The sequence below is a fragment of the Anolis sagrei genome, chromosome 3 (assembly GCF_037176765.1).
Source record: "Anolis sagrei isolate rAnoSag1 chromosome 3, rAnoSag1.mat, whole genome shotgun sequence".
Lineage (NCBI taxonomy): Eukaryota > Metazoa > Chordata > Lepidosauria > Squamata > Dactyloidae > Anolis > Anolis sagrei.
In genome coordinates, this window is record NC_090023.1 from 247,266,842 (window position 1) to 247,338,930 (window position 72,089).

Here is a 72,089-nt window from a genome sequence, read left to right on the forward strand (position 1 = left end):
ATAATTGTCTTCTCTAGGCTTTCCTGTCTCCTCATGATGTGGCCAAAGTACTTCAACTTTGTCTCTAGTATCTTTCCCTCCAGTGAGCTGTCGGGTTTTATTTCCTGGAGGATGGACTGGTTGGATCTTCTCGCAGTCCAAGGCACTCTCAGAACTTTCCTCCAACACCACAGCTCAAAAGCATCGATCTTCCTTCGCTCAGCAAAATTACATATAATAAAAGCTAAACAGGAACAATAAAATATTAATCCATAGTGTCCTCTTGTTAAAAACATTCTCCGGTCTCGTTGTCTCGTCATTCTGTTGTCCTTTGTCAATTACTCTGCATTTGCAAAAACTTGCTCAAAAAGCTATGTCTTGACTTTTTTTTCTGAAATATTAAAAGGAAGGGGGGCGATCTAATATCTATAGGGAGGGCGTTCCACAGCAGAGGGGCCACCATCGAGGAGGCCCTGTCACTCATCTCCCCCAAACATACTTGTGATGAAGGCGGTAACTAGAGCAGGGCCCTCCCACATGATCCTAGATGTCACTGATATGCTTTGATCAGCGACAGGAAAGGACTGGTAGGCAGCGTGAAAGGAGCAGAAATAAAATAAAATAAAATAAAGAGGAAGGAGGCTCTCAGACAAGATTTTCATCCTTGTAGCCCACTGGTCGTCCGCTGCCCACAGGTTAAGAACCATTCCTTAAGTGGATTTACATATGAAGGAATTGGAATTACGTAGTTCTGTAATGTCTATAGCGAGACATGATTGAGGACCAATGCAATATTGTCCCCAATGGTCTAGGAGTGACAGAAAACTGGTGAGGAGTTTCTGATGTATTGCTCAAAATGTTATAGTTTAAGAAATGCTGAGTTACAGAACTTTTGCAGAGTTCTCTGCCAATTAAAGGATGCTGCTCCAAAACTAGTGATGAAATAATAGTCTTCCATTGCCCTCTACTGGACCAGAAGATACTTGCAGTGTGGACACACAAATGCCTTGCTGTTCTTTGCAGAAAAGAAGGAGTAAAACATTCATTCTGATATAGATCATTTTATGTTTGTCTGTAGGGCCTACAAAATACCCTTATTCTTCTTTGCCATCCTCATTTCCATTGATAGTTTATCATTTAAGGCTACGTTCCATACCTCTCCATACCATGCTTCCAGCATGAGATTATTTACTATTTTCAGATTTCTTGCAATTATAAGTCTCACCATTGTGAATAAAATAATTACCAATTCTTTCTTTTCCATTTCTAAACTCAACTTTGTGGCTTCCATTAGTAATGCTAACTTCGCATCCGGGGTGATGCTTAGTCCTATAATGTTACCTATTTCCATTATTATATTATTCCAAAAACTCTTCAACTGAGAGCTTTTCCTCATAAATGAAAATATGTCCCTTTGTGCATGCCACATTTCCAGCAGAGGTTACTTTGCTTACTATCCATCTGATGTTGTTTAACTGGTGTGATATACCAGCTCCATATGACTTTGTACACATTTTCTTTTAATCTTATTGATAGATTCTTAAACACTTGTCACTTTAGAACCCTATTTCCTATTTCTTCGCTTATTATTCCATTGTATATTTTCCAAATCTATCGTTTCCCCGATATTTCTTGCTTTTTAAGTTATCTTCCTTGTTAAACTAATTGAATGCAAACTACTTTTGAACTTGGTTGTTGTAGGTTTTTCGGGCTATATGGCCATGTTCTAGAAGCATTCTCTCCTGACATTTCACCTGCATCTATTGCAAGCATCTTCAGAGGTTGTGAGGTCAGACCTCACAACCTCTGAGGATGCTTGCCATAGATGCAGGTGAAACATCAGGAGAGAATGCTTCTAGAACATGGCCATATAGCCCGAAAAACCTACATCAACCCAGTGATTCTAGCCATGAAAGCCTTCGACAATACTTTTGAACTCATTTTGCAGCAATTGACGTAAGCCAGAAAAAAAGTGAAAGGGGGAGGAGGAGAGAAAAACCGACATATTTTCAAAGCAGCGGAGAAACTGGGATGGCAGAGGATGAATGGGAACTGTCCCTGTCAAATTGGGATAGTTGAAGGGGATGAATATTTAATTACCCCCTCCCTTTCAGTACTTTCAGCCAAAATGTTTTAAATCTGTGTGCTTAAAACTGCCCATTTTTTGGTTGGACGTGGGAGGAGAAACCGCACTGCTTTGTGCGCATATGCTTATATGTAGGTCTTACATTTCCTCCCTTTTCTTTTCCACAACCAGACTCTTATAACCCTCAATTTTAATAAAATGGCATAGATTGGAGAAAAGGTTAAAATGGTAGACTCTATTGTGTCAGCTGGGTTTTCCCTCCCCTCTTCATCAATGACTTCCAGATCTGCAGCAGATTTTGCTTACGTTTTCAAAATTTAAGAAAAGCAGGCCTGTTCTAATCACATCATTTGATTTTTTTTTTAATATAAAGTGTAATTTGGACCTTTATAGTAATTGAAATCTTCTAGCCCTCTCTTCTAGCTCTCTACCATCATTACACTGAATACCAGGTACTGGAAGTAATTATTAGTTTGAAGAATTAACGTATTAGATAGAACCAAGGAAATCCTTAAGAACAAGTTTCATTTGTAAGGATCCAACAAAGAACAACTAAGCTCCTCTATTTTTTTTAAAGTTGTACCAAATACATGGTCTTTGTTTGCAGTTTTAGTATTTAAGTCGCTCCAGTTTGTCTGAGCATTAGGTTGGATGCTGGAGAACAAGCCTTTGTGACTCTGAAGACTCTATTCAGGTAAGTAGCTCTTAAGAATTTGCTACTTGTGCTTAATAATTCTTCACTTTCACCTCTTCTGCTTTAAAATTGTTTCATTTCCACCTAAGAGAAGGGCAAAATTCAACTAGATTTCACTTTCTGTTTCTGCATGCCTCTGAGGCTGGATCTAAACTGTCATATAATCTAGATTATCAAAGTAGATAATCTGTATTTTATGTGGAAGTGTAGAAGGGGCCTGAAACTGGATCATCACTGCCACATATTCTGATTACTGATCCCAGATTATTTAATTTCTGATCCCAGATTACTTAATTTACAGTACTTATATTCTGCCCTTCTCACTCCACAGGGGACTCAGGGCGGATTACAATGCACATATACATGAAAAAAAATACAGTGTCAATTACAACATATATAGACAGAAACAGAAGCAATTTAATTCCAGCTTTCCTGCTTCATGAATGTATGCTTTATTCTGGCCACAGGGGGAGCTGCTGTTCCACCATTCATTTGTGACACTGAGTCCTTTGATGGAGTACTTCCTCATTCTTCTGCACACTGCTGGAAGGTTTTATGGCACCGTAAATTAGTTAAATTAGCTTCCCTGCATAAAGCAGTACCTAAATTTCCTACTTGACAGGTGCAACTGTCTTTCAGGGTGCAAAGGTTGACAGAAAGCTAGACGAATGGCAGGAAACTCACTCCAACCTGGACTGGCTCCTAACTCATGACCTCAGTAATGATTTAATGTAGCTGGCTATCACCTAGCTGTGCCACAGTCTGGCCCTGCAGACTATCTGCTTTGAACTGGATTATATGGCAGTGGAGAGTCTATAATCCAGTTCAAAACAGATAACCTGGGATCAGATACCGGATTATATGGCAGTATAGGTCCAGCCTGAAGCCCCATCCACACTGCCATATAATGCAGACTGAATGGCATTGAACTGGATTGTATGAGTCTACACTGCTATATAATCCAGTTAATCTGCATTATAATGGCAGTGTAGATAGAGCCAGAAGCCTCTTCCACACAGCTGAATAAAATTCCACATTATCTTCTTTGAATTGAAATATATGGCAGTGTGGACTCAGATAACCCGGTTCAAAGTTGATATTGTGGGATTTTCTGTCTCTGAAACTCTTTATTTTAAACTTTATAATCTTAAACAGAGGCTGAATTAAGAAATGGAGGAAGAGAGAGATCCAATGGAAGTTTTTTAAAAAAAATATTCCCTCCATTATGTGCAGGACCTCATATGCACACATGCAAACCTGCTTGTGTTTATATTAAGATATATATTAAGATATTTGCATGTGCACATATATGGTCCAGTGTATAACGGAGGGAATTGCCCCCATCCTCCCTCCATCTTGATCTGCTTCAAAAGAAAATGTGAGGATGGCAAGGGACCACATCCTGGGACTGACAGGTCTGTATGTGGACCTGCTGTCAGGTCCTGGGATTTTTTTGTCTTAGATTTAAAACGCGGACTTTAGCACTGTCTGGAAGTGCCCTGAGCCTACTGGGAAGAGCAAGAAACTCCGTTTTCTCTCCTCTTCTTGATTCCATTCTGTACAAACTACTTTTGCACTTTGAACTCAGTTTACAACAATGTGAAGAACACTGAAGACAAAGGGACAAAGTGAGAGGAGGATACGGAAACTGGGATGTTTTAAAGGCAGCTGAAAAAAGTGGTCTGTCCCTGCACAAATGGGACAGCTGGTAGATATGCTATGCTGACTCTTGAGAGCATTAGGCTGATATGCTGGAAACAATGTGAGCCCTATGAATCAACGTAAGCCTGGGTAAATAACCTTCATTATAATTTATTACAGATAAATTCATGCTTTTTATTTTTTCATGTTGCAGCCATGCTGTCTGTATTCCTACTCCAAGCTCTGCTCTCCAGTATCGTCTGGGATCCGGTGAGAATGACAGTCATCTTTAGCATTGCTCCTCACCAGCTATTTGCAGCGGAGTCACTTAGCGGCACTACTGAAACTGTAGACCCTAAACAAGTCTCCACTGTTCCCCCTGATCAGGGTCCAAAAGCAAATGTAATTGATCCAGTCGCAGATGGTGGGAATCGAGCAAGTTCCCAGATTGCTGTAACCCCTCCACCAACCTTTGTCTTTAGTGGGGCGGATGGAGTGGAAAACAAGAACCTTCCAGAAGTAACAGGTAGGATTAACACTGCATCCAAACAACAGATCACTTCAAAATTGCTTGCTGCTGCAACCCCAGTGCATGTAGACAAAGGTAGATCTGGGGATAAAAACAGCAGTAATAGATTTATGCTATTGTCTGGCTTTTGCAAAAGCCTTGCATTTAATGATGAGTTAGCTCCTGCTGTCTTAAATGCACCAAAAGAAAACAGTGTGAATACCAAGTGGTTCTGTAAAATTCCAGAATCTGAAGGACAAAAGGTGGAAAAAAAATGTTGGTAATTTTATCACTTAATGCCTTTGGGTAGCTGGAAATCTTTTTTAATGAACACCATTCATTTATTTCCTAATTAAAAACAACCAGATCAGTATCATACTGAAAATCCCCCAAATCCACATTCTCTGTGCAATGAAGTAAAAAGATACCCAGTGGCGGTAAATGGGCAAATTGTGTCCCCGGTGGCTGTGCATGTCGCCAGTATGCAGAACCAGTGAAGCTGAGATTTGTTGTTGCCCTGTTGAGCCCAGCTGTTGCATCAAATGGCTGGCCTACAGCATTACACACTGGGTCTCATAGTCTGGTAGTATTTGCTATTTATGGCAGTATATATATTTGCAACTTTATAACTAGCCCAAGCATTCTAATGAACCATACTGTACTTGCCACAAACAATATATTATGACTTGCCCCGATGTAACATTAGTGTGAGGTAAATGAAGTAGATAGATGATTTTCATACTGTGTTCGTGGAAACCTACAGGTTCATTGGAAGTTCAGCAAGGTTTTGAATAATAACAGGGACCAAAACTTTCCTGAAAAGCCTTGTCAACCACTACCCTTTGTTCTTTACAAAGGTGCAGTTAAAGGAGCCTTGGCTATGCCTGGTAGTGCTCCAAGTACACTGATTGTTGTTGCTGTCAATTCAACTTTGACTTATGTAACCCTATGAATGAGAGATCTTCAAATCCCTTTATCATCAAAACTCTGCTCAGGTCTTGCAAGTTCAGGGACATGGCTTCCTTGATTGAATCCATCCATCTGGACCCCCATATTCACCTCATCAGTATCCACAGTTTCATTTATTCATTCCAACACAATATGCAATCTTTAGATAAATTTTAGGTCTTTCAATATGATGCTATGGTATTTTGGAGACATGAGTGCTTCATTTCAATAGGGTTGATCATTATCCATGGTTTTACAAATCCACATGAAGCCCGGGAACATATCCTCTGTGGATACAGAGGTCATACTTGATCTTCTGTTCCTTTTACACAATGAACTGAAGATGTAGCATTTACTTAATTAAGTGTTAACTTCTATTTCAGAGAAAGATTTGTTTTGGTTGATGTTTAACTTATTTCTGGCTCATGGTGACTGTAAAGTTCTTTTCCTGCATGGCAGGGGGATTGGACTGGATGGCCCATGTGGTCTCTTCCAACTCTATTATTCCATGACTCCATGATTATCATCTGGTTTTCCTTCAATAATTGTTCTGAGGAGATTTGCCATTGATTAGACTGAAAGAACGTGACATCCCCAAGGACACTCAATGGGCTTCCAGAACTGAGCAGGGATTCAAACACTAGTCTCCTAGTTTAACACAGAAACCACTACCATGTTGGAACTCACACCATACTCACCACCATAGTTGCTCTTCCCTACATTGTGCCAATATCTGATAGAGATTGGGTCAACGGCTGCTGGATTAATCCACTGCAAAGTGCTTTGGAGCTGCTCCAAGAAAGTCTGGGAGTGTCCCTGGAACCTTTTGGTTGTCCACATGTTTGGGCTAAAGGTATGTCAGGCTACTACCATTGTGTTGCTGCCAGCAAGCAGAGGCAGAGGTTTGCTGGTGATATTGCATTTTTGGTCACATTGCTGGGCACCCAGCATAAATACAAAGCTGCCAGGAAGCCTTTGTCAGAGAACTGTTTGCTAGAGTAACATAGTTGACACCACCAAAACTCTGAGATTCTTTAGATCTTTCTGGAAGCTCTGGAGTAAATCTGACATTCTATTAACCTGTGTTAATGGCTGGATGCAGCAATTCTGCTGCTAATCCAGCCATGTGTCGTGTGGACTCCCCACAGCAGCTGAGTGCTGACTGAGTCCACTACATTTTGGCTGTGTAGACCTGGTCAGAGTGTGGTGAAAGCTTCAAAAGTGGCTGTTGAACCTAGTATACTGCAATGGGATGGCAGTAGTGTACTCTCAATGGGATTGGGGACCCAGTATGGCTTCTTGAACCCAGAAAATAGTTGCCACTGTTCTAAGATGCATAGTACCATACGTATGCACCAAAACGCATTACTTTATTTTTACTCATAAATAATTCTATGCAAATGTAACCAATAGATTAAGTGACTAAAACAAGTATGATTAATTGATGATTATGGTGTTCACAGCTGGATTGTGGTCCTACTGCTAACATAAATAGCACAACAGTGGTTAAGTCTTTTGTGAAAGTGCTTGAGGATTCATGTTTTGGCTTTTCACAGGCTCCAACGATGCTTAATTCAGTGTGGAATATAAATGTTAGGCACCTCCTGTGCTGTAATTAAGAAAACCACAATCCTTTCTAGAGGGGTGTATAATTCACTACAATGAACTGCAAGGGCTCATTTAAAGCCTCACAAGAGCCTCATGTAAATAAGCACATTTTAATGATTCTTTAAGTATGATCTTAGGGACTCCTATGGCTATAGTCACTGACCCAAAGGATGATGATAGTTGTCACAGTGCTCATGCCATCTTTTCATGCATATGTTTAATACTAAGGTTTGAGAATGCATATTTTGTTTGGGATCTTCCAGGTATTAGATCAATTATTCAGAGCAAAAATGAAAATAGCAATGGTCAGGTAGAAATTGTTAGATATCAGAGATCAGTGGACCTTTCAGAAATAGAGTGAAGTTTATATATCATAATAACACATTATGTAGTTTTGAAATGTAGTTCAAAAATATCTTATGGTGTTGCATTCTCCACAATGGAAAATGGTTGCCACAAGGGTGTGCCGTCATAAAGTTGGGTCCCATGTTCCTTCTCAGTCAGTCAAGGTGTTTGACAAAGAGGAACTAGTGAGTGCCTCCATATTTTTTTCTTGTGATCCATTGTGCAGATATTCCTGGTTCTCCAAAGCTAGTTTTCAAGGGCAGGATGTGGAGTGAGAGTGGGGAATAGCAACCCTTCTTCACCAGAGCCCTTTGCTTGTGCAGTTTTATTTTGGGATTCAATCCTATGTCATTTGGTATAGCACTAAAAGCATTGCAGGCATGGCATTTAACCCCACTGGCACCTCAAAGATAGTAGCACTCAATTTTGCTATGGTCAGATTTCATCTGGAATACTATGTCCAGTCCTTAGCGGGCACCACAATGTAAGAAGGATATGACAAGTTGGTATGTTTCCAGATAGATTGATCAAAATGACAAAAGGTTTGAAAGCCAAGGAGCCACCACTGAGAAGCCCCTCTCTCTTGTTTCCAAGAGAGAGGGGTGGGACCAAGTGTAGGACCTCTCCAGCAGAACTTAGTTCTCAGGCAGACTCATATTGGGAGATGCGGTCGGGTAGATAGGTTGGGTCTGAACCATTAAGGGCTTGAAAGGTTAAAACCAACACCATGAATTGTGCCCAGAAGCAAACTAGTAGGCAGTGGAGCTGCTGCAACAGTTAGGAGGGAACATGGTAGCCATGTTTAAATATTTGAAAGGATGTCATATTGAAGATGGTGTAAGCTTGCTTTCTGCTGATCTGAGACAAGGACACAGAGCTATGGGTACCAGCTATAGGATAAGAGATTCCACTTATACATTAGGAAGAACCCCCTTCTACTAAGATCTATTCAACAGTGGAATATACCACCTCAGAGTGCAATGGAATCTCAATTTTTGGAGATTTTAAATTAAAGTCTAGATGACTATCTGTCTTTTGATTTCTGCGTGGCAGTGGCTTGGGTTGGATGGCCCTTGTTGGAACTCTATGTTTCTATGAGTCTATGAAAATAGCAGCTCGTGGAGGGAGAATTTAGTTGGAATAGTAGTAGCACCTTGTTTGAGCCTGATCTAAGATATTTGCTGCCTGAGGCAAAGGACAAAATGATATTTCTCCCTCTTTGCTGAGAAGGTGATCAAACTGGCACTTGCGGCAATACTGGTGACAGGATTTTACCCTTCTGCTCTTCCTGAGGGCAGTAGCTGACACTAACTGGGAAGACTGTATCAGTGGAGCAGAGAATCTTTGTCAGGTTTTAATGCCAACTTTGAAGGAACACTCAAAGTTGGCATTATTGAACTGAATTTAGAATTAATCTTTTTGGATTAAAGCTTGTTTTAGGTTTAGATTAAAAGCATAGCAGATTTCTCCGTCCACTGAAAGAAGAGTCAACAATCAAGGCAAGCTGGCATCAAAATGATTGTTGGTGCCAGCCTCATCTCCTTAACATATTATCCAGAATTTCACAGATGAAAACCATGATACATGTGACCAACTGACAGTTCATATGGCAAAAGTTATTAATACACAAACTAGAAAAAACTGCATTAATTTGCATTTGCCTGAGCCTGTCAGGAAGGGTGATAGTTCACCATCTTCTCACTCCCTCGCCTTCATTGGGTTAAACTGAGTGCAAACTACTTTTGGATTTGAACTCAGTTTCCATCAACTGAAGTAAGCTGAGGATAAAAGGGAAAAAATGGGAGGAGGAGAGAGAAACTATAACATTTTAAAGGCAGATAAAAAGAAGGATGAAAGAGGATTAATCAGGACTTTCAGAACAGTTGCAGAGTATGCTTCGGTATCTCATTGTTGATGTTGCACAGCTGTAAAGGTTCGCTTCCCTTTGTTGACCAATAATGACTCTAAGGTACTTGGGAAATACCCTTATCTTAGGATATTAAGACACAATCAGTCTGAATGGGAGAGATGTTCCAAAGCTTTGTAGGTATTTCAGTGTAAGCACCATAGATTAAAAAAGGTTGGGATGTTAATAGATGTAGTATTGTTTTAAAATATCATTTTCTTTGCTTCTAGATGTCTCAAACAATCCCAGAATGAAAGAAAATCCCGGAGAGCCAGTGTTCCAAAGCCAGGCAGAAAACCTTGGTGGGTGTAACAATCTCTCTTGTCCAAGAGGTGAAAAAGGTGATGCTGGAAACCCTGGTCCCATAGGCCTTCAGGGACCAAAGGGAGAAAAAGGAGAACAAGGAGAACAAGGTGCACAAGGTGACACTGGACTGAAAGGGGACCTTGGAGAGAAAGGAGAAATAGGTCTGCCCGGGCAAAAGGGGGAGCCAGGTCCAGTAGGACTCCAAGGAGATCCTGGTATAAAAGGAGATCAGGGGATCCAGGGAAAAGTGGGACCTCCTGGCCAGTGGGGGCCAACAGGACTTCCAGGTCGCAAAGGAGAAAAGGGGCAAAAGGGGGATTGTAGACCTGTTGAACCTACAGCCTTTTCGGTGGCTCTTCAGAAAAGGAGACCCTTGCCTTTGCCAGGAACCCCAGTGATATTTGAGAATGTTCTTCTGAATGAAAACGAAGGCTATCAAGAAGAAACAGGTATATTTACTGCCAATGCTGGAGGCTTCTATGTTTTCAACTATCAGCTCAGTGTTTCTGGGGGGACGGTAAAGGTTGGGCTTTTCCACAATGGTCAAAACATTCTCCAGGGATCGAGTGCAAGGCAGTTCCCCCAGAATGTTAGCCAAGTTTCTGGCTCAACGTTGGTCCAGCTTTCTGAAGATGATGAAATCTGGCTTCAAATTATGAATGCCTCTCAGAATGGTTTGATGGTCGATGAAACTACAGATTCTGTGTTTTCCGGGTTCTTGTTATACTCTGACTAATAACATGAAATTGAATCAAATAATATTATTAATGGTGATAAAGAGCCTAAATCCAATTCTAGTTTAACTAAAGTAGACCCATACAATCAATGGAATTTACTAAGTGCTGTTTTTCCATTCAACAATTGATTCAATGAATCTATTTTAATTAGGATTAATATTGGCTTTAGTCCACAGTATCAGACATTTGCAAACCTCTGACAGATTGCATTATTGCAAAGATTTGTTTCTTTGTGTACCAAACCATACTCTTATTTATAGTGCAACTACTGTTTTCAATTTTTAAAAAAAATCATCTATTGCACCTTTTCGCATGTATTGCTATATAGGGCTTAACTGTAGTTGCCAATTACAATGATTTTATTATTAGTTTAGAAAATATGGACTGATCTAACAATCTTAACATGGATAATCTGCAATAAAAATGTATGGATAGATTGGAGAGAGCAAGAATCACCCAGCAGCTATCATATTTAATAGCTGACCTTTGGCTAGTTACCAAGTCTTAGCCTACCTCACCAAAAGGTTGTGAAAGGAAGCCATGCCCTTGCCTTGTGCTCCTTTCTTCAAAGGCAAAAGATGAGCTGAGTTTGCAGGCTTTATGTTTTGCATGTCTGTTGACAAAGCTTTCTTGATTCCTAATTAAAGCAAACTCAAGAGACTGCAACTTGCACTATCCTACCAATTGAGATAATTGATTGCCTCTCTTCAAACGAGTATCATCACTGGGTTACATTTCAGCAGAACTGTGGTGCCATTTTTTTTTTGTTATACTTGTTTCCTTTGTTAATGCATTTATGTTGATGGGGGAAGATTATAGTAAAAATAATAAAGTGGAATCAGGAATTAAAGCCTTTACATCTACAGATTATCTGCTGTTGTCTAGTATGTGTTTTGGTTCTTGGTTATCAGAGTCAAATGTTTTTGTCTTGTCCCCTCCCCCTCCCACAATTTTATCTAGAGGTGTCAAATGTGTGGCCCTTCACTGCCTCCAAATGTGTGGCCCTTCACTGCCAACACCCAGGAGGCCCAGCCAGCTTGTTCAATGGCCAGGGACTCTGGAAGCTGAAGTCCAAAACACCTGGACGGCCACACGTTTGACACCACTGGTCCAATCAGTGCAATTTCTATTACTACCAAAAGTGCCTTTTCCCTTTTGAAGCTATGTGACACATCCAAAATGATCACAAAGGCACCAACATCCCACCGAGTGTTACTGCTGTTATTAGTCCATGCAATGAGACAACTTTATCACACTTTCCAATACTTGATGATTTATAGAAATACACAAAACCCATAGCCAAGAAATCATAAACTTTCTTCTAGATTGGAAACCTTCCCCCACAAATCCTATGATCACTCAGTTACATCAAGAAAACAAATTTTGAAGGTTTCCCATAGACCGTGCAAGTATGAATTGAGTCAGGATTTATCTCCTTATGTACAGACAGCTTTAATTTGGAATCACAGAGGCCAGGTACACTTTGAGGAGAGCAGCTATCAAGCCCAAAATTAAGCTGCAAGATGAAAATGACAGTGTGTCGCATATTCCTATTTTTAATAACTCATGTAAATGAAGCAAAATGAGAAAAAACCCCAACCATTACAAGGAACATTGCAGCTTGGCTACTGTCAAAAATATGTGTTGCCCTTTATAGATATCCATTTCTGGACATAATTATATACTTTCTCCTCTTCTATATTGTCACTGTTTAAGTAATTCAAAAGAACTTCATTAGAAAAAAATATTAACTCGAGCCAAGAAATTAAATCTAGATGTCACGCTTAGAAGCAGTGGGTAACTTTGTTGATGCATAACTAACATTTAAACTTTTGGATTCAAAGTGTGCACTGTAATTAGGATGCCATTAATTGAGCCCCAATAAGCAATTTCCTTACAAATTGCAAGTATAAATTGCCCTTTTTGTAGCTACATTGCATTTTTGTGCCTATTATTATATTTCATTTTGTTTCCAGTCTTTGGATGCAAGGCTATTAACAAAAATGGATTCACCCTTCTCTTAATTCAGTGGATTTATCATTGTGAACAATAAATGAAAGGCAACACAAACTTTATTGGTTTCATACTGTTTATTGCTACTTACAATGGAGTGTAATTAGAAGCATTTAGACAGTACAGACATTAAAAGGAAGTTCTTATCCATACATTACTGGCTGATCATTGTAACTGGAGCTGGGTTTTAAAGTTGGCCATTTGATGAAGATATTGTTAGCTACCAAGGCATGGTAGCAGGAGGTGTTTGGATTCTGGCAGTCCTGTAGTGAATATAGGGACAAAAACTTGGCCATCGCAAAACATTATGGTTAATGTCAAGGCCTTGGGAGGGAAGAAGCAAGCTTTTTTCTCAGACCAATCTATTGGCCTGAGAAGCTCCAAGGTCTTACAGGATGTCCACAAGAGTCCAAAAGTCCAAATCCCTCTCATTTTTCTCTGCCTCTCAGGCATATATTTTCTCAGTTGCAATGAACCAAAAATAACAAGGTTCCAGATCCAGCTTAAAGCTCTATACCAAGCGTAGGGGAAGTGAAGACCATAGGCTGCATTCTTCCCATGGACCCATCTTTTGCAGCCTTGAAGCCCTTCAGGAATACCCTAAAGTCTTTTGACTTCTCAGCTTTTTAAAAAAAATTGTGCATTTGTTGGGTGAAAATCACTACCATCCCAAATTTTCTAAGGCACACAAACTAAGAAAATGTATTATTGTTGTGTATAGAATCATAGAATCATAGAATTGGACGAGACCTCATGGGCCATCCTGTCCAACCCCCTGCCAAGAAGCAGGAAAACTGCATTCAAAACACCCCCGACAGAGGGCCACTCAGCTTCTGTTTAAAAGCCTCCAAAGAAGGAGCCTCCATCACACTCCGGGACAGAGAGATCCACAGATGAACAACTCTCACAGTCAGGAAGTTCTTCCTAATGTTCAGATGGAATTTCCTTTCTTGTAGTGTGAATCCATTGTTTCGCATCCTAGTTTCCAGGGCAGCAGAAAACAAGCTTGCTCCCTCCTCACTATGACTTCCTCCCACATACCTCCTCTCAGCCTTCTCTTCTTCAGGCTAAACATGCCCAGCTCTTTAAGCTGCTCCTCATGTAGTCTGACATGGTGGTTGTTACGAGTGGTCCAGCATTACTGTGTTCTCAAACAATATGCTGTGTCCAGGTTGGTTCATCAGGTACTCTGCTATGGCTGACTTCTCTGGCTGTATTAGTCTGCAGTGCCGATCATGTTTCTTGATTCGTGTTTGTGCCTCCATGTTATTTCTGGCTAATGACAACCCTCTCACAGGGCTTTCTTGATCTTCTTCTGAGGCTGAGTGTGACTTCCCCAAGGTCACCCAGTGGGTTTCCATGGCTGAGTCAGGGCTTGAACCCTGGTCTCTAGAGTCAAAGTTCGACATGCTGGTTCTTATTAGGAAAAAGCACCTCCATAGCTGAAATCATCTCCAGAATCCCTTTGTTTCTTGTAATCATTTTGAAGGAGAAACAATGTGACAGCATTCCTGATTGCCATTTTGAATGAGAAATGGAAACAAAACCAAGTATCCGGAAGCGCTCAGGTCCATGTCAGAACTGGGAATAGTTTTGAAAAATTGGACCTATACTGCCTCTGTATTTGCTCACCTCTTCTTTATAGAATAGCCAACCTATATAGCATTTCAGAGGAGATGGGTTAATTTAAGTGAAATAAAAAAGTAAAAATATGGAAAAGATGCATCAGACTGACAAAAGAAAACAACAACAACAATAACAATAACAATAATACACTTTATTTATATTCCATTTTATCTCCCCGGAGGGACTCAGAATGGAACATATATAAGGCAAACATTCAATGCCTTTTTACACAAACAGTGACATATAATATACAGATAAGGTAAAGGCCTTCCCCCTTTTCCGTCTCCGGCATATGGAGGTGATGCTCAACTTCCAGCCATGGGGAGGTGCTCTTGTTCCATTTTCTACTCCAAAGAAGCCTGCTGTCTATAGACATCTCCAATCTTTTTGCCAGCATGTCTGTATGGAGCACACTTTTACTTTCCCACCGAGGTGATACCTATTGATATATTCACATTGCATGCTTTTGAACTGCTAGGTTGGCAGAAGCTAGGACTGACAGTCAGCAGCTCACCCTGACATGCGGCTTCAAACAGTTGACTTCAAACAGGTCAGCAGCCTTCCCTGCAGTTAGCGGCTTTAACCACTGTGCTAACGTGACCACCCACTATTCCTTAAAAATAAGGAATAGTGTATTCCTTATCTTTACATACTATTCATAAGGCAGATTCAGAATAGCAAAAAAAAAAAAAAAAAAAAAAAAAAAAAAGGAGCAAAACAGCACCAGGCTGAGCCCATAAGTGTCAGGTAGAGAGACAAAAAGGCTCCACTCCAAATGACTGAGGGATTTCCAACATGAGGGCATTGGCCCCAATAATAATTCTGCGCCCCTGAAATTTCCCTCCAGCCTTCAAATGTCTTGCAGGGCAGAAAATGAAACTCTGAACATTGTTTATACTTCGAACTCTTGTCTTAGTTAGGTGTGAATTCCCATGGTAATTTTGTTGGCCTCATTTCTTTAAATGCCTAAACTGTATTTCTAAAAATACAGATGTCTTTCTAGATATAACTGAGGAAGCAGATTTAATCTGTGCTACCAACTTTGTTCTCTCACAGATAGTCTCTAATGTGCTGCAAGATCCCTTTGCACACTGTTATTCCAGACTAATGCAGACATGTCGTTGTATTTCTGGATGTTCGCTATAAATTTTAAATTACTATAATGCTCGTTTCAGCAATTCTTATGTAGCTAGCTACACCTCTTAGATACCCCATTTTATATACAGACTCTCAGCAACCAAAGATAGACTTTATTTATCCCATCACCACCTGAGTAGGTATGGTGATCACACACTGTATCTGTAAGGTAAAGGTAAAGGTTTTCCCATGACATTAAGTCCAGTCATGTCTGACTCTGAGGGTTGGTGCTCATTTCCATTTCTAAGCTGAAGAGCTGGCACTATCCATAGACATCTCCAAGGTCATGTAGCCAGCATGACTGCATGGAGTGCCATTACCTCCCCACTGGAGTGGTACCTATTGATCTACTCACATTTGAATGTTTTTGAACTGCTAGGTTGGCAGACGTTGGGGCTAAGAGTGGGAGCTCATGCTGCTCCCCAGATTTGAACCTGCAATCTTTTGGTCAGCAGGTTTGGCAGCTCAGCGCTTTAACCCACTGCACTACTGTAGCTGTAGAAAGAAGCAAATGCATCTGAGGCAGAGATGTGCTTGTTTTACTGTGAAAACAGCGAAACATGGTCGAACTAACAAGACTTTTGCTCTAGTGTTAAGAATCAGCCATCATGTCACAAGTGTCCCTAGTCCTATGTTTAACATTCATGGAGAATAGCAGGGCCTCCTAGAAAGATCTTAGCATCACAGAGAAAACTGGATTTTTTTGCAGTCAATAGTAGACTATACTTCAGTTGTCCAAATTTCTTAAGGTCATTCCATTTTTTCAGCTGCTTTTAAAAAGTCCTGGTTTTCTCTCGCCTTCTGCCTTTGTCCTCAGCTTACTTCAATTGCTGCTGATTGGCTTCCAAGCTCAAAAGTAGCTTTAATGGTGTTAACTCAGGAGATAAGGGGAGAAGACAGGAAAAGTTGAATCTTGCCCTTCTCAAACAGTTGTAGTTGGTGTGTCTTCTTGACCACATGTCCTGCTTTTCATCTGTAACATGTTGGATACTATGTGTGTGTGGGATGTGTGTATGGGTTTTGTGGTGGCTAGGCTATTCTCTCTCTTTTCTTATCAGCTTTCTTGTATTGATGCTGGTATTGCTACTGTTTACCAACATCAACATTGTACTGTATGTGTTTTGTTTAAAGGGATGGATCTAAACAAAGGGATTTATTATGTTGCTGTGCCACTGAATTTTGGCATCAATATAACTACCAGCAGCATGGGATGATACACTATGTGTTCAAGGGCACAACTCCCCAAGACTGTTGTCCTAAGACTTGATTGTGGAAGAAGATGTGATTTAGAAGACTATATCCTCACACATCTGCAGTATCTCAGATAGCGTGTGATGTTATGGTGATTCAGAGTGGGGACTTCATCTCCATGTTCATCTGAAGAACTGCCACTAATTCATAAGCTCATGCTAAAACATATTACAGCAGCGATATTCTAAATCTCTGTAGATTGGACTATTGCTATCATAGTATCCACATCCCAACATATCTTTGAAGTGACAACCAGTTTTGTGTCTGCTTCAGCTGATGAAAAAAAAAATCAATAAAAGCATATTTCTGGTGCTGTTCATATGTTCAACCTTTCCAAGTATAACTGAAGAAAAAATAATGAAAATCCTTTAACTTGAATATAGAGTTCTGACAAGGGGACTAAAAGTGGATGACCTTTAAAATTGCTTACACAATGAAAACATAAATGCATATGAACAAGGCAGCAAAAGGTCAGGACAAAGGCAAAGTTGACATCAATGCAGTTGGAATGATATCTAGAATTCTGCATTATAGAATATAGAAAAGTACCCGAAGGAACTCATTGTTTTTGGCAAATTTATGTTTTCCTGTGCTAATCTGATATTGTCTTAATCTTTTCTCAGTCCGAACTCTCATTTTTCTAGCCATATAGTATTCTTATTTAAGCCAAATGCTTACTCAAATTTTAATTGTGCAGATTATGATAGATGTTTTATTGTTAACCATGCTTTTAAATGCACTTGTTTAATGATTAGCTGTTCTGTGGTTTTTTTTTTTAATATTTAATTTCATTTGATTAGTACAATGCTGTTAGTATTCCATATTACCGTATGTTTATTGCTGTAATGTTTTGGTATACTCAGATCTGCACGCAGTATTTGTCGATACATCACACAGTCCTGGACACTTGAGAAATGCCTGACAAAAGCCAGCATAGTGATCTTGTTTGTGGTATACTGCTCTTGTTGTGTATCAAACAACAACAACAACAACATGCTGTCAAAGGCTTTCATAGCTGGAATCATTAAGTTGCTGTGAGTTTTCCGGGCTGTATGGCCATGTTCCACCAGCATTCTCTTCTGACGTTTCGCCTGCATCCTTGTCTGGCATCTTCAGAGGTTGTAAGCCACATTGAGTCTCTTTTTTTGGGAGAGAAAGTGGGATAATAATAATAATAATAATAATAATAATAATAATAATATTTTAGAGGCAAGTGGTAAGTTCCCAAAGAATGGTTATCACTGAACCACTCAGCAGCAGACTGCTGACCTGCAGATGGCATTGGATTTACATTTACTCCAATTTCATCATTGTTCCTTTGGTTTTCTGGAGAAGTCACCAATCCAATGTCTTCCCTGGTTGCTGCATCCTCTCATTGGCTATGATTAAAGCAACAAAAGAAATAAAATAAATTACTACTACCAATTGGACTGGCTTCTTCTGTGTGCTGTGAAGAGTGAGAACTCTTGATAAGAGGAATACTCATAAGGTAGGAAATTATAATAATAAACATTTCATCCCTTTGAATAAAACTTTCTTGCAGGAAACATTTGGGCTTCTGTGGTTGTTGTCAGTAGAATTTGATCTTTGAGAGCAATTATATATAAAGTGCATAGCTGCAAAGAGACTGTTTAGTTTTCCTTGGGAGAAACCTCAAAAGTGTTTCTTAAAACATAGGAGAAAGAAATACAGGTTGTTTCTTTAACTTTTCATTGTAAAAAATTCTGGAAATGAAAACTACCTCTATCTTTTATCAGTGAACAAATGCCAACGATAATAGGCATATTAAAGCTTAGCTTCAGGGAAAATATTCATGCCAAACAGATTCATAGTGTAGAATTAAATATAATTGGATGTTTTGTTAAAATGTAGTTATATGAAATGATCTTTTATGAAACCGAGGGCCTTAACATTTTATTTAGAATATGTTTGGATTCTCTGTCTATTCAAGGAATGCTTAAAGTGAGATAGTATTATTTTTGTTGCACTTTACATACGCATTCCTTATCTGGAATTCCAAAATATTCCAAAATCTAAAATTGTTCACAGGGTGCAATGCACACAAGCTTTGTTTCATACACACAATTACTTGAAATGGGATGCATAAAATTACCTTCAGGCTGTATGTATAAGATGTATATGAATGATAAATGAATGTTGTGTTTAGATATGGGTTCCATTTCCAAGACATGTCACCATGTATATATAAGTATTCCAAAAATCCAAATAAAATAAAATAAAATTCCAAAATACGGAACTCCTCTGTTCTCAGGCATTTTGAATATGGGATGCTAAAATGGCACTAAGAAAAAATCAGGCAGAAAAGAACAGAGGAAAGAAAAACTGTCTGCAGTCCAAGCATCAACAGAGAAGAAATGTAGAAAGCTGCTGTAGAAAGTCAGAATCAGACTGCAGACAAAATTAGATTTTGGATTACAATAACCACAATAGTTCAGCCATCATGACCACATTCTGGAAGCTGTTGCACAAAAATTAACTTCTCCAAATACAGGAAAAGAATTGGTGAGGAAGCCCGCTATATACATAAATGTCGGGGCCTCCTGCCTATTTTCTTAACTTTTCCCATCTATGTTGCTGCAGACTTGATAGTCCATACAGCACAGAACTGAGGAATTTCAGACTAGATGCTCTTTATTGAGTTTTGGGATTGGTGATGCTTAGCTTTTGTTATCCTTCTTTTCTTGTCTGCAGTTTAAAAATATACTCCCCCCTTTCCATACCTTGTAAAATAGTGGCAGGTAGTGGTTTTCATGATAAATCTGCTCCAGTTTTAAATTTGAAATTTAATAGAGCACTCCAAAAGGCTGAGCCTATTTGGAAAACTGTGCCAGCAGCTGGCTTCTTCTAAAATCATTTGTTTTGCCTTAGGGTGGATCTAGACAGACCCTTTATTGCGGAAACTTCCACAATAAAAAGGAGGTTGTCCAGACAAACTGGCATTAATCTGCCACAAACCAGGAAAACCCTGGTTTGTAGTGAATTAATTTGATAGTGGGTTTATTCTGTGCCTTCTTGGAAGGTGTGGGACAAGCCCACTACTTCTGGTGTCTGGACTGCAGTCCAGACAGTACTCCCACAGTTTTCAGGTGTAAATTAGCCCAGAAAACAGTGGGAATACCAACCCCCTTCCCAGAAGCCCCCAAAACACAGTAAAAAAAAGAAAAGAACCCACCCAGGCTCCATGGGATGGCTGCCGGAGTTCTCCTGGCGCATACAAGTGATGCGCCAGGAGAAAGGGGGGGGGGGAAAGAAAATCGCTCATGCTCCCCTTCTCCTGGCACATCATTTGTACACTCCAGGAGAACTCCGGCAGCCATCCCATGGAGCCCAAGTGAGTTCTTTTCTTTTTACTATGTTTAGGTGGGCTTCTGGGGAGTGGGTTACAGTGTCCCAGTGTTCTATTGGGAAGACCCAGTAGAACATCTGGACACCTACCCCAGAAAGCATGCACTTTCTGGGTAGTATGTAGATGGGCCCCCTGGAAGAGCTGTATTTTTAAACCCAGATTTTCCTGGGATAAAGGCCTATCTGGAACTGCCCTCACTCACACGGAAGCCATTAAACTGCCGAAAACAAGAGAGCTGATCCCCATTATCTATCTTCCACAAGGTAGTGATACAAAGTTATATTAGTGCCATGTCTTGCTGCATGAAGAAAGAGAGATTGCTTTGAAAGCATGTAAGAAAGGAAAGAAAAGCTAATTCTTGTATGATAGGGAAGGACTATGTCATTTCTGATTTATTGTTTAGGTTTATTGCAAGAAAACATTAAGATGTTTTGGCCTGGTCCCCAATAAAATGCAGGGGAATTCTCTATTCCCTGCAAGAAATCTTACATTCTAGAGCTGTTTTCCAAAGCTGGACTCTTCTAAACTTTGAGCTGTAGCAATGAGCTTCAAACAAATTTGGATCACTATATTTATAAGAGAAACTTCATGGACAAAAATTAGAGAGAAATTCCAGGGACTGTGGCCACATTAATCCCTCTACTTTTATCACCATTAAGATTTAGGTTGTCAGGGCAATGTGATGAACTGGAGGATAGCAGGTGAGGTGTCCAGCAAAAGAAGTTTTTATGTCTTTGGAGAAAGGAGTCATAATCTTGCATTCTCTATAAACACTGTTGGATCAGACTTGCCTGTGGATCAGGGCACTTGAAAGAGCTACTCTTGTTAATTGTGGACACTGATGCCCTTGCCTCATCTTTCTCTGAGCTCCACACAAACTATATCAAACCACTGTGCAGCTAGATACTGCTTGCAGGTTGTAGCTCCCCACTGCAGAAATGTAGAATATAGTAGGATACCGTATCCATGAGCAATACATCCCAAGACCTTCAAGAAACCTAAAATTATGGAAAATTGCAAATCCTATATTTTGACTATACTTGAGCGAGAAATATATCATAGAATTGCACTGGATGATCTTGAGAGGCCCACAAACACTTTTGAGTGGAATATTTTTTGGGTAAATGAAATTGTGGATATTAAATCCATGAATATAGGAATCCTGCAGCATTTCTGTGTCTATGCTCATTTCATTGAATCTGAAATATTGGTGTGGAAACAGTAAGTGTAATTAGGAGAAACTGTACAAAGAGATACCCTCTATGTTGCAGCATTATTTCCATTAAAAATAATAGATTCTCCAGCATTAAATGAGATCCCAGGACATGGCAAAGCATGCTGTGTTGGTATTTGTCCTTGCCATGTTGTTTAGAGGTGTCTCCTTACTTGGACCACCACCCACCCTGAACTGAGGTGAGGAAAACTGTGAAAACTGACTCTAGGACAATGATTTCCAAATTCTCAGCTGCCTTGGCCAATGATCATAGATTCTGGGAGTTGAAGTCCAAAACACTTGGAAACCAGAGTTGGGAAACATTGCTGTAGGGAACTGATCAACCACCTGTGGTTGGTTAATTGCAGTGGTTCCCAACCTTTTTTTGACCAGGGAACATTTGACCAGGGACCACTATCCAACATTAGTACCAAAGGGGTTATGAACTAGTTTTTGATCAACTTTAGATTTGGCTTGGTTATTTGGGGTGCTGATTCAGAAAATTGCATAGACCACGTCCGTTCTAGTTTCTGCTACAGAACACATGCCATCCAGTAGTTACCATCTGCTCACGCACAGAAAACCATATTTAATAATCTAGAGCTGATGTGGTCTATCCAATGCAATTTTCTGAATCAACACCTCAAATAACCCCAGGAATAGGCCTAAAAATGAAGACACCAGGATTTTTTTTGTTTGGTTGTGTTATTATCTGCAGACCTGATTTTAGGTCCTGTGGCCCAACAGTGGGCTACATCCCATAGGTTGGCAACCACTGGCTTATTGTGACATTTGAAGCAAGTACTCTGGTTACTTCTCCTCCAGTGATCCAAAATCATAAGCTAAGAACACTGGCTTATAAATCTGGCTTTTCAAGGAATGGAAAAGCCAGAGTGTTGGGCATCAGATTAACAAATCACATATAATGAAAAGTCCATGATAACTACAGAAAGTAGTTACTAAAGTAACTACAGAAAGTAGTTACTAACACATACAGGTTCTATAGCTTATCATGACCTGCAGACTGGATCATAATTAACTCTTCAGCTATTATGTAGAAATTGTCTACAGACCTAGTTGACTAGACCAGTCTAGGTATAATGAATCAGGAGTTAGCTCTATCGCAAAGCTGAGTGAGGTGGATACATTAAGTAGCAGATTGGGAATTGGGGAGACATTCAAGGCAGTAAATTTCCAGCAACATTAGGTTCTGGCCTTTCATATCCTTTCTAAAAATCCTTCCTATAATATCTAAATTTGAAGCAGTAGGGAAAAAATCAGTTCAGAATCTTATTGAAGAACCATTTAAGTTTTTGTGCCTAAGAAGAGAAGGCGTTTCTTGGCACTTCTTGGATTATCTCTGACTTTGCAGATATTTTATATCTTTTGCCACTGTGTTTCTCTGAGGCTTCCATGAATAAAGCAACTATTCTGGTGCTTCTAGGCTTTCTTTTCTTTGTTAACAGTGACATTGTCACCTTGACCAATCTTCTGTTCCATATGCCAGCATGTTGCCTTTGATAGTCACAAGTCTTTCCTGAGTGTTTAAGTTCACGTTCCGCTTCGGTAAACCTCACAGGCCATTACCTTGCTAATTGTTCGAGTTACGAATCTCTAACAAAGCAATGGATTGTCCTTAGTTATTTGGAGTAAGGCATACCAGGGCTCTTCTGTAAAGGGAAGTGACCACCTCACCTTTCACTTCTTGCGTCAACCTGATGCCAGCACCCTAAAAACAACCTCTCTGTTGTTTGGCTTTTGGCTGACTCTGCGGCTGGGGCTTTTGAGAGGGGTGTCTTATTGTCAGTCTATTGGCATCAAGATCTCTGACAGTACAAAAAACAAAGTGCTCTGTGGAATCAACAGGCTGAACTTCTGTTTACACATAGTAATAATAAATATCATTTGGGAAATGATCATGAGAATCTTCTGGAAAACAAATCTCATCGTACAACAACTAGTTTCCTGTTTATGTCCACTAGATAGTGCCACAGACCTTCTTTTTGCACTTAAACTTCCAGAACCACCTGATACATGGTTCTAGGAGCTGTACTAAAATAATCATTTTTTTCCATGGTATCTTCAGTCTCTCCAAGCTGAGCCAATGCCATGTACTGCATAACTTTACATTTAGTTCACAAAAGCAACCTATGAAGAAGGCCAACTGTGAATGGGAAGTCTGGTGGGCTGACTTATCCTGAGTTTCTGTCCACTATCCTCTACTTTAGTCACACAAGTCACATCTTCTTTAATACACTGCAATCATGCCCATACACAAGAATGTGAACATACACACACATTTCAGTTTCCTGATATTTCCGCAAGCATAATAACCCAGATAGTGTCTCTCAACATTTTTAAATGTTTTGCTCTTTTACAACCCCATCAAGTTTTCAGCATGACTTTTAGTCTCAGTCTTTTACAACATCAATCTGCTCTGGATTATGATCATCATCCTAAAGGAGCTGCCCAAGGTACCGAAGTCCGTCATGCAAATAACATCATCACCTTGGATAGTTTCTTTAAAATTCAAACTATAACCCATTAAGTTGGAAGCTCACATCTATCACTATCATCCTGAAATTACTGTGAAAACAGGAAACCATGAATAATAGAGAATCCCACTGAAATGAATGACATCTGCTAGAAGTTCCCCTGGAAGGCCTAGAGAATTCTTAGAAAATACATATGTTGTCAGATGTGGGCAGGAAAATATGGGGTACATACTTTGTAAGCATTGTACTGTATGAAGAAGTTCAACCCAATCATGTTAACTTGGAAGTTCCCATGTAATGTGTGAATCTCCATCTGAGCAAGTTGTCAATATGTCATGTGGTGGGAGACTGGGCACAGCATTGTGGAACTACATTCTTTGAAAGAAGTCTGTAAAACATTTTGTTAGTGTTTTTATTTAAACATTTCATTGCCTTTTCTAAATGAATGACCTCGGTATGGGACAAATGTATTTGGAATTTTAGGAAAATAAAGAATAAGCTATGTCCAGAGGATGATTTTCCCTTCCTAACACATTGGGAAACAAATGCCTAATTTTGCTTCCATTTATTTCTTCCTATTAAAAACCTTTCAATGTGTGTAATTGCGCTTGACTTTTTAGTCATTATGGAATTATCTCTGATGGGGATTCATCTCTGCAGTCCTCTGAATGAACTACTGTGAATATACTTCAGCTACTCAGAATGTTCTTGCCCACTCAACCTTGCAAACCAGATGGTTTTTTTCAAGTTTTATTAAAGTTGTTATTAGTAATGTTGCAGAGGGCAACGTTTCATCAAGATGGATATTCGTTATGATTTTTCTGTCTGCTTGTTAAATGAGTTCTGGAATTTTAAACAAGCAAAGTTAACAAAGACCTGAAATATCCAGGAATAAGGAACTGGCTAAAATTATTCATTACACCTCCTTTAATGTGGGCTGGAGTCTATGAAAACTGATGTCAGAAAACTTGTCAGTCTTTAGATACCACTAGACATTTTCTCAATGGATATTAAATTGGAAGGCCTACACCATTACAACAACAGAAGCAAATAATAATAATAATAATAATAATAATAATAATAATAATAATAATGATAATAATAATAATATAATAATATACAGCCACATTGAGGGAAAAAAACAACACGAAAAACTCAGCTGCTATCAAGACCTCAAAATTGAACTGCAAAGGCTCCTGCAGGTGGCCTCAGTGGTCATTGGCACACTGGGTGCCATGCCAAAAGATCTCAGCTGGCATTTGGAAACAATAAACATTGACAAAATCATGATCTGTCAACTGCAAAAGGCCACCTTACTTGGATCTGTGTGCATCATTCGAAGATACATCACACAGCCCTAGACGCTTGGGAAGTGTTCAACTTGTGATTTTTTAAATACGAAATCCACCATATAGATCTCGTTTGCTGTGACATACTGTGCTTTTGTGTCAGTAAAATAATAAACTTTATTTATATACCATCCTTCTCCACTAGGGGACTCAGTGGATTACAGTATATACAGCAGACATAGGCAAACATTCAATGCCTTACAACCACATACAATGAGACATACAAACACAGACAAGGCAAAGGCTTCTCCTTTCATTTCTGGCTTCTGGAGGAGGTGCTCATCTCTGGCTCTGGAGAAGGTGCTTTTCTCCATTTCCAAGCTGAGGAGCCTGTGTTGTTACCTCTGGTCATGGGGCTGGCAAGACAGCTCGGAGTGTCTTTTTGCCTTTTCCTGCCAAGGCGATACCTATTTATCTATTCACATTTGCATGTTTCAGATTGCTAGGTTGACAAGAGCTAGGGTTAACAGTGGGAGCTCACCCTGTTCCGTGCATTCGAACTGCCAACCTTCAGGTCAGCCGGTCAGCATTTAACCCATTGTGCCATCGCAACCCTACTTTTTGTAAAGTTTGTAGATTGCACAATACATTTCTAAATCCAAATAAATGTGCGACTCTTTCACCAAGGTTCATAAACCAAGGTTCATTGTAATGCTGCTGTTGAAAATACCTCATCTACTTGTCTCTACAGCTATACTGTTCAAAAATAAAGTAACCTCACCAGATCCTTTTGGAAAAAATGTAAATTAAAAGATAGAATAATGGCATATAGGAGAGAGAGCAAGAATAACCATTGATTCTTCCACATCTATGTGTGTTCAGCATAATGTTTGCATGGAGAGCATACATGCCAAGAAATCCGAAGTGGTGGTTGTTCTGTTGCAGAAAATCCAACAAAGAAATAGTCTAGTGTAGCCTTGAAAGTATTTGGATGGGAGGAAGCCTGTTTCTTGTGATGCACACTTGTATAGTGACCCTTTTAGTGTAATTGGTAAAATTATAGTGAAATATACATGCCTAATTTCCAGTTGCAGCCATTTAAAGGCGATGGGATTCACTGGTGGAAGATAAATGTTGCTGGTTCTCCTTCCCCTGTTACCACCTGAGTCTTCCAACATTTCTTGTAGTACTACTATTTATATGGTCCTTGAGTAACAGACTGTTAGTCACAGAAATTGCAAAGATCAAAATATGTAGAGTAGGCCATCCACCTATATGGGAGTTAGGGATGCAGGACTGTCACAAAAGTGGAAAGAATGAAACCCTTCTGTATTTTTTTTACCTGAGAGAAAACCTCTCTAGAAATTTTTAGGTCTTCAGGTTGTTCAAGGTAGCATTATGGTCAGTTTCTGGTGGAAGCCGACTTTAGAGTTGCCCTAGAGCTCCCAGAGATTCCTAGAGAGGACATGTGCAACAAACACATTTGCAAAAGTTAAATGTGGAGGAATGAGTGTACATGTATGAATTTTTTTGTACCATTTCCTATTGCATGTTGTATTTTAATTAATCACTAATTTGTGCTACCATTTGTAGACTAGCTCATGTGTGCACAAAAAGGGACCATATCTTAGAAATGGCCATGGGTCTAACTGCCTCAATGTAGCAATTGATTGGCTCCTTATCAGTTCCCTTGTCAATTGCAGTAAAAAAATGTAACTTTGTTAGCCTGTACTTATTTCTGAACTGCTACATTGCAAAATGATAACAGAAGCACACAACTTCAAGATATAGAGATGCAGAATGAGAGTTTGGGGAGGGATATTATTTTGCTTTAGATTATAAATCCAGTCTATAGACTAGAGCAGCGGTTCTCAAACTGCTCCAAGGAGCCCTGGAGGATCTCCACCTCCTCTGGGGTTTCTGCTATTATTATTATTATTATTATTATTATTGACACAAAAGCACAGTATGTCACAGCAAAGGAGATCTATATGCTGGATTTCATATCACAAAATCACAAGTCGATCACAAGTCCTGTTGTTTTTCCTCAATGCGGCTGTCACCTGGTATGGCGGCATCAATAATCCAGACTTTTTTCTTTTCCACAATTGTGATGTCTGGTGTATTGTGTTCCAAAACTTTGTCAGTCTGGATTCGAAAGTCCCACAGTATTTTTGCATTATTTTGTACTATTACTACTACTACTACTACTACTACTACTAGAATCATAGAATCATAGAATCAAAGAGTTGGAAGAAACCTCATGGGCCATCCAGTCCAACCCCATTCTGCCAAGAAGCAGGAATATTGCATTCAAATCACCCCTGACAGATAGCCTTGTCTCCAAGGAAGCAGAAAACAAGCTTGCTCCCTCCTCCCTGTGGCTTCCTCTCACATATTTATACATGGCTATCATATCTCCTCTCAGCCTTTTCTTCTTCGGGCTAAACATGCCCAGCTCCTTAAGCCGCTCCTCATAGGGCTTGTTCTCCAGACCCTTGATCATTTTAGTCGCCCCCCTCTAATACTACTACTGCTACTAATACTACTCCTGCTACAAAGGCTGGATTGTCATCTGTTGGGGGTGTTTGATTGTATTTTTCCTGCATGGCAGAAGAGGGTTGGACTTGATGGCCTCGGGGGGGGGGGGGGGTCTTCCACTGAAATACTGTTAAGTTTATGTTGGTTAAAATTGTTCTTCATTTTAAATATTGTAATTTTTTTTGCATTGTGTGAATTAGTCCCCACAAACACTTTCCATCCTTTTGCCACTGGCCCAGCCCATGCTACACACACGCGCACACACATACACACTATATAAGATATGATATGATATGATATAATAATATATAAACATTTATTGGGGCTCCACAAGAAACTTTTGCTTCAAAAAGGGCTCCATGGCTGAAAAGGTTTGAGAACTCCTGGCCTAAAGCAATGCCTGAGATACAACAGCTGCGAGAGGAAGTGTCACTGCCCGGTAGCTAGGATTACTTCCTTTGTGGGGTGGAAAATTCCATTTCTGATTCTGTGATGCAGCCTACCAATGCTCTGAATAGCACAAGACATTTGCTCTGAAATAAAAAAAAGTCATAGTGAGGAAAAGCTTTCTGGCCACCTCATATTACAGGCATACCTCAGTTAACAAAGCCTCTAATGAAGAAGCTCATTTTTTTTTTGCAAAGTTCCTTCACATCTACTGAGTCTTCCTTTCCTCTTTGTTCTACATCTAGCTGGATGTTGTTTATCTTCATTGGCATTGGGTGGCACTGGAATAGTGAAGGAGGAGGGCTAGAGAAAAAACACATTTTCTGTTGGATTACAGCAACATGCAACAGCCGAAGTTAAAAAAAAGTCTTCTGATTTGGTGGTGAATATTTCTCTTGTAAAACTCTGCTTGCTTTTATTTGATGAGGTAGAGGTAAAATAACCACATTAACAACAACCTTAGATAGCCAGCCAAACCTGGACTGAACAGATACAACAGAGTAGCCTGGGGACTAGGCTCATCAGATAAAAATATGGATTTTTTATGTGAATTATTATTATTATGTTGATAAAAATAAAACCCCAAACTGCACCATTTGTATAGTTTCCAGTGCTGTATCTTTCGTAGTTTGTAGTCATGCAATTAATTGGCTTGTAGAAGAGTTTTCTTATCTTGTGTAGGAAAAAGCAAGACTTGGGTAACTTAGCAGAGTGTGAAAATATATTTTAACTGTCCCCAGCTGGCTTCTTTGGTATGGGCCACCTTTATGTGAGATAAGGGAAGTCTATACATAGGGAAGCATGCAGTATAAAGAAAAGTTTAATGAGCTGCAAAGGGCTTAAGGTGTGTTAACTGAGTGGTGTGAGCCCCTGCTGACTCTGGAACAAGTCAATGTAACCATGTGTTGCCTTCCAATTTCATCAAAAGAAGGGAACGTTTTTGTGAAAAGATGTTCTAATGAGGGGAAAACATCTTCTAACCCCCACTGGTTAGAAGCTTTGAAAAAATGCCGATAACCCTCATCATTATTTCCCCATTTCCCTGACACAATGCCAAAACATTTGTCTTGTGGGAAGACATGAACAGAGATTAGATGATAAAGGGGAATAGCTCCCTTTGGAGTGGAACAAGCATTGTCTCTAGGATTCCAGCTAATGGGGACGTCTTACTGCTACTTGCTCTATTCTGATTTCCTGCACTGTGAACCAAGATGGTAATTTGTATGTCTTAACAATGAACCCCAGGAAGTAATCTGTGGAAATCTAGAATTAGGATCTCACACTCTTCACCATTTCATGAGTCAAGGCTGGGGCATATGTGGCCAAGCAACATCAGGGTGTGGAAAAATTACAAGATATTATCAAAGGCTTTCATGGCCAGAATCACTGGGCTGTTGTGTGTTTTCCAGACTGTATGGCCATGTTCCATACAGTCCAGAGGAGGCCTTTGAGGATGGCAGGCATACAGTGAGACCTTTGAGGATGGCAAGCATCCTCAAAGGCCTCACCACCTTTGAGGATGCCTGCCATAGATGCAGGTGAAACGTCAGGAGAGAATGCTTCTGGAACATGGTCATACAGCCCAGAAAACACACAACAACCCTTTACTGAATCTGAATAACTGATTGCAAACTACTTTTTCCCTTTGAACTCAGTTGGCAGCAACTGAAGGAAGTTAAAGACAAAAGGGGAAAGTGGGATATTTTAAAAGCAGATACAAAAGTAGAATGACAAAGATTAAGAATTAATCAGGACTGTCCATGGGAAATTGGGGCCATGGGAGGGTATGGTATTTCCAGATGTACTAGAAATACCATACCCTCCTTAGTACTAGTCAGTTTCTCGACTCCCCAAGGGATGAATACATTTTTCTTCATCTCTCCCTATCTCTGCTTGTGTACTTTCAAGCTGTTTCTAAGTTATGGCAACTCTAAGGAGAAACTTTCATGGGGATTTTTTTGCCAAGATCTATTCAGATCTATTCTATGCCTGAAGTTAGAAGAGTGTGACTTGCCCAAGGTCTCCCGGCAGGTTCCCATGGTTGCATGGGGATTGGAACTCTTTTCTGCAGAGCCGTAGCCCACTGCTCAAACCACTACATCCTGTGGCTATTTCTTATCTCTGCTCTGTGTAAAATTTGAGGACTTTAGATAGAGGAAGAGAGGATTGTTTGTGTAAAAATATATTAATTCTGCTCACAATAATTTGAACAGAGTTATTTACCTCTGTTTGAATTCTCTCAATGTCTCTTGGGTGTTCTACAGTTATAGTATGAATGCACCTAACAGAATTTAATATTTATAAAATCTTTGAGAAAGCGACCCTCAAAGGTGGTGTAAAATAATCTAAAACTACACTGAGGATCGAGAGAGCTACCCAATAACAAATTAGAGATTGATCTACCTTGCCTAGTATTCCAGCTGGTGATGTTCTTCAGGGTTTCATCCAAGGTTCTTTCTAAGTCATCTCTGGAGATCTCTGGAATTCCATTGTGGTCTTCCATCTGAGCACTAATCTGCTTTAGTCCTGTTTAACAGCCCAAATCAGACGAGACCAGAAGGCCTTTCATACTCAACAATTGTATCAGCATGATTCTTCATTTATTAATATGGTAACATCCTACAGCATTACAGTATATTTTTGCCTGAGAGCTTTAATGCCTCACCAAATTGCAAACCCAGGATTCAATAGAATTCAGCCATGACAGTTGAAGTGGAATCATACTACTGTACTATAATTCTGGAATATACTGGTCCTAGATGTATTCAGAGTGCTACAGTATTTTGTAGTAAATCTGCACAACTTGCAACCCACCAAGATGAAGCAGCTTGCCAGCTATTTATTGACCTTAGCCAGTACAATGTTTGTTCAGCCTGAACAGTGCTGGGATTCAAACTAATTCACAGATGAGTGTCCTGACTATTTGTTGTTAAATATCAGTTGCTCAAGCAATTGCTTGGTTATGCAAACAACTGTGCCAAATCACATGCCGCAGAAAGGCAAAGGCAAACCCCTCTGAACAAATCTTGCCAAGAAAACCTCATGATAGGTTTGTCTTAGCTCAGAAATGACTTGCAAAACAACAAATCCTTCAGCTTCTCTCTTTTGTCCTTGCAAAGATATAAATACATCACTGTATAACCTCCCTGATGCTGCCATTCTTGTGTAATAATGCTAGGGTAATAATCATAATCATAATAATCTTTCTACCATTATACTTAATCACTATCTATTTGATGTCTATCACTGCAAAAGAACTCCGCAACCAAGCTGTACATGGTTCAGTGTCAAGGTAACAAAGGCTCAGGGGGCATTTGGTTAAGGGGCATCACAACAGAGACCCTCTACTGAGTAGGGTCTCATAAAGATCTGGAAAAGTTTGTGTGAAGAGGACCGTTTTAATGCCACCGAATGCCACCAATTGTGAAAGAGTGTGGTTAAAGCTTAATGCCACCTAATCTGTGAGGGAAGCCGGGCAACGATCAATATCAGCTTAAGAGCTATTTTATAAAGGGACTATTAATTACAGAAGGCTTTATTCATTTGATAGCGTAGCATTTACTGTCCCTGGCTTGACTTTACTTATGCAGGCTGTTCAACTTAGGAGAAACTGTATCAGGCAAGGCTTGAGGAAAACAGTAACAAGTTTATTTTAACAGGAGTATAACATGTTTAACTGTTTCTTCACAAGAGGCACAAATCTTGATTGGTTACATTAGTAATGTTTCATGAGTAATCTCAGGCACAGTCTTCAAGAAGTTTCTATAAGCAGATGTAACCCTTCTGGACAACTGTCCTAATATAACAAATAAGCTAAAAGGCTTATTTAACAGAATTCCCTATAGCCCACTGGCTACAGACACATTCCCTGAATCTCCACCTAGAGACTCAGTCTTCCCTATAGCACACCGGCTACAGACACATTCCCTGAATCTCCACCCAGAGACTCAGTCTACCCAGTAGCTCACCGGCTTACTGACTGACTTTCAAAAACAGCTGCCCCATGAAGAGGCAGTTGGCTCCGCCCCTGTTGCTATGGCAACTCAGCCAACGCCAAGCCACCATCTCCAACAAAACACAATCCTACATACTTACCATCCTTAAACCACTATTTAGATTACACATAACCAAAGGAATAAAATTTACACATCGTCACAGTTTGAGATGTTCAAAGCTAGGGTTTTAAAAGGATAACTTTTTTTACTGTGTGAGTGGATCTAAACATGGAGTCAAGTGAAGAAAGCTGACAGTCAGAGTTAGCATTTGACCTTTGGGATCACTAAATTCTTCAAGCAGTCACTCCTTCCTTTTGTCTAGAACTAACATACCAAGAGGCATCCTGTTGTCCTGACCAGTTGTCATTTCTAAAAGTGCTTATATTAAACTTTTGTAACTCTAAGTGAAATATTCTAAGCTGTGTGGTGCCTTATTCATGTAATATCTCTTTTTAAAAGTCTGTAATTCTCTGTTAAGCATCATGGGTGATATTTGGCATGCAAAGTGTATTTTCTCCAAGCTTATGATCAAGCCAGCTAACTTTTATTTCCTAGAGAGAAAAGGAATGGAAGGGCCAGAGCAAACTTTAGTGGGCATCTCATTCTGTCAGCTGGTGAGAAGCTACCCAAATGGGAAGGTGGTGGTTAATAGGGTTGCATATAGTCACATGAGTAGGAACTAGAGGTTCCTGGGAGCTACATCACCTTACCTTCCTCAGGTATTTGCATTGTGTAGAAATCTATTATAGTTATAGAAAGGCCTGTCAGACACTGCAACTTAATAACAATGGTTCCAATCACTATCTAGTCTAGCCTATGATCTGGTCACAATGTGGGCAGCCTGTGTCCCAATAATACCAATGAACTAGTGCTGCTATAATCTCTTCGCTTTGGCTTATCTGGTATGGGCTGATGAAAACTGAAGTACAGCAACGGGAAGGATATAGGTCCACTATTCTTGCCATTTACAATTTGCAAATAGTCTAGAGTTTCTTTACATGTCTGTCCATTTCTTCCTACAGCTGCAAACATGGGACGCGCGCATTTACTCTGTGCCATCTTTATCATAACAATCACTATTGCTAATCTGAAGATAGAGGGCAAAAGTACCCCTTTCCCAAAATTTACTAAGATAAAAGCTATTGAAAGGGTAGCTACGGAAAGCCATGATGCTTCAGATGCGCTACCTACTGAAGATGGTCTCTTCACTGAAGTAGCCGAAATGAGCGACACAACGACAGAATTGTCTTCTCCGAACTATGCTTTCAGAACAGCCACCACACTCTTCCCTTTTGAAAATTTTACCCTTGACTCATCTGACTTTTTCTTTAACTGCTGTGATTGCTGTCCTCCAACCCCAGGAGAGAAGGGAGAACCTGGAGTACCAGGAATGCCAGGTATGGAAAAGCAAATATCCATTCTAATCCAAGGACTTGTCTACACTTGCCAATTCTACCGGAACCAGTCCAGAGCAGAAATGGCTGGACTAGACCTACAGTCACCAGAAGTGTTCACACATTCCATCACTAGTGCACTGCAGTGGCAGGAAAGAGTATATATGGACCAGCTGGGCTGAAATTGATTTGTTCTGGCTGGACCTTTCGTTTCCATTTCCATTGCAATTTTAGATGGCTGAAGAATTTTGGGAGAGCTTCTGGTTATTATGGGCACACCATGCTGGCACCAGTATGACCAGGGAGAAGGAGGGGCTGTTTCTTTTCCTTCTCCATGGTCATTTAGGTGCCTTGGCTGATGGCCAGGTGCTGTCTACAGTGGGAATGGGGGTGACATGAGCCTGAGCCACCCCCTTTTCGTGGCATCGATAAGCACATTTATGAGCCTTTGTGGAAAGCAGACTGGTTTGCATCAGAACTGCTCTGCTCTCCACACTGTATCCAAAGTACAGGGTTGCTTCAGAGTTTTGTTGCAACTTTGAAACATTCTTTAATTTTCCTTAGTCAGGGCTAAATTAGGGGTTTTTTGGCCCACTTTGGAGTTTGTGTAGAGAAACTCCAAATATTATTGAATTATTATTATACTACTTTGTAATTCCTATTTCTGATATTTCCATATGATCCTGTCTATATTTTGAGATTTTCCATAGAGAGCTTTTTCTCTGTCCATCTTTACTCTAGATATATCTAATGAAAACATGAGATATGTTCTTGATTTTGCTCTAAGGCTCTGGAACTTCCTTCTAAGAGCTTTTCCACACTGCTCTTTACTCCGGATTATCTGATTCAAACTGGAATATATGAGTCCCCACTGTCAGATAACCTGAGATAAACAGATAATCTGGGATCAGATACCAGGATATAGGGGCAGTGGGTAAGGGCCCTAAAAGAGATTAAACTGGCATCCTCCTTGCTATCTTTCTTTGAGACTCTTTTAAAGGTTTTTGAAGACTGAATTCTGGACAAGGGATGCTGAAACTGTATTAAGTAATATTAAGGCAGCTGTTTCATTGAACCCTCCAAGATTCAGTCCTATGGATGCTTACTTGGGAGTAAGCTACACTGAACACATGAAGAGCACTTCCAAGGAGACATTGTGCTTGTAAGAGTGTTCCTATTTAAGGTTGAAAATAGATGCCCCTTGTAAGAAGGTAAAATTAAGAACATATTGTCTGACAGTGTTGAGCCCACCCACCTTATAAACCAGCATTTCTCAACCTGGGGGTCGAGACCCCTGGGTGAGTTGCGAGTGGGATGTTAGAGGGATTGCCAAAGACCACCAGAAAACAGTTTTCTGTTGGTCATGGGGGTTCTATGTGGGAAGTTTGGCCTAATTGGAGTTCAGAATGCTCTTTGATTGTAGGTGAACTGTAAATCCTAGCAACTACAACTCCCAAATGTTAAGGTCTATTTTCCCCAAACTCCACTGGTGTTCACATTTGGGCATATGGAGTATTCATGCCAAGTTTGGTCCAGATCCATCATTGTTTGAGTCCACATTGCTTTCTGGATGCAGGTGAACTACAACTCCAAAACTCAAGGTCAATGCCAACAAACCCTTCCAGTATTTTCCTTTAGTCATGGGAGTTCTGTGTGCCAAGTTTGGTTCAATTCCATTATTGGTGGAGTTCAGAATACTCTTTGATTGTAGGTTAACTATAAATCCCAGCAACTACAATATCTCCCCACCCCCAACCCTACCAGTATTCAGATTTGGGCATATTGGGTATTTGTGCCAAATTTCGTCCAGTGAATCAAAATTAATCCTGCATATCAGATATTTACATTATGATTAATAACAGTAGCAAAATTACAGTTATGAAGCAGCAACTAAAATAATTTTAAGGTTGAGTAGTCACCTCAACATGAGGAACTGTATTATGGGGTTGTGGCATTAGGAAAGTTGAGAACCATTGTTATAAACAATTTAAGTGGGGGAAACTGGTAGTGGTTGCATTATCCAAAGTTCATTTGATAGAGGGATTTCTTTAGTCCTTTGATCTGTGATTTGTTTTACATAATATTTATTCAAAATGTTTGTTTTTTTAAAAAATAGGTCTTAAAGGAGATATGGGAGAAAAGGGTCTTCCAGGTTTACCAGGAACTCCTGGACTACAAGGCCCAAAAGGATTAAAAGGAGACAAAGGTAAGGATGCATTGTCGAAGGCTTTCATGACTTGAATCACTGGGTTTTTGTAGGGTTTTGGGGCAATATGGTCATGTTCTAGAAGCATTCTCTCCTGATGTTTCGCCTGCATCAATGGCAGGCATCCTCAGAGATTGTGAGGTCTCATAGCCTCTGAGGATGCTTGCCATAGATGCAGGTGAAATGTCAGGAGATAATGTTTCTGGAACATATGGCCCAAAAAATCTACAACAATCCAAAAGTTAGGATGGAGATGAAGTGAAACATTGCCATAAATTTATTTGGATTTATTATTCTCAAGTTTTTTTTGAGGAAAAAAGGGCATCCATAGACACTGACAAAGAAATGCCCTGATGTTAATTTTGCAGTCCAAATGGCCAGTCAGTTTGGCAGTACATGGGCAGCAGTACCCTGACTACTGGGGGAACACACTTCCACTGTTTTGCTGATCAGGACCAGCTGCCCAGAAGAGTAACATTACTTTTGATGAGGTCACACAGGGCACCCAGCCATTTGATCACCAGAAGTGGTTGTCAGCATAGCTCTGTCTGGGAGCTGCTCCTGGCCAGCAAAACAATGGTGGGTCTTTTTGATGTGTGCACTTTGGCTCATTCAGGAGCTAGCCCAATCCAGCCATTGACATGTCAAAACCTCCAGAAGCCCAAGAGCAGGGATCCTCAAAATGTTAAAGCTGAGGGCTGGTTCTTGGTCCCTTAGACTGTTGGGGGACCAGACCATAATTTGAAAAGAAAAGAAAAGAATGAATTCCTATGTGCACTGCACATGTCTTATTTCTAGTGATAAAAACATGAAAGAACAATACAATATTTAAATTTAAGAACAATTTTACCAGCATAAACTTACCAATATTTCAGTGAGAAGTATGGGCCTGCTTTTGTCTGATAAGATCGTCAAGTTAATTAGGATTATTGTTGTTATTTGTCTTCAAGTCATTTCAGGCTTAGGGTGATCCTTAGTCTAAAGTTTAGGGTTGGGCCTTGAAGGGCCTTCAGTAGCCTGCAGCTCCGCCCCTGTCAACCACCTCCACCAAGTCTGGCCTTCTTAATGAGAGCATTCAACACCCCCCCCCCCCAACTTGTTTGCTTCACTACATCGGCTATTGCTACAAGTAATGACAGTGTGAATAAATTGTCAATATTTGATTGAGATAGTGCTTGCAGTTCTGGAGGGACTCTTAATTTTTTGTGTCTCATAGACATAGCATGGGGATTTGGTTAACCAGTTAAAATTCATGAGTAAACCAGGTTTTTTTAACCTGAAAATTTTCGGGGGATGGGTTTGGACTCCTAACCCCCCCCCCTCGCTACAGGCCTGACATGGAGTTATAGTGATAAAAATAAAGTGAACTAAACTAGCTTCACCTTTGTTGGAATTGAGAGAAGCAAGTGATGGGAACTGAAGAGATGGAAAGATCCCCAAGAGTATCAGTTTCATATCAGGTTGGTTAGAAGAGGTGGACAAGGGATGAGGAGACTGAAAATTACATCAATGGAACCTACTTAACACTATCACTACTGCTCTCTTTAAAACATCTGATAGTCTTCAAGTGCTGAGTGTTGCTACATTCCCAAAGATTTCTCATTAGGATAAATCTTTATACTGTAGTTCTGTATTAGAATTCTTTTTTGACAGTCCTTCATTGCCAGGTAATAGTTGTATCCATATAAACTGGACCTAAAATATCAATTTGCAGCAAGATGTACTTTTGTTTTAAGCTAAAGAGAAAATATGGGATGTGCTATGTCTTTTAACATGTATCAGCATCACAAACAATACTATTAAAATGTTGTAGGAGATAAAGGTGAACATGGTGAGCAAGGAGCAAATGGAATTCCGGGATATCCAGGCAAACCAGGAGAACAAGGTATGCCACTTAAGGTTTGAGAAGAATGAATGTAAACGTATTTATAAATCTTCACTGGTGAAGAATGTTACAACCAGCCTTTTGCCTGGAGTTGGTTACAGGAGGCATTAAACCTGTTGACAACAGTTCTCTGACTACAGTGAGCCCTTGGTATCCGATGTGGGTTGGTTCCAAGACCCCCACGGACAACAAAATCTGTGGGTGTCAGGTCCCATTGTATACAACACAGTAAAATAGGATCCCTTATATAAAATGGCAAAGTACTCCAAAAGAGTCTGAGGATCTGTGAAATGGCAGGAGGCTACAGCAGGGTATTCCTACACACCAATGGAGTGTTCAGCACATGGTGAAACCTTTATGAATCCGCTACAGCAGCACATTGGAGTCCATGTGGTCCAGCCAGGCTGAGACCACATCAGCCTCACTAGACTGTGAGCTCATATCTGCGTCATTGTTGCCACTCCCAACTGACCACATAACTCTATGCTAGCTACTGGCTGTGGTGGGCACCCTATGCTGATATCAGCAGAGGGGTCACATTGCCAGGAATAAGGTGATTGCTGATGTCTCCACTTTCTTACTGGTTGCATGAACACCTCTGCTGATGCCAGCATGGGATGCTCAGTTGCTCACAATGGGTAGGAGGTCCAATGGAGCATTGCAGCTATCTGGGAGCAGTGATGGCAATGACATGGATATGATCAACCCCCTTTTCCCTGCACTCAGCAGTGCAAAAAAAAGGAGATGATGACATTGTCCTATGTGGACACTGGTCAGACTGAATTGGACCCAATACTGCTTTTCAGACTCAAGTTATGAGGATATTCAGGAATTTTGAGCAAATTTCCAAATTACTAATGCAGGATTAACATTGTTGCAACTGGATTAACATTGTTCAATCTATGATATTTACCAGAAGTGGAGAAACATCATGGGGATAGAAACGAGCCAACTCAGGGGAATCTGTGTTATAATGCCCATGTAGACAAACACACAGAGCTTGGAATTATTCAAGTTTTAGATAATAGCTCCAGAACCGCTTAGCCAACAAGGAAGAAGGTGACCCAGTGGTAATACGTACACCATTTGGCAGCCAAAGGGAGAAATGTACAAAGTAAGCTATGTTGGTTTTTTTTACTGTAAAAGACTTACTTTTCTTTCTGACCTTGTATTACTATGCTTACATTTTCAGGTGAAATTGGATTTAAAGGAGACAAAGGAAATCATGGTCTGCCGGGAGTTAAGGGACAAAAGGGCTCCAAGGGAGAAACTTGTGAGAATGGCACCAAAGGAGAAAAGGGAGACAAAGGGGAACTGGGATTATCAGGTGTGGATGGGGAAAATGGAGAAAAGGGAGAAAAGGGAGATGTTGGTGAAAAGGGTTCCTGTGGAGATCCTGGGGAAAAGGGAGAAAGAGGAGAAAGAGGGGAAAGGGGGCTCAAAGGAGAAAAGGGCAACAAAGGAGATGTAGGAGTGGAAGGAGGACTTGGTCAGGATGGGCAAAAGGGAGAAAAGGGAGACCCTGGTGTGAGAGGTGAGAAAGGCGAGCCTGGTCCAATTGGGATGATGGGGCCTTCTGGGATGAAAGGAGTTCCTGGCTTGAAAGGCATGAGAGGACCTCCTGGGAAGAAAGGTGCAAGAGGTCCCAAGGGCTCAAAGGGTGAGGTCATAAGAGCCCCACGATCGGCATTTAGTGTTGGTTTATCCAAGCCATTCCCACCCCCCAACACACCCATTAAGTTTGACAAGATACTCTACAATGAACAGGAAGATTACAATCCTTTGACGGGGAAATTTAATTGCTCCATTCCTGGGGCTTACATCTTTTCCTACCATATGACAATACGAGGGCGGCCTGCCCGAATCAGCATCGTATGTCAGAACAAGAAAATGATCAGAAGCCGGGAAACCCTGTATGGCCAAGAGATAGACCAGGCGTCCTTCCTTACCATTTTGAAATTAAATGTCGGAGATCATGTTTGGCTGGAAGTCACACGAGATTGGAATGGGGTTTATGTTAGTGCTGAAGATGACAGCATATTTTCTGGCTTCCTTTTATATCCAGATGAAGTATTGGACAGCTTGTTATGAATATGGCATGTGGAGTTGAGTGAAGTATCTGGGAATATCCCCTTTCTCTCTTGTTTATTTTTTAAAAGCATATTTTCTGATCCAGATCATAGTTCATATATTTATACTTTTAATAAATATACATACATTAATTGAAAGTGCATTGAAATGCATGGCATCAATCAGCACATAAGAAAATAGATATGCAACTTGTAAAAGGTCATAGAAAGTTTCACAAAAGATTTTGTATTTTAATTCTGTGGTCAGTAGATAATTAAAGTTACCAGTTTTATCAATTGGGATATGAATTCAGTTTTAGGACCTAGCAGACGAGATCAAGTCTCTTACTTCTCCCTAATTCATGACCTTTAGAGTTGGCACTGATATTTTATAATCTGAATGAGTCTGTAATTGTAGGATTTTCCCCAGTATGACTTGCATTAAATTGCTAAAAATATCATTTGATCATTTCTTCAAAACACATCAATAGTGTCAAGAAAATTTGCCTATGAATTCAGATTGAGTGCTAATGTAAAACAATGAAAGTTTCAATCTAGAAATTGTATCATATAATCAATGTATTAAAGAGAGAGTGTATCCACTCATCAAAATGACTTTCAAACACTTAAATGAATTATGTTCTTTTGGAGAGTTTGCTAATAAAGTACAATGACTTCTTGATTGTGAGTGCTTTCTTTTGCATAATATGTAGGCTAATCTAATGTGGCACAAATGGGTATATCCAGCAATAAGAAATTTATTGAATACAGATATGAGAACCATCTCTCTGTCATTGTAGTGATGAATATTTTTTTCCCTTTCCCATAAGACATTTTAGAAATAATGGCAGTGCTTAATCCGTTTATTTATTTACAACATTTCTACCCGGCCTTTCTCACCCTGGAAGAGACTCAAGGCGGCTTTACATACAGGCAGCGATTTGCTGCCTTAAAACACAATGTACACTTAAATAAATATTAAAATAGAATTAAAAAGTACATGAAAACCAATAAAAACATTTCAGAACAATACATTCAGAGTTAAATACATAACCCATGAGCATAATCTGGGCCATTCCAATGGTCATTGCACATTGTTCAAAGTCTATCTATTGCACAAGTTCTCTAAAGGCTTGGTCACAAAGCCATGTTTTCACTCTCTTGCAGAAGGTCAGCAGGGAGGAGGTTGATCTAATATCCCTGGGGAGGGAGTTCCATAGCTGAGGGGTCATCACTGAGAAGGCCCTGTCTCCATCAATTGTGCCTGCAAGGGAGGCAGGACCGAGAGCAGGGCCTCCCTAGATGATCTTAAACTCCATGGTGGTTCATAGAAGGAGATCGTTTGGACAAATAAGCTAGGCCAGAACCGTTTAGGGCTTTATAGGTTAAAGCCAGAACTTTGAATTTTGCTCGGTAGCAGATTGGCAGCAGGAGCTGACATAACAGGTGGATGGTATCTCCCTGTGGGTCGCTCTGGTGAGCAATCTGGCTGCCACTTGTTGGACCATTTGTAGCTTCTGAACAGTCTTCAAAGGCAGCCCCACGTAGAGCGCATTGCAGTAGTCTATTTGGGATGTAACCAGAGTATGAACTACCATGGCCAAATCTGACTTCCCAATCTAATTTACAGCATTAAGTAACATTTTTTTTTTAAAAAAATCCTAGTTTATTTTGAGTCCCTTTGGCTCCCAGGCCCTGTTCTTTTGCTGTTGGATAATCAAGCCACTATCTTGAGACCTGCACAGTTTTAGAGCTATGATTCCACTTTCACTGCTATGAAAACATCCCACAGAATCATGCAGTTTGGTGAGGCACTACTAGAGTTTTCTGGTTCTCATTCCTTAAACTGCAATCCCAGGATTTTCAAGATTCATGTGCAACATTTTTTATCAATTAATAGTTATGTTCTTCACCGGGTTAGAATAAATGCACAAAAGGAGAGTACTTATCTCTGGCCCTTATAGGGATAGCAGCAAGTTCAGTATTTAATGTTTGTCTGGATAGTCTCACTACTCAGTTCCACAGGGAGTCCACATGATGCACTAGTTGGTTTCGCTGCACATTGCACCCAGCTCTTTCCCCATAACAGCTGAACACAGGATTTACTCCAAAGCTTCCTGGAATGTCTGAAGTGATCCCGCAGTGTCGGAAGTGTGGATCTCACAAACTGCCAATGGGCCATTGTTGCCTCACTGTTAGCAAGCCCCTCTCTCATAGGCACTTGCTAGTGATGTCACTTTTCCTGTGAAGTCATGCCATGTGCTGTGCTATGTGACCAGAAATACATTGTTTCCAACAAGCTTCTGGGGAGAAAGCTGCTTGCAGTGACAGAAATACTGATGCAACCTTGAACCAGATAGCCATATTTTTTTCTGGATTTTTCCAGAACTGTAGACATGTTCAGAGTCTCAGGCACCTTTTCCGCTCCCTCTCCACCACTGAAAAATGTCATAGTCAAGTTCTATTCTTCTTCTCAGACTTTTGCCACATTCTGTTATCTGCTCAGATGACATTTCTTGACATGGAGCCAAATGGTTCCACACCTGTGTTTCTATTTACCATGTTTTTAGGAGCATTATGTTCTGGTGTAATACAGTTGGCTTTGAGACAAATTCTGCTCCTAGCCGAAATGACAGTGAAACAAACATCTGCACAGATGGAGAATTTGGGTGCTACGCTTCTCTTAATAAGCTCCTTGACATAATCATCCGACAGCACTATGTGCATCTGTAGGATGTGCCATTTGTCACTGTCATTAACCCCCAGCTCAAAAAGACATCCTGGATGAGTAGAGCTTTATTTCATCTCCTCTCTCAGGTGCATCAAAGGGGAACACTTTTTAAGCAGCAAACACAGAGCTAAGCTGCCAGGTAAGCAGGCGGTTTGCACTCCAAATACCCGTTTGAGTGAAAAATGAAGGTGCTTCGGTGAAGCACAGTGAATTCATGAAAGCAAACTCAAGGATGTGACAACCTTGAAGCAGGGATTTCCTCTGAAAGAGACATCATGTTATTTGTGTCAGTGTGAAAGCCACAAGGTTTGTTAGCTGTGAGGCTGGGCTGAATTTCTGTAGTGTTTCGTTTTAAGCTCAAACAAGGGTGCTTCAAGTGAGCTGAAATTTACATCCATATGTTATCTGACTTTTTAAAAATTAGGGAAAATTATGCTTGTGGCTGTTCATCATACTGCTGTGCTCCCATAATTGCCAGCTTTTCTGCCTGTTTCACTGACACCACACATTATTAGTTTTATGAATAGCATTAGCTGATGTTTTTAAACATAACATAAAAGGCAAAATGTTTTAAACAGATGGACATTTTTTAAATATTTTAGTAGGTGTTAAAGTAAACATTTCCCCTCCAAACTGATTTGTGGATTTACTTCCATAAGTGGAATATGCAGGTGAGGTGGGAAACCTATTTTGGAAATATGTCAAATTAACATGTAAAGAGAGGCTGACATTAGTTTTGTTTCTCCTTAAGTTTGAACAGTTTGTAGAAATTTCCATACAATTGCATACCCTCTTGCCTGGATAGTGCTGGTTAATCCTCTGTCCTTCACAGTATTTCAGATGCTTTTAAAATGTTCCTGTCTCTCTTTTCTCCTTTCATTTTTCTCATTTTCCTCACCTTATTTCTGTCAGTGCAAACTGAGTTCAAAGTGCAAATTGCATTTAATTAAGTCAATGGGGGAAAGAGAGATGAGAAGAGGAGAAAACTGTCCTTCCCTGTAGTCTCAGACAACAGCAAAGTGCTGCAGTCTCTCCTAATTTGTCTGTTCTCTCTCATCAACAACTTTTGTTACATTGCCCACATTCTAGGTTGCTTGCTCAAGTATACCATGGTGTTCATCTATGAAATCTTGGAAGGTATGCAATTAGACACCCTAAAGGAACTCAGGTTCCCCATCATATTAGGAAAATACAAGGATTGAGAGAGCTTTCATAGTTCCCTGTGTGAGGAGAGTGATGGAACTGGTCGCAAAAGGATGAACAACTATGTGAGGTCTGGAGACTAAATTCTGACCTCTGGGATCCTCTAACAAGCCTCCAGATGCTAATGAATGCATAAATGATTGAAGCTAGTAGAAGTAGCTCCATAGTTTTATTTCTGATTTATGAATATAGTATCTTGAACGTTCTTTGACACTGAAAAATTCAACATTGGTGCTCCTGGGGATCTTCAGTATGGAAATCCATTTCTCCCACCAGAAAATGCATGCTGGGGAACTCCAAAGGAGTTCACAGGCTGCCAACATGGCCTTAGGGCCATATGCTGTCTATGGACCATATGTTATTAATCATTGATCCAATCAGACATGACACAGTGAAGGAAGAAGAGAGGCAAGGAGATATTCTTCAGGACTGATGGACCAGCTTTGCCTCACGTCTTATCTCCCTTGACTGCAGCCTACTAGAATGGCTGGCAGTGGTAACAGATGAAAGAAGTTCCCCAAGGTATTTTAATTTTTTAAAAATGCAAATCTATGCCACCTTTTATCTTTGCTTTTAGTGATGTATCTCCTTTCTCTTTTTTTTTGTCAAGAGGAAGTAGTTGTCTTTATATCAAGGACCAATAATTATCCTCCAAGATGCCAAAAGATATATCTTCTCATTCTGAGAAATATTTTTCGTTGTAAACATACAGTCTGAGCAGTGCATGCTGTTTCTTTCTTTCTTTGTAATTGCAACTGACAGGACTTTATTTCTTGCCTGTCTTGGTTTATATACTGTCTGTTTCTGATCCATTCACATTTGGGTCCCAAGCAAAAGTTTGGGGCAGGAAGCCAACGTATTGCAATGATAAAGTCTGACAGATGCCATAGAGCTTTGCTGGCTAGGGATGAAGAGATGGTAGCTAAGTATATCTAGCAGGTACCAGTATGTATAAGACTGATCTGGTTCTATTTCCGAAGTAATCTCAGATAGAGCGTTCTTTTGGTTATAAAGTACAATTTTCATATCAATTGGAGACATATTTCTGGACTTACTGTGAAAATGTGAAACTTCAAATAATAGTGAATCTATTTGAAACGAATGGCGTAGATTCTTGCTGGAGGACCAAGAAAATGCTTAGAAAGAATACTTCTAAGTCTTCCAAGATGACCCCATGGTCAACCTCTGATGTAAACATACAATAGAGTCAGTCTGGGGCACCTAGAAAATGGCTGGAGAGAACATTTGTTTTGACATAAGTGAGTGAAATCATGGGTGCCTGTGTATATGGGGGTCATACTGTACCACCTGAGTAGGGGTCATTCTACTGAAGACATTGAAGATTGAGCCTTACAGGGGACCCACATTACAGGGGACCCTGTTCCTGGGGCTATTTGGGGCACTGATTCAGAAAATTGTATTGGATAGACTGCATTAGCTCTAGTTTCTTAGATATGGCACTCATGATATTCTATGGGTAAGCAGATGAGGACTGGTATATGGCATATGCTATGTATCTCAGATATTAGAGCTGATAGGTGGAAACTGGTACCATTTTTGGAATCAGCAGGTCAAATAGACCCAGAAACAGGTCTAACATTTGAGGGACCAAAATGGTTGTTGGCCAATATTATCGGATGGGTTAGCTACTTGAATGCTTGGTGTCACTATCTGGTTCGCTCTTAGGTAGCAATCTTTGTGCTAGTAAAAACCTTGTGATAGTAGGTATCTTGTGAGAGTAGAGACCACGACTCCTGTCCTGAGAATACAGAGGTTTTTTTTAAAGGCAAAACTACTCTATATGTCTCAGGATCTCCACACACTACACAGCAAATATATGAAACAGGCAGCAGTCTCCATGATTTCAGATGTGTCTTTGCAGCCATTAATGGTTAGAAATGTCCTTTTCAAGGCAAGATGAGGGCAGTATTATGTGCCAGGTACACAAATTATTAGTAAAATCTCCTGTGTCTAGAATCCTGGAAAATACATCTCTTGTATTCTTTTATTTCTGAGCTGAACATAGTATGAAGGTGCTGTAAAATAGTGGATAAATCAGCTCTCACTAGCATTTTTATTATTCTGTGTAAATCTGTGTTGGGGTTTGAGAGGCAAACATAACTATGGAAGCTTAGCCTCCAGTAGTGACTTGTGGAGATAAGGCTGTCACACTGAGCAAGGAGAGCTATAAAACATAACCCTTAAGATTAAGATAATGTTTTTAGCACTTTGATGGGTAACCTTTCTAATATATGGAGCCTGGTCAAGGTGCCTGAGGCTCTAAAGAATAAACTTGAATTTCATTCCCCTAGGCTTGCAAACTTTTCTTTTTAGTGGATGAGTTTCCCAACAAGCTATGTTGACATGCTTCTTCTTTAGAAAAAATATGTGAATATATTTGCTGCGAATGATACAATGTGAAGCGATATAATAATTGATTTTTTTGATTCTTTTATGAAAACTACTCATAAATGAATAATTAGTATTAAACTATGTTGATATGTATTAGGAAAAGGGGATTTTGAAGAAACTTACTTTCTGGGCATACAGTATGAATGAATGAATTAAACTTTATTTATAGCCCACCCAGGCCCATAGCCAGGATTTCGTTTCGGGGGGGGGGGGCTGAATTTTTTTCAGGGGGGTTTCAGGGGGGCTGAGTTTCGGGGGGGGGCTGAGTCTGAGTGATAGAGGGTCTAGCCTAGCAAACCTTTTGTATCATTACCCCAATACCCCCATGCATATGGGATATATTGAGTATGGTGATCAGATCATGATATGAATAAACATAACAGTTTAAATAATGCACCAGTAAGGCCTTTTCGCGAACCACCATGAGAACTTTGGGGGGGGGGGGCTGAAGCCCCCCGAGCCCCCCCCCCCGGCTACATGCCTGAGCCCACCCTATCTCCCCGAAGGGACTCAGGGTGGCTCACAACAAAGTACACAGTAGCAAACATTCAATGCCAACATAATATAAAAACAAATAAAGAAAACAATGGAATAAATCATAAAACAACTTAAGTAAACCATATGCAACACAATACACATAATTACAAACATATTAATTCCTTAAAATCTCATTAAAAGCTCTAAGATTGGGCTAAAATTGTTGGAGGGGGGATGTGAACCGCAGATTAATAGGTCGGATATTAGCAGCTAGGCGAGAGTGCATATAGATGTACTTAATCCTCCTCTCCTCCATAAGCTAAATTGCATAGATGTATTTTAATAGCTTTTTAAAGGAGATGAGGGAGGAGGCCATTTTAATTCTTTAGGGAGGGAGTTCCAGAGTTCTCAGCTGCACTTGAAACAGGGATGGGAGCAAGAGGAGGGCCCTCTCAGTGGCAGCGCTTGTGTTGGTTTGTATACGAAGATGTAGTCTTTCAGATAGTCTGGGCCTGAACTGTTTAGGGCTTTATAGGTAATGACCAGCACTTTGTATTTAGCCCGGAAACAGATCAGCAGCCAGTGGACCTGTCGTAATATAGGAGTTGTCCACTCCCTTTATGGTGACCAAGGTGTGGACTACTGTGGCCAAGTTTGGTGTCTCAAGTTATGGGCGCAGCTGGTGCACAAGTTTTAATTGTACAAAGGCCACCAATGGTCCTGGCCACCATTGACACCTGGGGTTCCGGGGTCGGCCATAAGTCTAGGATCACCCCCAGACTGTGAACCTGCATTTTCAGAGGGAGTGCGACCCTGTCTAACACACCCTGGTCCACCTTCTGACTGACCAGGAATACCTCTGTTTTATCTGTATTTACTATCAACTTATTAGCTCTGATCCAGTCCATCACTGATGACAGCATCCAAATTCAACAGTCAACATGACTACGGAGTGAGAGATTCTGAGAACTGGAGTCCAAACAGTAAGAGACGGTGCATCTACACTCTATAATTAATGCAATTTGACATCGCTTTAACTACCATGGTTCAATACTATGAAATCATGGGAGTTGTCGTTTTAGAAGACCTTTAGCCTTCTCTGCCAAAGAATTCCAGCTCCTGGGATTCCATAGCACTGTGCCATGGCAATTAAAGTGGTGTTGGACTGTAGTAATTCTACAGTGTAAAGCCTGCCCAGGTCAGCTGGAGATAATCAGCTGTATCTAAAACAGTCCGAATCTGGCTTTTCTCTAAGTACCCATTAACCATCTATGGTGCCCCCATCAGCCATTTTGTTTTTCTTTCTTTTAGAGTTTTACCACTTTGCAGCACAGCGGATGACTCTCTGCTGAGAAATAATTCCTACTAAATGAAATTTAAATTTTGAATGTATGCTACTTGGTTAGCCTTAACGGAGCTCCATTCTGGCCTTTGGTTATTAGAACCACCATGCAGGGAAATTGGATTTTGTTTCAATGAGGACAAACTAATAAAACAACTACTGGTTTTTATTTTAGTTTGGATGTGATTTAAACAAGTAATACTCCATTTTATGGGACCCTTGGAATACTAGTCTGACATTTCTAGAGGTCTACATAAACTTTCATGGCCCTATAACAGTATATTAAGCTACAGGGTCTTCATAAATATGCAAAATAGCTTTAATAAGATCATTGGCTATGATTGTTCATCAAACTGCTATTGAAAGTGCACCAATTTAGTCAATAAAAATGTCGACCTATGGAGCTTATACTCTCTAAGTTTATTTTATTTTATCTAAGCAGGTTAATAAAATGTTAGGCTAATGGTTACATTGTATATATAAGCCTCTTCATCCATATGAACATCTTGGACATAACTCCATTGGACATAGGTATGTGTTCTCGGTAACTGATGGGCAGCAGGTACATTCCTCAGTATGTTCATCGAGAAGTAAATCCCACTGAGTTTAGTGGGTCTTACTCCCTAGTACTATGTCTATGTTTTTAGCTTTAGCTTGAGAAGTTATAGAAAATTTATAAACCCAAACACTGTGATTATGGAGAGCAATTGATGGTGCATAAAAAGCCTGTGTTTTATATTTGCAGGTTAAAAATGTATAACAAGAAAGGAAGAAGGTGACTAAATCATTGCTATAAATATAGCCATAAAGATGTTATACATTCATCATAAACACATTCATCTGGAAGCAAATGCCCTTGGCTTCAATGGGACATATATTCAAGTCTGTGCTGTTGGGATCCAACTTTGAACAGCCTTATAGCAGAGCATACCACAGCCCAACAGAAAGTTGGACAATTTTTGGGTGGTGGTGAGATGTGGACAGATCCCCCAGTCAAGGTGACAATTCCAGTGGGCATACTGGCTGGGAAATTCTGGCAAATGCAATCCAAAATTTTATTTTCCCCCAAAGAGCATACTGATGATAGTATAAAGATGCTTGCAGTGTTTAGTGTTAATGTGGTCTCCTCAAGGACTATAAACTGGGCAAAACATACAAACAAACACACCCTCAAATTAAGTTTGTCAGTAAACAGAAGCTAAATGACTTCAGGTCAGGATATTTTGAAAGACTGCCTCCTTCTGCATGAGTCTGCTTGAAATCAAAAATGTTCAGCAGGGGCCCTGTTGTGTGTCTCACTATCCACAGAACCTAGGCTGACTTCACTATTTTGAAGTTTCTGGTGGGTAGCCCTCAGTGGCGCAATGGGTTAAGCCCTTGTGCTGGCAGGAATGCTGACTGACAGGTCAACAGTTTGAATTTGGGAAGAGTGGGTTGAGCTCCCTTTGTCAGCTCCAGCTCCCCATGTGGGGACATGAGAGATGGTAAAGCATGAAATGGTAAGCATAAGGATGGTAAAGCATGAAACATCCAGGCATCCCCTGGGCAACGTTCTTGCAGATGACCAATTCTCTCACATCAGAAGCGACTTGCAGTTTCTCAAGTCGCTCTGGACATGAAAAAAGAAGAAGCAAATAACATATTACTGTGCTCCATTGCTGATTGTGAAAATTAGGAATGGCTGCTCTATCTGTTCACTTTTGACTGTGGACCTTATCCCATGAGGGGGAGAAAGCAGGGGTCGGGAGGGGGCGGGGGTCGTGTCACCTTCTAATTGTTTCTCTTCACTTTAAAGACAAAATTCCATGGAACCCAATTCAGGCATTTAAGGGGGGGGGGCTTGGGGGGCTTCAGCCCCCCCCCCCCGAAATTCTCATGGTGGTCCGCGAGAAGGCTTTACTGGTACATTATTTAAACTGTTATGTTTATTCATATCATGATCTGATCACCATGCTCAATATATCCCATATGCATGGGGTTATTGGGGTAACAATACAAAAGGTTTGCTAGGGTAGACCCTCTTTCACTCAGACTCAGCCCCCCCCGAACCAAACTCAGCCCCCCCCCCCCCCGAAACAAAATCCTGGCTACGGTCCTGGAACCCATCAAATGTTGAGGACTGCTTCTGATTGATTTTGGACTTTAAATTGAAGAGAAATGGAGCCTTGTGAAATTGAGGAACATTCAAATTCACTGCTTTCACTTCTCATAGAAATGACTGAAAACAGGTATCTTAAGGTGGGATGGTAATTGTTGCTTTTTAAGGCATTTCCAAAAGAAACAGAGAATGGTTACATTCTCTGTTTCTTTTGGAAATGGAAGGCCACTGAATGCCAGACTTAGGAGATGACCTCATTCCATGAGATGAGGTCCTATTTTTTTTATTTATACCGTGCAGCTGTGGACAAGTCTACATAGGGACCACTAAATGCAGCACCTAGACACGAATCAAAGAACATGAAAAGCACTGCAGACTAATTCAACCAGAGAAGTCAGCTATAGGAGAGCACATGACAAACCAACCTAGACACAGAATATTATTTGAGAACACTCTGGGCCACTCTGACAACCATTATGTCAGACTACACAGAGAAGCCATTGAAATCCACAAGCACATGGACAATTTCAACAGAAAGGAGGAAACCATGAATATGAACAAAATGTGACAGTTACCAGCATTTACCAGAATCAAGACAGTAAATAATGGACACCACTCAGAAAACAGGAGAACTCCAGAGAACAAGCAGACAAGGGCCAGTTAACACCTCCCAAACAGAAGATGTCTCCAGGCAACAAATACCAGTCTACCTCTATGCAGATACCCTCACAGATTGAATTTGTAGTTTCGTGACTACTCAAGTGCTAATTTAAGCTTGCTAACTGCAACATCCTCACTTAGAATCATAGAATCAAAGAGTTGGAAGAGACCTCATGGGCCATCCAGTCCAACCCCCTGCCAAGAAGCAGGAATATTGCATTCAAATCACCCCTGACAGATGGCCATCCAGCCTCTGTTTAAAAGCTTCCAAAGAAGGAGCCTCCACCACACTCCGGGGCAGAGAGTTCCACTGCTGAACGGCTCTCACAGTCAGGAAGTTCTTCCTCATGTTCAGATGGAATCTCCTCTCTTGTAGTTTGAAGCCATTGTTCCGCGTCCTAGTCTCCAGGGAAGCAGAAAACAAGCTTGCTCCCTCCTCCCTGTGGCTTCCTCTCACATATTTATACATGGCTATCATATCCCCTCTCAGCCTTCTCTTCTTCAGGCTAAACATGCCCAGCTCCTTAAGCCGCTCCTCATAGGGCTTGTTCTCCAGACCTTTTATCATTTTAGTTGCTCTCCTCTGGACACATTCCAACTTGTCAATATCTCTCTTGAATTGTGGTGCCCAGAACTGGACACAATATTCCAGATGTGGTCTAACCAAAACAGAATAGAGGGGTAGCATTACTTCCCTAGATCTAGACACTATGCTCCTATTGATGCAGGCCAAAATCCCATTGGCTTTTTTTGCCGCCACATCACATTGTTGGCTCATGTTTAACTTGTTGTCCATGAGGACTCCAAGATCTTTTTCACACGTACTGCTCTCGAGCCAGGCATCCCCCATTCTGTATCTTTGCATTTTGTTTTTCCTGCCAAAGTGGAGTATCTTGCATTTAAACTTGCTTTAAACGGATATATGTTCTTTTCCCCACTTTGGACATTTCACATGTATTCCCCTGGTGGTTGAGACAAATGCCAGAAGCAAGCAAGCAAACAAACAAACAAATAAGTCATCTGATGAGTTGACGTGTCATGAGATAGACTTTGGACAATTCAGCATCTATAATGATGAGAGCATCTTATAATGCTGTCAGCTCTTCACAAGATTGTTGAAAATGTGAAATTGCAGCAAAAAACCAAAGATGGTGTCTTCAACTCTTTGGAGGAAGTGTGACGATGGAACAGAAATCCAGGAGATAGATCTGGCTATGTGGTAGTTTCCCACCAATTCCATGCTTTTTAATCCCATGATGGAAAATGAAGCATCTTCAGCCCTACACCTTTCAAGTCAAAGATAGTATCCTTCTTTATCTTTTCAACTTTTATTTCCCTTAGTCAGTTATCTCCCTGCCCCCTGCAATCTATAATACTTGACTCCAACCATCTTGTTGCACTTGGTTCCTTCAAGGCAATATTTCCCTCAGGTCTTTCCTATTCTCCATGCTACAAAGTTAAGCAAGAAATGGCTAACAGAGCAGGGATAGGGGATATGTGGCTTTCCTGATGCTCTTGAGCTCTAGTCCTAGCCAGCCTAGGCGGCAAGGAAGATGAAGGTAGCTATGATCCAACAACACTTGTGATTTTCCATCCCACAGATAAACTAACTCATTATAACTCAATCGAAGCACTAGTGCGTAGCAAAGACATAAACCACTGTTTCTGTATTATAGTATTGTCACTACATGTGGTGGCAGTAAGGAGATGCACATGCATTTATTTGTTCTGCTGATGATAAAAGAAGAAATACTCTCTTCATAGTTTTGGATTGCTTACTGGACTAGATGAGGAAAAATGAATTATTGTATTCATTGAGTCCTCTGTCGCTCTGTAATGAGGAACGTGCGATGATTCAGGAACATTCTGTCCCTCTATGTTTCATCTGTCTTTCAGAAGAGTCGATGTGGTGACATGTTTGGAAATCTCTTCTGTAAAAGTGAAATAAATGCAGTTGTAGATTAATTTCCCCCAAGAGATAGAAATTGATGGAGAAAATATCTGGAGAGTGGTGGTTCCTCAGTTTTCCTGGTCCTGTCCAGATGACTGCAGTACTCATTGGTAATGGAAAGTTTAATCCATTTCGTGTTGGATGACAAATGATGCACAATTTTCTTGGACATCTGTTTCTGGAGTTTGCATGGAAGTAGAAAAGTTTTGATAGAGATCATTGCCTCTGTACAGACACATTTATATGAACTGATGTACATGTGGAACAATTGCTCAGGTTGTAGAAGAAAGCAATTTTATCCAGGTTGATTTCTCAGAGAAAATAAATGGAGAAGACATTCTAGTTTCAGCCTAAAAAGGATGAATTGCATGCTGCGATCTTCAAGAAAAAGTTCTGCTTTTATGTTTTCCTGCTAGCAGAGGTTAGGTGGACAAGATAAGACCTTTTCAAAATATAGCTGGATTCTGGAGCACCTTTTTCTGGGAAATATGGCATTTGCTCTCTTAGTATTTTCTGAAGAAAGGTGAAAATGCTGCTTTTCCAGTGAACTTTTACATGAGTGGTTGTTTAATTAAGTTGATTTTGTGCTGCTGGATTTTCATTGTTGTTGTTGTATTATCTATCTACTTTGTTGTGATTGAGTCATTCAAATATTTTATTATATAAATGCAATTAAAATAAAAGTAAAGGTTTCCCCTGACATTAAATCTAGGTGTGTCTGACTCTGAGGAGTGGTGCTCATCTCCATTTCTAAACCAAAGAGCTGGCATTGTCCATAGACACCTCCAAAGTCATTTGGCCAGCATAACTGCATGGCATGCCATTACCTTCCCGCAGAAGTGGTATTTACTTATCTACTCACATTTGCATGTTTTCAAACTGCTAAGTTGGCAGAAGCTGGGCTTAACAGTGGGAGCTTACCCTTCTCCCTGGATTCGAACTGCCAACTTTTCAGTCAGCAAGTTCACAGCTCAACGGTTTATTCTACCACGCCACTGGGGGGGGGGGGGGGGGCATAAATGCAATTAGGAGATTTAATTTCTGGAACCAAAAAAGGAGGGTATAATTTTAATATAAATGTATAAAAATAAATATATACTGATTGCTGACTTGAGGTGTTTGGTTTAAATCCAAAGAATTTTTATATTCTTAGCTGTTACTGAACAAAAATGTGTTGGAGCATAAACTAACAAAGAAACAGCTGAATCTAAAGGCATTGAGTTGGATCCTGGCTTAGTTAGGCTTCAAGTTAACCTAATGGAATTAATAGGATTAAATTTAGTTATGACATACTTCTTGTATGGATTTTAACAATTCCATCTGAAGTGTGACTAAGAATGGATCTAACCCACTGATTTCAATTTGTATTGAACTGTGCCTTTAGTGTGTAATCTCTACTTCCCCAACATTGGTAGGCTGAGTACTAATGCTTTCAGTACACCTAAAGTGTCCTGGTTAGTACACAGGCCTGGAGATGTTAGGAACAAAAGTTTAACCTTTCATCCTCCTCCAGATTGCTTAAGTATGAGAGAAACAGAGATGGCTGTTGAGATAGCCATCTCTCCCTGGGACAAAAATCATCCAAAGCAGGCTTTGCACACATAAAAGAAGCAAGAGAATAACTCTATGTGAAAAAAGGACATATGCAGGTGTAAAGAACACATAGTATGTCACTAACATGATTTTAGAATGGTGAAATATGTCTGTTTGTCATAGCACATGATTACCCTCTCATATGTATGCATGTTCTGTTTTGTGACTGATAATTAGAAGGTAAACCCGGGCTTAATCAATAAGATTCTTGAAACATATATAACTAAGGCAACCAACTTTGGGAGGGAAATGGGTTTATTACTCTGGGGCTTCCTGGTGGCACAGTGGGTTAAACCACTGAGCTGCTGAATATGCTGAACAAAAGGTTGGCGGTTTGAATCTGGTGAGCAAGATGAGCTCCCACTGTTAGCCCCAGCTTCTGCCAACTTAACAGAACAGAACAGTTTGAAAACATGCAAATGTGAGTGGATCAATACGTACTGTTTCTGCGGGAAGGTATCGGCACTCCATGCAGTCATGTCAGCCACATGACCATAGAGGCATCTACGGACAACTCTGGCTCTTTGGCTTAGAAATTGAGATGGGCACGACTAGACTTCATGTCAGGGGGAAGCTTTGCCTTTACTATGCCTTGACTCTAAGCAATGCGATACATTAGCCTTCCTTCCACTTAGTCGTGGAAGGCTCCAGAGATATGAGATCATAAGCTTCAATGACAGAAAAAAAGACAACAATGATACCTTTGTTCCATCTCCAGAGATTCCAGGCTGACAAATTGAAATAGGGTGGGTTCAATCACATCTGTATCACAACAGTGCAAACAGAAATGGCTGCAGAAGTGGTGAGAAATCCAAACTCATGAATGAGATTTCAGTCATTCACGGCTCCACAGTCATATGCTGTGTTTAGGATCCCCGGATCAGTGTCTCAGATTTTCATCTCTACATGTGTTACTAACCACATAACTGTTGGAAAATTATGGAGGCAAGCTGGATTTGCCAGGCATGGTTGGTAGCCCTGTAGGTTAATGTTAAACTCACACTGAGGTGTTCTTTTAATATATTAGAGGTGAACTACATATTGCAAAAACACAATGTAATTCTCCTTTCTTAGGAAATAGTCAGCATTTCCCCCCACATTTTCCCCTTTGCAATAACATTACTTGAACAGCCAGATAACCTGCAGAACCACTATCTAGACAAACACTGTAAGGCATACTCAATAACATTTACAGTTGAATTTACTGGGATTGAATTTATAAATATCATGTGTATAGAGGCCTCTGGATAAGAGAACATTTTTGATAAGAGACCTATGCCACACTGAAAGATGTTCCTGTGGTGGTAGAATTTATCCTAAGATCACAGTTTAATGCATCATCTCACAATATAACTATTCATAAGTTTGGCCTCTCCCAGGGTCATTTTGATTCTGTTTTATTCATTTATCACACTTTGTGTTATTCCCTTCTTATGAGGAGCTCAGGAATCTTTATTTCATTGCAGTTAACTTTACCACACCAGTGAGGTAAAGTTACACTGAGGGGAGGCAGAGATCCGTTTCCCTTCCAACCCCAGATGACTTCCTGCTTTCATTGTGCAAAAGCTGATTCTAACATGTCCTCATTTTGAAGGGAGGGATTTTTTTGGCTTATCCAAACAAGCATTTCACTGCTTTGATTCTTCATTGTGGAACATAGGAAGGGGTGACACAATGCAAGACCCATTGAGCTGAAAGAGACCACAAGGACCATCTAGTCCAGAGGTCCTCAAACTTTTAAAGCCCAGGACTGGTTCATGGTCCCTTAGACTGTTGGGGGGCGGGGGGCGGGGGCGGGTGGACTATAGTTTGAAAAAAAATAGTGCAAAGAAAGAACAATGCAACATTTACGACGGAAAACAATTTTAACCAACATAAACTTACCAGTATTTCAATGGAAAGTCTTGGCCTGCCTTTGGCTAGTGAGATAGTCAAGTTAATTAGGATTGTTGTTGTAGTGTGTCTTCAAGTCATTTCAGACTTAGGGTGACTCTGAGTCTAAAGTTTAGGGCGAGGGCTGGGTAAATGACTTTGGAGGGCTGCATGGGTCTTAATTTGGGAATCCTAATCTAGTCCAACCCTGTGCCATACAGGAACACAAAATCAAAGGACTCCCAACAGATAGCTATCATGTCTTTGTTTAGACCCCTCCCCCAAAGAAGAAGACCTGACCACATTTTGACACAGTGTATTCCACTGTTAAGCAGCTATCATTAGGATGTTCTTCCTAATGCTCTTTCCCTGCAGTTTGAATCCATTGCTCTGCATCCTATTCCATCAGTATTGCCTCTAAAAAATCCTGCAAATCTCTTGAGAAGACAGGTGGACAAATGTCAGTGCTTTGGAAGAAGCAAAGACCACGAGGATTGAAATGATGCTCCTCCACCATCAACTCCACTGTACCGGCCATGATGTCCAAAAGCCTGATCACTGTCTCTCAAAGCAGTTACTCTACTCTGAACTCAAGAACAAAAAAACGTAATGTTGGAGGACAGGAAAAAAGATTTAAAGATGGGCTCAAAGCCAACCTTAAAAACTGAGGCATAGACACCAAGAAGTGGGAAGCCCTGGCCCTTGAGTGCTCTAGCTGGAGGTCAGCTGTGACCAGCAGTGCTGTAGAATTTGAAGAGGCATGAATGGAAGGCAAAAGAGAGAAATGTGCCAAGAGGAAGGCGCATCAAGCCAACCCCAACCATGATCACCTTTCACATGAAAACCATTGCCCTCACTGCGGGAGAACATGCGGGTCAAGAATAGGGCTCCACCTATGTACCCACTGCCAGGACACCGCACTTGGAGGATAATCTTACTCGAACAAAGAGGGATTGCCTAAGTAAGTAAGTAAAGTAAGTAGTAATTATTTAGAGAAGCAGAAAATAAACCTGGAGTGGCTTGAGCATCCTCAATATGACATTCTTTCAAATATTTAAATATGGTCGTGTTCTTGTCTTCTTTAGGCTCCGTAGACCCAGTTCCTGAAGCCATTTCTTCTAGGCTTGTCTTCCAAACTTTCAATTATCTTAACTGCCCTCCTCTGGACATGTTCCAGCTTGTCAATATCTTTCCTGACTGGGACATAATATTCCAGAAGATAATGTTCTTTAGAAAAAAGTAAGACTTGCCTTCACAGAGCTGTTAAACTTCTCAGAGGTCTGTACTAGTATCCCACTGCATCCAATGTGCTAGTGCTGGTGATACAATCACAAGATATCTGCTAAGGCCAAAAACATGTAATTGAGAAGAGTTCTTTCTCCAGACAAATCTAAGCTTCATTGGGTGACTTCAACTTGCTGCTAGTGAATGAGAAGTTGAAAAGAAGGGTGAGTTACATTAAACATTTTCATTAGCCATGCTCATTAGATTTCCTGTGGTTTAAAAGCCAAAACATTCACAACTATAGTATACAATTGGATTTAGTAGCACTTCTGAGGTTAACTGACAGAAATAATTTGATGGCATAAGTTTTCATAGACTTAATTCTACTTTCTCAGATGCATGGAGAAAAGGAGGTATGGAACAGAGGCATGGGGCTGAAGTCTAAAAAAGGTTTATGTTACCAGCTTCATTCTCTCAGCTAGTCTCTAAGGTGCTACAGTATCCTTTGCATACTGAAATTCCAGGCTAACATATGTCTTTGAATTCTAACTCAAAGTATAGTTTAAGATGCATATTACCTACAGGGGAGCTGTTCATCAGCACAGGACTATTGCAAGGCTGTTGTAGTAAGATGAGCTATCTAACCAAGGAATTGATACCAAGATGCGGCACCAAGTGAGAAATTTTAGAAGTATCTTTGTAATTCCCTTTGTAATTCCCTTTCTTTGTGCATCTGTATATGAGCTCACAATTCCTCCTTCCAAGCAAAGCTGGATTGCTTCATTCCAGAAGCATGCTAAGCCTATTAGTTGTCAGGCTTTGAGTTTGGATCCAAGGTCTGGAGCTGGTTTTATGTTTGTGTGTATGTGTTTGAGGCACATATCTCCTATCCTATAATGCATGGGGCAGGATCTTCTCAGTAACTAACCCAGAAATTGGAACTCCTTCCTTAGGTATGATACAATGGGTCCCTCCTTGCTGCCCTTCAATCAGCACATAGGCCTTTTAATCTCAAGGCTTTTTGATAAAAGAGCTTGCAAATTTAAGTCTTTTTATTTTTTAAAAAACCTTTTCAAACTGTATATTTTGATTCTGCCTTAATGTTGGCTTTTATATGTTCTTAGTTACCATATTGACCCCGGTGGCACAGCAGGTTAAACCATTGAGCTGCTGAAGTTGTTGACTGAAAGGTTGGCAGTTTGAACGGGGTGAGCTCCCACTGTTAGGCCCAGCTTCTGCCAACCTAGCAGTTCTAAAATATGCAAATATGAAGAGATCAATAGGTACCACTTTGGCAGGAAGGTACCACGCTCCATGCAGTCATGCCGGCCACATGATTTTGGAGGCGTCTATAGGCAATGCTGGCTCTTTGACTTAGAAATAGAGATAAGCACCACCCCCCCAGAGTCAGACACAACTAGACTTAATGTCAAGGGGAAACCTTTACCTTTACTAGTTACCGTAAAGTATAATCCTTTTATTTCCTAAGACACCACGAGTCTCATCTTGGGGGAAAGCTAGATATCAATAAGTTTAATGATGATAATAAAATATAGAGGAATATCACTGAAAATGTATTGATGGAGCTAACTTCCCAGTTTCAGTGAATGAATCAAAGCAGTAGTTTATTACTATCTTTCCCCACATCGTATAATTTGCAATGAGGTATATGCTCTCTAAAATGCCTTTATTCTTGTTACATTACCCAGAACCTGTAGATTTGTGGTCTTTGTTTTTTTTGGAAAAACACAAATGGAAATGTTGAAATGTGCAAAAACATGCTCCAAACATTTTGAGATGCCTTCTTTTCTTGTTCCTGAAATTGTTCTTAGGTAAGGAGTGAGAAATCACCAGCAGAGGGCAATGTTGATCTGCAACAGACTTAGAGCCCGGGAGAAGTTAGAAAAATGACACTCTGAAGCCTCAGAATCATTTTTTTAAAAAAGGGAACTCCTAACATCGAAACATATTTTGCCTTGACTCAGAGCTGAATATATCTAAAGCGCAGGCTGTGAAAAACAAAATATGGTGTTGCTAGAGACAGAAGGGGCTAGAGATCTGTAGATCCAATTGTCACATTTTCGGCTTACAAAACTGGAATGGTTTACTGGCCCTGGGATGGGTCGGTTTCACTCAGAAATAATCTGTTGGAGGCCATATGGTGGTGTGGCGGGAATCAGCAGTGGAAGGGACTGAGGCGAAAAAGTCGCTAGAGCACTGCTTCCTCCCTTCCTCTCTTTCCCTGCCATTTCTCCCACTCTCTTTTCTCTTTCTTTGTCATCTCCTTTCTCCTTTGTTATGTCTCTCTCTTTTCCTAGCTGCTAAGAGAAGTGAAAGGCCAGATTTGCATAGGAGAGAACTAATTACTTAGACAGGGCTTCTGTAATTAGGCCACATGAAACCATGGGCAGGTTCACACTGTGGAATTATAGCACCATCCCAATTATAGCACCATCCCACCTTAAGATACCTGTTTTCAGTCTGCGGGTCCCCAGATGTTTTGGCCTTCAACTCCCAGAAATCCTAACAGCTGGTAAACTGGCTGGGATTTCTGGGAGTTGCAGTTTCTGGCTGGGAGTTTCTGGGGACCCACAAGTTGAGAACCAGTTATCTATTGAAATCCTGGGACTGACAATTTATGGAGAGGAATTTGGAATTCTCAGTTAGAGAAAATCCAGTTCCTCACTAAACTACAAACTCCAAGATTTCATCGAACATAACTATGGCAGTTAAAATGCAATCATAGTGCTATAATAATGCAGTGTGAACATGTTTCCGGTCACTGGTTGCCTCTGTTTCCCAGCATCAATGGGTTTTTCCTCCCTTCCCTGGTGCCAACTGTCTACTAAATGGGAAAGCACTCTCCAGACATCCAATCATAGCCAGTAGTATTATTGTTGATTGGTGTGATAGGAAATGTAGTTGAAAACATCAGGCATATGTCCACCCCATATGCATATGGGCTGCTACTGGCTTATGAAACAGGTTACAGGCTGTGTGGCATAAGGTCATGTTATGTTTGAAAGAATAATTTTATTTGGAGGAGAACACAAAATGCATTCACGAACAGGGAAGGGACACTAAAACAAGCACACAAGGGAAATGTAAACCTGTGAAGGCATTATCTTCACCCTGCGTCTCGAAGTTGTTTCTGCCAGCCAAAGCAAAACTGCAACTTGTCAGCTCTCTGAAGACATCCTCTTTTGACTCAGGAAAGAAAAATGCAACTTAATTAAGTTGTATATGCCGGTAGGTGGATGTGATTTGCATTCCAGCCAATTAATGTCTATTTTTTTCTTTGATAGCAAACTATAGCAAGCTACGGAAGAGGACTAATTTCATCTATTTTGAGAACAGAACACCAAGACTCACATTAATATGTCCTCTATCTTGCTTAACTCCCAACACAACAAGAAAGATATCATTATTAACATTTTCTAGAACATTTTTGCTGTAGATAGAGGCCGATATGCTATGTCAACTCATGGCTACAAGTCTGTTGGGTTTTGTGTTAAGTTTCCTTGTAGAAACATTTGGGTATTTTTGTACAATGCACAGTGTCTGCATCCCATCGGTATCATCCCCATCCTTTCAGTATCTGGGACTGGCTATAAATTCCCTTGCAGAGTTTCAGTTCACTCTGTTGCTCCTTTTTCTGCCTTGAACAGAGGAGATAGTTCTGTTTAACATCTATGCCAGAAGTTGCTTCATCCTCTTCCTTAGCAACATTAGGAATTAGCAACTATCTTTGTCTTCCTCTGAAAAGCTCCTACAGCAACTGCCAACCAGTAAGGCCAAATGTTGCTTTATTTCGTATTTGCTGATAACTGAAATGTAAATTCATTTTTAAATTATACTTTGTTTATGTATTATGTTTTGGATGCTTGTTGGGTCATTGTTATTTGGTCATTGTTCCTTTACTTACCATGATGTTGAGAGTTGCCATGTAAAAGGAGCAGTGAATTTGCTCCAAATTTTAGTCTGAACTTTAAAGGAGCCATGGAAGCCAAAGAAGTTCTGCATCTTGGATAGCTCTTACCAAAACAGGTTCTGCACCTTGACTAGCTCTCACCCAAATATAGCTCCAGATTAAAACAAAGAGTCAGTTCATTACCTCACCAGCAAGGGAGTGACTAGCTCAATCTATTTCTTCAAATAGGATTGTATGCTGTTTATTTTCTGTTTTCCTTTGTTGTTAACAGTTCTGAGTTATATATAGACAGGTAATATAGAAATAAAGTGATTTCTCAGTTGGTTATAACTGGAGTTTACTTTAGGATAGAAAAAGAGGCATATAATTAACAACAACAACTTCTGTGTGCAAAGCATTTCGTTTGCCACTGAACTCTATTGTTTGGGTTATTATGGCCATACATAGCACTTTATCAACTGAAGTAATTAGGATTACTTTAATTTTTCTGGTATCAATTTTCTGATGTCAAAACAAAAATAGGCAGAAATATATCTCTTAATGTACAGTCTACTATATAAAGAATTGCAGTTTAGTAGAATTAACAAGATCTAGTTCTGTGATGTTGCTAGAGGTCTCTGACAGGTTCACATTGCTTTCATAGGAAAGCAAACAAAAAGACTTCCTGGGAAGCTTTGGTGTAAATGCAGGCAATTAAGTCAGGCTGAGCCTGGATACAGGCATGCACATTAAGCTTTGGTGTCTGTAGGAATTATCTTTTGGTATCAAGACAGTCAATTTTCTGCATAGAATTTTATATGAGGTTATTCAAGCTTCTGAAACAGAATTCAATATAAAGCTAATATAAAGCTAATTGCATAATGAAGTAAGGCCCATAGTACAATACAAGAATACTTGAAGTATTCTGGCTTTCTGTTCTGGGCCATTCATATTTCGGCCACATGAAGACATTAGGGTCTTTTTATTTGGATTATGTTCTAAATTCACATCCTTACTAAATATTTACCAAGTGGTCTTATGCACCAATAACCCCCTATTCCTCAGCTATAGAATCCATCAACATTAGAATTACAAGTGGGCTAACATCAGCACAGCACTTATCACCCAAAAGGACTGGTGAAACACTGCATTCTTTTTCCCTGTGCAAGTATTTGGACATTTGAAATCAGGTTCTCCACAGAGCCCACATGCAGAAAACATGTTCAAGAGCAGCTCTCCTTACATGAGTTGTACCTGAGCATCCTAGTGTGATGTAAGAGTGAGCCTATGGGCATTGGAAGTGCATGAACATTAGCCCCATAGACAGAATGATTAGATTCCAGAGTAAGCAGGTTCAAAGGCATATGGTTGATACCAAAATTATTAGGATAACGGGTCTAGATATGCAGAGTTTGTGTGTAAAATTAGGGCATTACCCCTACAAATAAGAATTCTGCCCACCCATGATTTTTTTCCTTCAGTCCATAATTTCTAGCATGACAGTAATTTAAAACTTCACATAAGCATTTAGAAACCATCAGTTTAGACACCCAAAGCAATAAGACAGGTAAAGCTACCAAGGGAAGACAAATGCAGCAAATAGAAGAGTTCTAGGAGTGAATGATTTTCAGCCTCTCACTCTCTGGAGTGCAAGAAATTTGGGAATTGAAGGAAAATTTCATTGGGGATAGGATTTTTATTTTGCAGGACAAAGCTCTCTATCCCTATACTCCTGAATATTTAAGTTGAAATTCTTACTTCCAGCCACTTAGAGATAGGACATATCTAAACTCACTACTTTAGTCATAGAAAGGCTGGGAGAGGAGGAAGCAACTTCAGTGTGGGGGTGATTACAGAGTCACAGAACTGAGTTGAGTTTGGCTGCTGAGGATGGCTTTAACCCAATTCCAGGATCTGGAATATTGAAGCTTCATAATCATTAAGGAATTGGATTTTTTTTCACCTTCCCTGCCACAATGCACATGGGCAGATCACAAGAGCACTTGTCCTTAAATTGGCTTCTCTTTGTGATGTGGTTTACACTGAAGTACACTGGACTCTTTTTGGCAGTGTCCCTAACTTTGCTTATTCCAGATTGAAGCCTTTAATGTGCGTTGCTGTGCATTTTTGCAGTTTAAAGATCACAATCTTCAAAGTGCATTAAGCAGTGAATGTAGATGTCCCCTTGGATATTTCAGGCTTTTCAAATGGGAGAAAGGGTGCTGTGCCCAAACTTAAGCAGACATAAATATCCTAGTAACCCACAGTGGTTTCGGTTAGGACCTTATGCCTGATGTTTCCAACCACTCCTCCAATGCTACTAATTAAAAAAGCTGCTATTCTAGTTTCCTAAATTTATTCCCACACCTCTGGTCAGTGTTACAAAACAGAGGAAAACATCCTTTAGACATTCCACAGAAGGCTATAAGTGATGCAGGGCAATTCCACAGCAAAAGCTTAGCCTGGAAAAATCCAGGGTCACATTCAGTCAGCAACATTTTGAAGTATCTCTGGCTGAATTTAGATTGACCTTTAGTGGTCTTTTCACTGAGAATTCTGCTCATTCCTTGGGTTATGTTTTTACTCTGCTTAAACCACTAAATTTCAAATGTCAACCAACTTGAAAAGAAGTACACGTACAATTAAAATACTTGATCTCTGAAACATCCTTCATTTTCTCAGGTTTTTAACAATGTAACCTGTGTAGTTCCTTAAGGTGTCTGTATCTTTTCTCCGAAGGGGATGAGACTCTATTAATGATAATAAGAAAAAATAGCTAGTAGAGGAAAGAATGAACTGCTGGAAGCAACAGAAGAGGTTTAACACCCGTGAAAAAAGTACTGGAGTGGAGGGCACAGAAAATGTACAACTGTGTCTGGAGAGAAAGAGAGAGAGAGAGAGAATATTTTAGTCTGAAAGCTTTTAATTAAAAAGGAAAAAGTCCCTTTTAGTCTGAAAGTGTTTTTAATTAGAAAGGCAACGATATTCAATTTTGTCAATTTTGTCATTAAGCTTTTCCCACATTTGTTTTTGGAATTTTTCAGAAACAGAATTCAAAATGTGAAAATTTACATACTGAGTATAAGCCAGCCCGAATATAAGCCGAGGCACCTAATTTTACTACATAAAACTGGGAAAACGGATTGACTCGAGTATAAGCAAAAAGTGGGAAATGCAGCAGCTACTGGTAAAAGAAAAATAGATACTAATACAATTTCATTCATTGAGGCCTCAGTAGGTTAAATATTTTTGAATCTTTACATAAAACTGTAATTTAAGATAAGACTGCCCAACTCTGATTAAACCATTATACTCTTACCTTCTTCAGTGTAAATGTGCTTACATATCCTTCCAATAATAATAAAAAGAGCAAAATAATAAATGTAATAGCAATAACAATAATAGAGTAAAATAATACATGTAATAACAATAATAAATAAAGTAAAATAAGTGTAATAATAACAATAATAAAGTAAAATAATAAATGTAATAATAGTAATAGAATAAAATAATACATGTAATAAAAATAATTATTATAACAGAACAAAATAATAAATAACCTTGACTTGAGTATAAGCCAAGAGGGACCTTTTCAGCGTTAAAAAAGGGCTGAAAAACTAGGCTTATACTCAAGTATATACAGTACAGTACTTTTAGGTTACTTTTTGTTTTTAACCTGAATACTTAATTCTGTTTTGTGAAACAGAAGTAGATCCCATAGCCAACATTATGCCCATCATACAAACTGCAAGAATGTTCTTCTAATGCCAAAAGTGAAAAAAAGAAGAAGATAAAATCCGCTTCAGGTCGAGTTCATTGCTATGGGTTAGGTAAGAAGTATATCATTTCAAAAAGGCAAATTTACCCAGTTGTAAACAAAAAAGGGGCAACTGGAGAGTTTGGAAGAATTGAAAGCTGCAAAAACAGTGACAACCCTATCATACTGCATACCCACACTTTCATTAAATATATAGTTCCTTCTTATTTGCATTTCAATTTAAATTAGGTATTGGAAGACAGTATCCATAATTCTTGCATCTTAGCCTTGTGCACTGTATAGAACTACACTGTGGGTAGGTTCTGTACATCCAGTCTGGAGTTATTGCGGCATTGCTGCTTAATTTCCCTCCCTAACATGCCCCTTTGATTCAACACTTATCACAATGCTTTCTTCCCAGTGTTCATGTTACTAGTATGGCACATTTATTTTTTTACAGCTGTAATGCAAAGGTACTATTGAGGGATATGTGCTATACCACATCAGTAAGAAATAAAACCCCTACTGTGCATACAGATAGACCAACCTAAAAACTGGAAATATAATAAGAGATGGAAAGTCAGAGGGCTGAGTGCTTCACACACTGATCCAAGTGGTCCATGTAGATGTGCTCTTGAAGGTCTCTCATTGATGGTCACCATAAGCCAAAGTCAACTTGATAGGAGTTAATAACATGGCAGAATTGCAAGGATGGCAGTGAGAGCAGGGAGATAAAAATCTATATTTAATCCTTACCATCCCAGCTCATACTTGGATTTCCAAGCTGCTTTTTTGACGTATTAGGAAGTTTCGTGAAAGATATGCAGCAGTTTCTTAGCAGATGAATCAATTGTGGAGTATATTCTCTCCAGGCAGAAAGCTTGACAACCACAAACATACACATTAGTGATGTTTCTTGCCTGACCTGTCAACCTAATAGTAAATACTGTGTAAAAAATCCATCAGATCATTGTAATCACCCCCACACACTTTCTCCCTGAATGGGACTTGTTCATACACATTTGTTGTTGTGTCATGTGGGCAAAAAAGCTGCAAAATGTTTCTGACACTCGTTTCTTTTAAAAAGAAGCCATGCTTTCAAACCCTGTATGAAAATAGATAGGAGTTTCACATCTGCCTTGAGGGCCTTTTTGTCAGTAAAGGCAGGATATAACACATAGGTGGGCAACTTCAGTGTATCTGGGAGTTAATTTTCTGCCACCGAAGACCCAGGTTACACACATAAGGACTGCCAAAACTGCCAAAAAACCCTAGGAAATGGTTCATGAATTATGATAGCATAAACCTGATTTAGGCCATTACAATTCACTTTTATGTTTGCTGTTCAGGTCAACCATCATTTTCAACCATGCAGCAACCAAAAGTTTACCTAAAACCTACCTTTTAAGCAGTGACTCTTTGTCTCATAGAGTTTACCAAACAATCAAATATTGTCATCTATCTGTGCTAATGTTTGGACATGTAGTCATAGAGCTGATAATAAGCCCAAGCAGAGAAGCTGCCATGCCCAGTCCATGCATGAAGAGTACCCAAGTGGATGGAATTGACCATCAGAAAGGTAATGTGGTTTGACTCTTTAAAATTCAGCCTGAAACCTGGAGCATATGCTTTGGATTCACCTGCCTACCCCATTTTAAGTCCCATTTAGCATATGAGGAATGTCCCCTTAGTGTAATTTTTCCAGAGTGACAGTTTGAAGAAGGGATGTGATGATTTTAGTCCCCATCACACCCCTTTGAACAATTGAGTAGGACTACAGAGTTTTCTTAATCACATTGAACACTTAAATAAATGCAGCAACTTCACAATTCCATTTTTCTTTTGGCTTTGTTTATTGGATAAGGTTTAATAATAGTGTTGGGGAGCAACTTCTTCTCCCCTGGGTGAAATGGGGTAGCTGGAGTCTTCCAGGTGCAACACAATTTCTGCCCCCCATCCCTACATCAACCACTGACTCACCACAGGGGCCTGGATGACCTTGCAAAACCAGGAAGTCTTTCATAGTACCCAATTATATTACAATGATTCCACTTTAAGAAATCCTTTTGTGCCTGTAGTAATTTTGTGTGTATATGTCAGGAGCGACTTGAGAAACTTCAAGTCACTTATGGTGAGAGAGAATTGGCCGTCTGCAAGAACGTTGCCCAGGGGGTGCCTCGATGTTTGATTTTTTACCATCCTGTGAGAGGCTTCTCTCTAATGGGGAAGCTAAAGCTGATAGACCGGAGCTCACCTCGCTTCCCAGATTCAAACTGCCAACTGTTGGTCAGCAAGTTCAGCTGGCACAAGGATTTAACCCATTATGTCACCGGGACTCTGAGATATGGTAAGGCTCTAGAAACCTGTGGCTAAGAATTCTACAAGTCTACCCTAAACCATAAATCCCTAAATTCTGTAGGATGTTGCCGCTGTAGCAATTAAAATGGAATAACAATGTTGTAATTAATAATAATTATATGCTATAGTGCTGCTATTTGCTATTATAATGCTATAAATAATAATAATTATTATGCAGTGTGAAAAGCCCATTTGTGAGAAGCAGAAGCACCTATCACCTTTCAGCCAAGGGTGGAAGTTGCTTCTTTCTTCCTAAATATGCACAGACATCCAGATAATTTCAGGACATATCCGTGTGGTCAGTTGGTGGCCAAGGAAGGACAGAAGAAAACTCAGAGCCTCTGGTTGCCTTTGCATATGTGGGGGACAGAAGTGTTGCACGAGGATGTCACCTTCCATGTCACTCTGAATTAATCTATGGCAGTAAAATTGGACTATATGCCAACAATTAACAAGGGAAGGGGAAAAAAAGGCCACATAGCGCTCCAGAGATGCAGTTTTCTAATTCTAAAGCCCTCATTTTAATCTTTTCCATCTCAAACCTATGAAACTTCTAATCAAATCACCACATAAATTGTGATTTGAAACTCCTTGTCTTACACTAGCACTGTAATTTCCAAAACTCTGATTTTTTAATGGCTGTATTTCAGGTGGTATGACATGATGAACAATGGTTTGGAACACAGGGAGGTAATGGGGAAAAAATCTGCTTCTGCATCCACCACAACAGTGGTTTGTATCTCTGTAACGAAATTCTAGCCTGCCTTTCCAATGCCTTCTTTATTTTCTTCTTATTTGGTATTGAAAATACATCAAGGCCCTTATAACAACAGAACCCATGTCCACAGTTTCACTTATATGTGACCAAGGGGGAAAAATGTATGTCTAAGAATTTGTTGGGTTCTCCAGGAAATTCTATGGTACGTTTCTCATAGAGCTGCCTTAGAGGACCTAACAAATTCCTAGATGGGATGCTTCTCAAGCAATGTCTAGGTTTTCCAACACAACTCTATAGCATGCTGGGACAAGGGGTAATGTTATAGTGTTTTGGTCATATCCATGGTTTCATGTAATTGCGGTCCAGCCAGTAATGTATTGCTGTACTTTGAGAACTTCTGAAGTTAAAAGAGAAGATAAATATGCTCTAGCTTAAATTAAATAAAGCATTAAGCTATGAGGAGATGAAATTGTGAGCAAGGGCGGGACACTGCTAATAACTGGATAATTTGGAGAACAAGCTTCAAACTGCAAAAATAGTTTTAATAGTACAAACTTTTCCCTTGACATACGTGTCCTTGAAAACACACACTTTCCCCACTGAAATAGAGTCCCTCATTAAGGTTGAAGTGAACTGAGTGCCATAAAACTAGACATATTTGCTAATGAGATACAGTGTCCAGGACAGAACTATGGTAACTGAAGGTGGGAAGGTGGGAAGAGGAAAAAAAATCCAGGACAGAAGGAGAGGGAAGGGGAAAGGAAAAGAGCTTAGTTAGCAGAACTACGGATCTGGAGACAAAAAGCCCAGCTTGCTTAAGAAGCTTTTGAAAGGGTCAGAATACATTAGCATGTGTATTAATTTCAGAAGTGACTTCTGTGAAATCGGACAAACGTATTAAGTGCAAATTTCCATAGTCTGTTATACTATATTTATTTTCTGTACTGGAGAAATATAAGGATTAGGAAATGTATGTTAAAGATGCAGAATGAGGCCAAAATAGCCATCATATTTATTGCCTTTTTATGCACAAGAGGATTTTCAAATGTACTCCAATCATCAAAGCCCTTCTACAGAAACAGAGGAAACACATAGTCATCCTGAAATTGTACCATTTGAGGAATACCACATCAACATCTTTCCCCAAATGTTTTGAACAAACAAGCATGTTAGAGAGAAGAGCTTCCAGTTTTGTTCTAAGGCCCCTTCTACACAGCTATATAAAATCCAGATTTTCGGCTTTGAACTGGATTATATGCCATTGTAGACTCAGATAATCCAGTTCAAAGCAGAAAATGTGGATTATCTGCCTTGATATTCTGGATTATATGGCAGTGTATCCCTTAGTTGTTTAGGTTATATATGCCCCTTAGTTGTTTATGGAGTGAAAAAATACCCAAAGAAACCAATGTTATCATGAATAGCAGTACATCATGTAAACAAGGAGAATGTCCAGAGAAGGTGGTTCTACTGAGGAGACAGAAAATAAAACAAAATGAAGTAACATAAGAATCAAGTCTGTAGTGTAATGCTTTTAAAAATTGTCTAAAAGTCTCCATATGTGATGTACTAGTCAAAGTATAGGACTGGGGATGGGGAATGACTTGGAAAGGGGTTGAGTTATATGTGCCACCTTGAAGTCATTGTAGGAATTACATACTAATTCCATATTTAAAATTACAGTTTGCTCTCCACATCTGCAGGTTTACCTTATGCAGTTTTGATTATTTATCTGTGATTTTGATTACTATGTTCTTTCTAGGGATATCTAGATGGTGAACTTCTGGCAAATGTGTTTTCTCAGACCAAAAAATTTAGAAGTTTTTTCCCCACTGTCTTCCTACTTTTGCAGGTGTCTGCACCCCTAATCCCAAAGAAAGTGGAAGACTACTGCATATTTAAATGCCGCCTGGAAGCTTGTTGGAAACGTAACCATATATACTCAAGTATAAGCTGAGGAGGGCTTTTCAGTCTTAAAAAGGGCTGGAAAACTAGGCTTATTCTCAAGTATATCCAGTACATCATTGTAAGTAGATTTATGACTGTGTAATTAGAATTGGGCAGTTTTGTAATATCCATACTCATTGAAGGCCTGCTGTTATGCTCTACACAGAAGAGTCAGAAAATGACCTATGTGTTGAATTAAGTATGGTCCATCCATTGCAATATCTTGTAGAAGACTGAAAGTTCTTTATCTTATACTTGTTGGTTTGGTTTTTGTGGGAGTTGCTGTTTTGTTCACCTAGACTCCCAAAGTTACAAAACCCTGTCCTATCTAACTAATGAGATAAAGATCTGTATTCCCCATAAGTATTATTAAGCCTTACTCTATCGAAATATTAACAGGAGAAGAAGCTGCAGTTTTATACTAATATTTATTCTAGTAACACAGATAGCACAGATAAATATTTTGCCCTCAGTGGCACAGCTTACATAGACCTTGAATCACTCTAATCTCCTTCTTATAACAAGCTTATATCATATTAGAATCAAACAGCTAAGCATTACACCACCTCTCTGTGTGTGTCGATTTAAACGTATCTCTACATGGGCATTAGATAATAAGGTTAATCAAGAAAGAAATATCCTACCATATAAAAGTGTTTGAATTATTGGCCTGCCTAGTAGTAGCAGTTTGAAGGTGGGCCAGGCTTGCAAGGAGCAAAATCTGGTGCTTTGGTATTCAAAAGGTTTCTATGTTATACCATGCTAAATCCATTCAGCCAGTCAACTAGGAAAATAAATCAACTACTACAGCTTTCTCCAGTTATCCCATCCACTCAAAAATAACTGGTCCTGTCTACCCTGCCATATTAGATCCAGATTATCTACTTTGAATTGGATTATTTGAGTCTACACTGCCATATAATCCAGTTCAAAGTAGATAATCCGGATTTCAAATGGCAGTGTACATGGGACCTACAACTATGCCTGTAGTTCAGTAGGAATAGTCATCACCTGATTGATCTCAGCCAATTGGTCCAAGGAGCTTCATTCACAGATCAAGTTAGTGACCATCTTCATTTTTTTTGCAATGATGTATTCCTGGTATTAAGCCAGTGATCTTATATTATCAGATAGTAAGATGGTTATTACTTCCCTTTTCCCTTCATGTGGACACTCTTATCCTTGATTAGGTCAGTTAACTTGGCAGGAGCTAACATGTGTCTATTTTCATAATATGCTGCTATCTAATATGATGTGTTTTAAAATTAACAACATGTTTTAATTTGTTCTAAACTGCCTTGAATTCTGAACTGGACTAAAACAATAGGATAAAAGAAACAACAACAACAAGAACACATATCTAGTAGACCAGTGGTTCTCAACCTCGGGGTCAAGGCCCCTGCGGGGGTTGTCAGGGAGTGTCAGAGGGGTCACCAAAAACCACCAGAAAACACAGTATTTTCTGTTGGTCATGGGGGTTCTGTGTGGGAAGTTTGGTCCAATTCAGTTGTTGGTGGGGTTCAGAATGCTCTTTGAGTGTAGGTGAACTATAAATCCCAGCAACTACAACTCACAAATGTCAAGGTCTATTTTCCCCAAATTCCACCAGTGTTCACATTTGGGCATATTGAGTATTCATGTCAAGTTTGGTCCAGATCCATCATTGTTTGAGTCCACAGTGCTTTCTAGATGTAGGTGAACTACAACTCCAAACTCAAGGTCAATGCCCACCAAACCCTTCCCGTGTTTTCTGTTGGCCATGGTAGTTTTGTGTGCCAAATTTGGTTCAATTCCATTGTTGTTGTTCAGAATGCTCTTTGATTGTAGGTGAACTATAAATCCCAGCAACTACAACTCCTAAATGACAAAATCAATCAACACCCCCCCACAACCCCACCACTATTCAAATTTGGGCATATCGGGTATTTGTGCCAGATTTGGTCCAGAATGGAAATATATCCTGCTTATCAGATAATTGCATTAAAATTAATATTAGGAGCAAAATTACAGTTATGAAGTAACAAAATGATGTTATGGTTGGGGGTCACCACAACATGAGGAAATGTATTAAGGGGTCGCGGCATTAGGAAGGTTGAGAAACACTGTAGTAGACTGTCAAGAGCTCTAAGGAAGTAAACAGAATTATAAAA

The 72,089-nt window shown here is 39.9% G+C and overlaps 1 protein-coding gene across 1 annotated transcript; it reads left to right on the top strand.

Annotated features, from left to right (window-relative positions):
• Positions 1–9,955: 9,955 nt before the first annotated feature.
• Positions 9,956–39,708, top strand: OTOL1 (otolin 1). Its single transcript, XM_067466277.1, has 5 exons — positions 9,956–10,470; positions 33,155–33,529; positions 35,643–35,732; positions 37,546–37,617; positions 38,810–39,708. Exons 1-5 carry the CDS (start codon positions 9,966–9,968, stop codon positions 39,706–39,708), a joined length of 1,941 nt encoding a protein of 646 aa, XP_067322378.1. The 5' UTR covers positions 9,956–9,965.
• The last annotated feature ends 32,381 nt before the right edge of the window (positions 39,709–72,089 follow it).

Bases quoted from the DNA above. Each gene is read 5' to 3' on its own strand.
- OTOL1 (XM_067466277.1), top strand. From the start codon at position 9,966: ATGAAAGAAAATCCCGGAGAGCCAGTGTTCCAAAGCCAGGCAGAAAAC. The intron at 33,530-35,642 runs GTATGGAAAAGC...TTTAAAAAATAG, and splicing joins TGGAGTACCAGGAATGCCAG to GTCTTAAAGGAGATATGGGA. The intron at 35,733-37,545 runs GTAAGGATGCAT...AAAATGTTGTAG, and splicing joins AGGATTAAAAGGAGACAAAG to GAGATAAAGGTGAACATGGT.